This window comes from Notamacropus eugenii, chromosome 6 (assembly GCF_028372415.1).
Source record: "Notamacropus eugenii isolate mMacEug1 chromosome 6, mMacEug1.pri_v2, whole genome shotgun sequence".
Lineage (NCBI taxonomy): Eukaryota > Metazoa > Chordata > Mammalia > Diprotodontia > Macropodidae > Notamacropus > Notamacropus eugenii.
In genome coordinates, this window is record NC_092877.1 from 381,535,519 (window position 1) to 381,607,607 (window position 72,089).

General features: G+C 39.3%; 2 pseudogenes; one reads left to right on the forward strand and one right to left on the reverse strand.

Annotated features, from left to right (window-relative positions):
* Positions 1–6,855: 6,855 nt before the first annotated feature.
* LOC140511839 (non-selective voltage-gated ion channel VDAC3 pseudogene) lies at positions 6,856–7,623 on the forward strand (annotated as a pseudogene).
* Positions 7,624–39,811: 32,188 nt separating this feature from the next.
* Positions 39,812–40,948, reverse strand: LOC140511840 (creatine kinase B-type pseudogene; annotated as a pseudogene).
* Between the last annotated feature and the right edge of the window lie 31,141 nt (positions 40,949–72,089).

A 72,089-nucleotide genomic window follows, 5' to 3' on the forward strand; every position in this document is an offset into this window, starting at 1 on the left:
GACTAGGTAAGACTGGGAGATGCCCACTCACCAAGAGTTAGGCAACAGCAGGATGAAGAAAGGAAGCACCTCTCTTACCTCTCAGCATACTCTCTGGCCACTGTCTCATAATGTCTGTTCTGCTTGCCCTTTATAGTACAAAGTAGAAGCACTGGTGGAATTCTATCGGAATTTATGAAGCACCTGCTACTGTCAGGCACTGTGCCAGTCACTGTAGATACACAGGCTAAAAACAAAACAGTGTCTTTCCTCAAAGAACTCATAGCTATATCTGGCAATATTAGTCTCTGCTTAACTCTTTGTGGGTTAATTTTTGTGTATGTTTTTATGAACTGACCAAGCTTTTCTTCTACTTCTTAGTTCCAATTAAGTCACTATACACTAAGTCAAAACAAACTAAATTGAGGAGGAAGAGGTCATTAATCACTAGAATGCTAATGAAAGAGTATCTAAAAATATCATAGATAGGGTCTTGGGGGATCATGAGAATCATACAGGTTAAGCCATTTTACAGATGTCAAAACTGAGAGCCAAAAAGGTGAAATCACTTGTCAAAGGTCACATGCAGAAAGAGGATTGTGATTTAAACTCAAGCCCTCTTACTTGAAATCCTTTATATTTACTATTATATAAGACATTTCTCTAAGCACACTCCGCACTATCTACACCCACATACACACAGACACAAACACACATCATCATCATCAAGATCGTCATTATCATTGTCATCATGCAAAATGAGATATGGGATGAAGTGATGGTCCACCATTTGAGGACAGAGAAAGAGATGGATACAGAGACAAATCCAGAGAGAACCAAAATTGGAAATACTCAAAGATACATACATACATACATACATACATACATACATACATACATACATACATACATATATATATATATATATATATATATATATATATATATATATATATATACTGAAAGAAGAGAGTAAAGAGGCTGAGATGGAGAGCTTAAAGCACAGAGTGAAGGATAATAAAAAGTATGGAAATGAATGGAAGGATTTGACTTGGAAGATTCCCATGGCTTCAGGCAAGGACAAGAAGGTTTCATCCAGGAGGGATTGGGCTTGAGCATGTTTAGAGGCAAGATCCTATTGTTTTTCTCACCAGCATGGGTTTGGGAGTGGTTTAGGAATGGGGGTTCAGGAGAGCCCTCTTGGGATGTGGGACCAAGGAAGGGATAGAGAGATTTAATAAAAAGTGACCTTTTGGATCTACTCTCCTGGTAGAAATGACTTGCCTCAGGAGCATGCAGAATCTGTGGTGCAATCAGAAACAAAATAAAAATATTTAGTTTTCTCCAGGCTGCCATTCTACCAGTAGTCCATAACTTTTCAACTGAGGATTTTTTTTCCTTCCCAAGAAATTCAAAAAGTATGGTGGAAAGGTTTGGGGTGATGAAGTGTTTTAAGACTAGAGTCAGGGCAATGAAGGTAGGGAAGCTGATTATTGGCATGGCCAATTCTCAATGCTTAATCAGACCATTATTTAACCTTCATCAAGCAAAGGAAAGATCCATGCTTGGTAGTTAGCAACAACTCCCATCTCTGACCTGGTATAAATGCTCTGTAACTTGGGGACAATTTAGTCCACAATCATCAGGATTAACTATGGAGACTGACTGACTGATCCACCCATTAGTGATCCCAATATCAACCACATGACTCTTCTGGTCTAATCAAATTGGGTCCCCATTACTCACCAAGGAGCAGGTTGAAAAGTCCTTGTATTGAAAAAATAGGAAACCATAGGTTAAATCATATTTCAGTTCAAGGCTCAGCCCATATCTGACCTTCTGCAGGATGTCTCCCCCTGTCCCTGTTCCCCGCTGTTGGTGCTTTCCCAGTAATAACAAATTCCGTTTACTCTGTGTATGTCTTCTACGTATATAATTGTTTGCACATTGTCTGACACATTACAATGTGAGCTTCCTCGGGGCAGGGACAATGTTTTGTCCTTTTTTTGTATCTTTAGTACTTAGAAGAGTGTTTGTCATTCACTAAGTAATTAATAAAATGCTTGTTAACTGGCCAACAGAGAGTTTACTAGACTAAATCTGGGTAATACCCTTGGCAAGCAAATACTTCTATGAAAATCTTAACCCATATAGATAGAGGAAATTAAATCTAAAAAAACAAGACTGAAGAGGAAAGATAAAGAAAGAAAGACAGAGACACAGAAGAGAAAGAAGCAGAAAGACAGAGATAGAAAGATTCAGTAAGGGTGATGATGATGATGATGGTGATGCCCATGCTCACACTAATATAAACAGCCTCTTGGAGGCACACAGCTCCATGCATCCTAAAAATCCACCAAGGGTCTCTTTGCAGTCCCTCAGCTTGATTTCAGGTTGCTATTGTCCTTTGCCCTGTAACTCTATATGCAGCAGTGGACTTCATAGTGGAGGATGGACAATGTTAAGGGAGTTGCAGGATTAAGAAAGCAGAATAGTGGAGGCCTATGCATATGAGCGTCAGTTAAAGGAGAACAGAAGTTGTTGTTTGTCTCTCATTCTTGAGGACCATGACATCAGGAAGGTGATGCAATGACTTGCAGATGAATTGGATTTAAGTGGGGGACAGGTGTGCTAAGTTACCACCTTCACTTTCTCTTATAGAGTCATCTGGACCCAGTGGCAAGATATAAATCATGATAACTGAAGATGGCCCAGCAACAGTGGGGTACCTTGGCCTTTTCAAACCAAGGTCTTTCCAGCTCTCACTTTGTTTAAGGTAACACCCATTCGGTGATTAGGGCTAGGTAAGAAAAAAGTCAAGGACTGGCTTCTTTTACCCAGTATATAAAAATAATCAATCAGGGAGGGAAGGACCCTCAAGGTTTCTGGCCAAAATACAATCAATTGCTATTTACATTCAATCTGAACCAACAAAGCCCAAATAGTATGGAGAAGAGAAGACTTAGTGTTTGAAAAGCTGTCACATGGAAGATGGATTCGTCATCTTGGCCTCCAAGAGCAAAACTAAAAACTGATTAGCTGAAGTTGAAAAGAGACATATTGACCTCATTTCTAAAATATATAGAGAACTGAGTAAAATTTACAAGAATACAAGTCATTCCTCGATTGATAAATGATCAAAGGATATGAACAGATGGTTTTCAAAGGAAGAAATTAAAGCTATTTATAGTCATATAAAAATGCTCTAAATCACTATTGATTAGAGAAATACAAATCAAAACAACTCTGAGGTACTACATCTCACATACCAGATGGCCTAACATGATAAAACAGGAAAATGATAAATGTTCTAGAAGATGTGGGAAAATTGGAACACTAGTTCCTGTTGGTGGAACTATGAATGGATCCAACCATTTTGGAGAGAAATTTGGAACTATGCTCAAAGGGCTATAAAATAAGGTTGTATCCAAAGAGATCATAAAAATGGGAAAAGGACCCACATGTACAAAAATATTTATAGCAGCTCTTTTTATGGTGGCCAAGAACTGTAAATTTAGGGGATGTCCATCAATTAGGGCATGGCTGAACAAGTTGTGGTATATGAATGTAATGGAATACTGTTGTGATATAAGAAATGATGAACAGGTGGGCTTCAGAATAACTTAGAAAGACTTACATGAACTGATGCTGAGTGAAACAAGCAGAACCAGGAGAATATTGTACACAGTAACAGGTACAGTTTGTGAGGACTGTTTCTGATAAACTTAGCCCTTCACAGCAATGCAAGGACCTAAAACATTTCCAAAGGACCCAAGATGCAAAATGCCATCTACACTCAGAGAAAGAACTGTGGGGTGGGAACACAGAATGAAGCAGACTATTTTCTCTTTTGTTATGTTTTGCTTTGTTTTTCTCATGGTTTCTCCCATTCATTTTAATTCTTCTATGACATATGACTAATTTGAAAATATGTTTAATATTAATGTATATGTAGAGTCAATATAAGAATTCATGTCATCTTGGGAAAGGAGGGGGAGAAAATTTGGAACTTATAGAAGTAATTAGAGAAAACTGAAAAGAGGGAGGCAGAGCCAAGATGGTGGAGTGAGAGCAACTACTCACTTAAGCTGTTAGACAAACTCCTTCCAATACCTCTAAAAAGAGAATCTAACCAAATTTTGGAGGTGCAGAATCCAATAGCAGACAGACTGTGGCAGATTCAGGACAGACTGGAAGGTTGACCAGAAGGATCTGTTTTACAGGAGTGGGAGAGCCCACAGAATACAGCACAGCATGTTGCACCATGGCATAGCCAAGAAGGAAAGTCCTCCAGCCAACCTGAGGCAGCAGCAGCACTGTGGAATGGCAGAGTGACATTCTAGGGTGGAAGATAAGTGAAGACGAGTGAGTGACAGGTTCTGAGCCCCAGATATCACCCACAACCACTCTAGAGATTATCAGCCTGCAGAATAAATGTCTGTAAGTCACCTATTTGAACTTCTGGGAGCCAAAATGGAAGAGTGATTGGTAAATACTCTCTCCCGCTCCCCTTTTTGACCTCAAAAGAACCATAAAATATTTCACCAGAAAAATCTTGAATCAGTGGGATCAGCAGAAGGGACAAACAGTCTTGTAGCACCTGAGGCTAGGAATATTACTCTTACTGTGGAACAGGACCTGAGCTGTTTCAAACAGCCCCACCTCAGCAAACCAACTGAGAGGCGATCCAGAATCCAGGAGAGTAGAGCCTCACACTAGGACTTGGACATGCCTTGGTGCTCCAGAGGAAATGGGAAGGCAGCCAACATCACCAAACACTGAAGTTTGCCTTTGCTGTAGCTGAGCTGAAGAGATCTCCAGTGACCAGACCACCCCTCCCCCACACTTAACAAGTTAGACCCAAGGCTAATCCGGGAAACACAAAACAAAAAGAAAAAAGGCACCTGTTCTTTGTTTTCTCACACCAGCCAGCTCAACACCAGGTTCTCCAGCTTGTAAGTCAAAGAACCAGAGGCCACAAAGCTTCATCATCATTAGTAAGAAGAAGCAAAGCAAGAAGGAAATGACCATAGAATCTTTCTATGGGGACAAGGACCAAAACACAAATATCAAAGAGGTCAGTATTGAGACTGCACTCCCATCTGAAACTTCAGAAGGGATTATGAACTTCTTGCGTGCACAGAGCTCTCCTAGAAGAGCTGAAGAAGGAAATAGAGGAAAAACTGGCCAATGATTTTAAAAGTATGAAAGAAGAATTCTATGAAGAGAACAGCTCTTTAGAAAGGAAAATTGAACAAATGGGAAAGGAGATGCAACAGTTAACTGAAGAATACAATTTGATAAAAAATTAGAATTGGGCAAGTAGAAACTAATGACTCTATGAGACATCAAGAGTCAGTCAAACAAAATCTAAAGAATGAAAAGATAGAAGAAAGTGTAGAATATCTAACTGGAAAAACAACTGACCTGTAAAATATATCCAGGAGAGAAAATTTAAGAATTATTGGCCTACCAGAAAGCCAGTATGAAAAAAAGAGTCTGCACAATATCTTCCAAGAAATTATCAAGGAATACTTCCCAGAAGTGCTAGATCCATAGAGCAAAATAGTCATCAAAAGAATCTACCTTTCACCTCCCAAAAGGGTTCTCGAATTAAGAACACCAAGAAATATTGTCCCAAAATTCAAGAACTATCAAGTGGAGGAGAAAAATACTACAGATAGTCAGAAAGAGACCATTCAAATATTGAGGAGCTACAGTCAGGATGACATAGGACCTTGCAACTTCTACATTAAAAGATTAAAGGAACTGGAATATGCGATTTCATAAGGCAAAGGAACTGCGACTACAACCAAGAATCAATTATTCAGCAAAGTTCAGCATAACATTTCAGGCAAAGACATGGACATTCAAAGAAATAATGGATTTCCAGACCTTCCTGACAAGAAGACCAGAACTCAATAGAAAATTTGATCTTCTAAAGCAGGTCTCAAGAGAGTCACACAAAGGTAAACAGGAGCGAAGAAAAAATTGTTATTCAATTTGGGCAAACTGTTTACCTCCCCGTAAGAGAAGATGATACTTGTTAATCTTGAGAATTGTACATTTATTATGAAATATGAAAAGGATACATAGATAGAGGGAATGGGTACAAAGTAAATGATGTGGTGATAAAAATGTGACTTAAACATTTGAAGGGATTATAACAGGAGATATGAAAAGGAGGAAGCAGAAAATGGTAAATTACATAACAAGAGCAAAATCATATTGTAGAACAGGGAAAGAGGGGAGTGAGAAGAGCATTGTTTGAGAGGTACTCTCATCTGATTTGGTTCAAGGAGGGAAGAATATCTTAATTAAGTATATAAATCTAACTAGCTCTATAGGCAGTAAGAGGGGAAGGAGAAAGAAAGGGGAGGGGAAGCTAAAAGGGAGGGAAGAAGTAATAAGAGTAAAGGGGAGTAAAAGGCAGGTGAAAGAAGGATGGGAAGACTGTGGGAGGAGGTGGTCAAAAGTGAGAATTCTATTGAGGAGGGGAAGGAAGATGGGAGAAGTAAAAGTACAAATGGGGAGAAAGAGGATGGAGAGAAAGACACAGATTGTAATCCCAACTGTGAATGTGAATGGAATGAACTCTCCCATAAAACGGAGATGGATAGCAGAATGGATTAAAAACCATAATCCAAAAATGTGTTGTTTACAAGAAACACATTTGAAATGGGGGGGATACACACAGGTAAAGGTAAAAGGTTGGAGCAGAATATATTGTGCTTCAACTGATGTAAGAAAAGCAGGGGGCAAGAGCAGCCACGTTCAACGATGGTCATACCCTTGTAGCGTCCATCCTGTTGCTCACCCAGCCCCTCGGCCACTCTGCGTGTCAGGGACCCTTCTGGCACACATGTACACGAAGAAATGTGTGACACACCAACTTAACTGTGACTAAGGAAAGACTGCCAAAGATATCTTCAACAAAGGATATGGGTTTGGTATGGTTAAAATAGATGTTAGAACCAAGTCTTACAGTGGAGTGAAATTTTCTACATCTGGTCATTCATACACTGATACAGGTAAAACTTCGGGTAATTTGGAAACACAAGTACAAGATCTGTGACTATGGGCTTACCTTCCTTCAAAAATGGAACACAGACAATACCCTGAGGACAGAAATCAGCATGGAGGATAAATTGGCTGAAGGTTCGAAGGTGACTCTTGACACCATATTTGTACCAAACACAGGAAAGAATAGTGGGAAATTAAAGGCCTCCTATAAATGTGACTGTTTCAGTTTTGGTGGAAATGTTGACATTGGTTTCTCTGGACCCTCCATCTATGGCTGGGCTGTGTTGGCTTATGAAGGATGGCTTGCTGGCTATCAGATGAGTTTTGACACTGTCAAATCTAAACTGTCTCAGAATAATTTTGCCCTGGCATACAAGGCTGTTGACTTCCAGCTGCACACACATGTGAATGATGGGACTGAATTTGGGTTGTCTATCTACCAAAAGGTTAATGAGAAGACTGAAACATCAACAAATCTTGCTTGGACAGCTGGCAGTAACAACACCCATTTTGGCATTGCTGTTAAGCACAAGCTGGATCAAAAAGCTTCTCTATCTGGTAAAGTGAATAATGCCAGCCTTATTGGACTTGGTTATACTCAGACACTCTGAACAGGTGTAAAATTGATGCTTTAAGCTTTAATTGATGGAAAAAACTTCAATGTAGGAGGTCACAAAATTGTTTTAGGATTTGAATTGGAAGCGTAGTATAGTTTTTAAGTAAAGTATCAGATCTGTCCCTGGAAATGAAGAGAAATGAACCCACTGTCTTTTGGCCTTAAGATTCTTCTGTGAAATTTCAACAATGTGAACTTTTTATTCTTCCAAAGAATTGTTGTAGTGCCACCATGCTGAAGTCTAGAGATATTTGAGTCTATTATAAGAGAGATACTTGAAAGCATGCATGTAAGTTGTAATATTTGTGCCACATTTCAGTTCAGTTTCTCAGTGTTATTTTAAATTTTTTCTTCAACAACAGTGTAGTGTCATATTATAAAGGAAATGACCTGATCCTCCAGTTTGTACATCACATCCTGCATGTCCCACACCATTTTTTCATGACCTTTTATCAAAATGGTCTCTGTGCTATAGTGAAAGCTTTAGTTTTGCATCAGAGAAAAATAAATTCATCACATCTGGAATATTAAAAAAAAGAAAAGAAAAGCAGGCATAGCAAACCTAATCTCAGACAAAACAAAAGCAGAAATAGATCTAATCAAAAGAGATAAGGAAGGAAATTATATCCTGCTAAAAGGCACCATATACAATGAAGCAATATCATTACTAAATATGTATACTCCAAGTGGTACAGCATACAAATTCTTAGAAGAGCAGTTGGGGGAGTTGCAGGAAGAAATAGACACTAAAACTATACTAGCGGCGAGCCTCAACCTCCCCCTCTCTGAACTTGATAAATCTAACCTTAAAATAAGCAAGAAAGAAGTTAAGGAGATGAATAAATCTCTGAATAAGGTACGTATGATAGAATTCTGGAAAAAATGGAATGGGGATAGAAAGAATATACCTTTTCCTCAGTGGTATGTGGCACATATACAAAACTTGACTATGTTCTAGGCCATGAAAACCTCACAATCCAGTGCAGAAAGGCAGCGATAGTCTATGTACCCTTCTCAGATCATAATGCAATATAAATTATATGTAATAAAAGACCATAGAAAGATAAATTAAAAATTAATGGGAAACTAAATAATCTAATACTAAAGAAGGAGTAAGTTAAACAACATATCTTAGAAATAATCAACAACTTCATTCAAGAGTATGACAATGGGGGCGGACCCAAGATGAACGAGTAGAAAGACACATATATGGATGCTCTCCCCACACAGCTCATAAAATATCTGTAGAGAGACTCTCAACAAATTTGAGAGCAGCAGAAGTGGAGAACAACAGAGTGGAGGAGATTTCCAGCCCAGGGTGACCTGAAAGGCCCACAGGAAATGTCAGTTGCATGGGACCCAGAGTGGAGCCCAGCCCAGCTTTGGCCCTTCAGCACAGTATGACTCTAAGAGGAGGACACATCGAGGGTGGAATCTCCAGTCACAGTAGCAGTGAATCCCCAGTCCCAGCAGCAGTAGTCTGCAGATCCCTCAACCCATAGGCACCAAAGGTCAGTGACAGGGTTTTTTCAGCTGGCCTGAAAGGGAGAAGGGCCTTCCCATAGCTCCAGCAGCAACCAGTGGCCACAGAGGCCACACAGCAGCCCAAATCCATTGTTGGAGAGTAAAAACCCCTGGGGGCACTGAAGGGCTGAATATTACCTCAGCCCTGTGTAGAGACCCCGAGGGAGCTGGTCTTTGTCTCACACTGAAAGGTGGCCCTGCCCCCACAGCTTAACTGAAAATCAGTCCCCAGTGCTGACTTGGTGGAACTGGAGACCAGGTGGCTGTGGAGAGGTAACTACTAAGATTCTGGGCACAAAGAAAAAAAAAATCTCTCCCTGCTCCCAGACCAGTGTACATACTTGATTGTGCCACATTGGAGGAACTGAGATCTTACAGATTCCCAGAGTATACCCTACTCTTCACAAAGGACCCAAAAGTCAAGTAACTGGTTGGGAAAATGCCCAAAAAAGGGAAAAAAATAAGACTATAGAAGGTTACTTTCTTGGTGAACAGATATCTTCTCCTATCCTTTCAGATGAGGAAGAACAATGCTTACCATCAGGGAAAGATATAAAAGTTAAGGCTTCTGTATCCCAAACATCCAAAATAAATATTCAGTGGTCTCAGGCCATGGAAGAACTCAAAAAGGATTTTGAAAATCAAGTAAGAGAGGTGGAGGAAAAACTGGGAAGAGAAATGAGAGAGATGCAAGAAAAGCATGAAAAGCAGGTCAACACCCTGCTAAAGGAGACTCAGAAAAATGCTGAAGAAAATAACACCTTGAAAAATAGGCTAACTCAATTGGCAAAAGAGGTTCAAAAAGCCAATGAGGAGAAGAATATTTTCAAAAGCACAATTAGCCAAATGGAAAAGGAGGTTCAAAAGCTCTCTGAAGAAAATAGTTCTTTCAAAATTAAAATGGAACAGATGGAGGCTAATGACTTTATGAGAAACAAAGAAATCACAAAACAAAACCAAAAGAATGAAAAAATTGAAGACAATGTGAAATATCTCATTGGAAAAACAACTGACCTGGAGAATAGATCCAGGAGAGACAATTTAAAAATTATGAGATTACCTGACAGCCATGATCAAGAAAGAGCCTAGACATCATCTTCCATGAAATTATCAAGGAAAAATTCCCTGATATTCTAGAACCAGGAGGCAAAATAAATATTGAAAGAATCCACCAATCACCTCCTGAAAGAGATTCAAAAAGAGAAACTCCTAGGAACATTGTGGCTAAATTCCAGAGTTCTCTGGTCAAGGAGAAAATATTGCAAGAAGATAGAAAGAAACAATTCAAGTATTGTGGAAATACAATCAGGATAACACGAGATCTAGCAGCTTCTACATTAAGGGATCAAATGGCATGGAATATCATATTCCAGAAGTCAAAGGAACTAGGACTAAAACCAAGAATCACCTACCCAGCAAAACTGAGTATAATACTTCAGGGGGGAAAATGGTATTTTAATGAAATAGAGGAGTTTCAAGCATTCTTGATGAAAAGACCAGAGCTCAAAAGAAAATTTGACTTTCAAACACAAGAATCAAGAGAAGCATGAAAAGGCAAACAGCAAAGAGAAATCATAAGGGACTTAGTAAAGTTAAACTATTTACATTCCTACATGGAAAGACAATATTTGTAACTCCTGAAATCTTTTTTCAGTATCTGGGTAGTTCGTGGTATTTCACACACACACAGACACACACACTCACAGACACACACACACACACACACACATACACACATAGAAAGAGACACAGAGAGTGCAGGGTGAATTAAATAGGATGGGATCATATCTTTAAAAAAATGAAATTAAGGGGTGAGAGAGAAATATATTGGGAGGAGAAAGGAAGAAATGGAATGGGGCAAATTATCTCTCATAAAAGAGGCAAGTAAATGACTTTTCAGTGGAGGGAAAAGTGGGGAGGTGAGAGAAAAAAAATGAAGGTTACTCTCATCACATTCGGCTAAAGGAAGGAATAAAATACACACTCATACTGGTATGAAAACCTAACTTACAATACAGGAGAGTGGGGGAGAAGGGGATAAGCAGGGTGGGGGGATGAAGGAAAGGAGGGCAATGGGAGGAGGGGGCAATTAGAAGTCAACACTCTTGGGGAGAGATAGGGTCAAAAGAGAGAGCAGAAGAAATGGGGGGCAAGATAGGATGGAGGGAAATATAGTTAGTCTTACACAACACGACTATTATGGAAGTCATTTGAGAACTAGACAGATATGGCCTATATCGAATTACTTGCCTTCCCAAAGTGAATGGGTGGGGAGGGAGGGAGGAAGAGAAGTTGAAACTCAAAGTTTTAGGAACAACTGTTGTGTATTGTTCATGAAACTAGGAAATAAGAAATACAGGTAATGGGGTATAGAAAGTTATCTTGCCCTACAGGACAAAAGAGAAGATGGGAATAAGGGAAGGGAGGGATATTAGAAAGGAAGGCAGATTGATGATAGGGGTACATTAGATTGCTTGGGATTTTGGGGTGGGGGAAGGGAGAAATGGGGAGGAAATTTGGAACCCAAAATTTTGTGGAAATGAAGTTTGAAAATTTAAATAAATATTTTTTTTAAGAAAAGAGCATGACAATAATGAGAGAACGTACCAAATCTTTTGAGATACTGCAAAAGCACTTCTTAGGGGAAGTTTTATACCTTTGAATGCTTAAATGAATAAAATAGATAAAGAAAAGACCAATGACTTGGGCATGAAGCTGAAAAAGCTAGAAAAAGAACAAGTTGAAAATCCCCAAGTGAATACCAAATTAGAAATACTGAAAACCAAAGGAGAGATGAATAAAATTGAAATTAATAAAACTATTGAACTAACAAATAAAACTAAAAGTTGGTTTTATGAAAAAACTTATAAAATTGATAAACCTTTGGTCAATTTGATTTAAAAAAAAGAAGAAGAAAACCAAATTACCAATAACAGAAATGAAAGGGGTGAACTCATCTCCAAAGAGGAGGAAATTTAAACAATAGTTAGAAATTACTTTGCCCAACTTTATGCCCATAAATTCAACAATCTAAATGAGATGGATGAGTATTTTTTTAAAAAATATATCAATTGCCCAGATTAACAGAAGAGGAAGTTAAATACTTAAACAACCCCATCACAGAAAAAGAAATTGAACAGGCCATTAATGAACTCCCTAGGAAAAAATCTCTAGGGCCAGATGGATTTACAAGTGAATTCTATCAAACATTTGAAGAATGGTTAATTCCAATACTATATAGAATATTTCAGAAAATTGGGGAGGAATCCTCCCAAATTCTTTTTATGATAGAAATATGGTTCTGATACCTAAACCAGGAAGAGACAAAACAGAGAAAGAAAATTATAGAATAACTTTTCTAATGAATATAGATTCAAAAATTTCAAATAAGACATTACCAAAAACAATACAGAATCTTTTCATCAGAATAATACGTTATGATCAGGTAGGATTCATACCAGGAATGCAGGGATGGTTCAATATTATGAAAATTATTAGCATTATCGATCATATCAACAACAAAACTAACAGAAACAACATGATTACCTCAATAGATGCAGAAAAAGCTTTTGACAAAATACAATATCCATTCCTCTTAAAAACATTGGAGAGCATAAGAATAAAGGGAACTTTCCATAAAATAATAAGCAGTATCTATCTAAAACCTTCAGCAAGCATTATATGCAATGGGGACAAGCTAGATGCATTTCCAAGGATGTCTATCATCACCACTATTTTTCAATATGGTACTAGAAATGTTAGCTGTAGCAATTAGAGAAGATAAAGAAATTGAAGGAATTAGAATAGGCAAAGAAGAAATTAAGTTATCACTCTTTGCAGACGATATGATGATATACTTACAAAATCCCAGACATTCAAGTAAAACATTACTTGAAATAATGAACAACTTTGGTAAAGTTGTAGGTTACAAAATAAACCCACAGAAATCTTCTGCATTTCTATATATTAGTAACAAAGCCCAACAGCAAGAGATAGAGAAATACCATTTAAAGCTAGGGTAGACACTATAAAATGTTTGGGAGTTTACCTGCCAAAAGAAACCCAGGGTCTATATGAACACAGTTAAAAGACATTTTTTACACAAATAAAGTCAGACCTAAGTAAGTGGAAAAACATCAGTTGTTGGTAGGTAGGTTGAGCCAATATAATAAAAATTACAATTCTACCTGAATTAATGTACTTATTTAGTGCCATACCAATCAAACTATCAGATAATTATTTTCTAGAGCTGGAAAAAATAATATGAAAATTCATCTGGAAGAACAAAAGGTCCAGAATATCAAGGGAACTAATGAAAAGAAATGCTGGGGAAGGCAGCCTAGCTCTATCCGATCTCATATTGTATTATAAAGCAGCAATTATGAAAACCATTTGGTACTGGCTAAGAAATAGAAGGATAGACCAGTGGAATATGATAGGTATACAAGACATAGTAGGTAATGAATATAGCGATCTACTGTTTGATAAACTCACAGACCCCAGCTTCTGGGATAATAACTCCCTGTTTGACAAAAATTGCTGGGAAAACTGGATAACAGTGTGGTGGAAACTAGGCATAGACCAATGCCTTACGCCATATACAAGAAAAAAATCCAAATGGGTACATGATCTAGGTATAAAGATTGATATTATGGACAAATTGGTGGAGCAAGGAATAGTGTATTTGTCAGATTTATGGAGAAGGGAAGAATTTTTGACTAAGGAAGAGATAGGAAGCATTATGAAGTGTAAGATGAATACTTTTGATTACATTAAACTGAAAAACTATTGCACAACCAAACCCAAATCAACCAAGATTAGGAGGGAAGCAGAAAAGTGGGAAAGAATTTTTGCAGCTAGTGTCTGTGATGTAGGCCTCCTTTTTAAAATATATAGAGAACTGAGTCAAATGTACAAAAATACAGGTCATTTCCCAATTGATAGATGGTTAAAGGAAATGAACAGGCAGTTTTCAGAGGAAGGAATTAAAAATATCTACAGTTATATAAAACATGCTCTAAATCACTATTGATTAGAGAGATGCAAATCAAAACAACTCTGAGGTACCGCATCACACCTATCAAATTGGAAAACATGACAGAACATGAAGATGATAAATGTTGGAGAGGATGTGGGAGAGTTGGAACACTAATTCATTGTTGGTGGAGCTGTGAGCTGATCCAACCATTCTGGAGAGCAATTTGGAACTATGCCCAATGGGCTACAAGAATACGCATACCCTTTGACCCAGCAACATTGCTTCTAGGACTAAATCCCCAAGAGATCATGAAAATGGGAAAGGGTCCCTTATGTACAAAAATATTTTTAGCAGCACTCTTCTTGGTGGCCCAAAACTGGAAATCAAGGGTATGCCCATCAATTGGGGAATGGCTGAATAAATTATAGTATATGAATATAATGGAATACTATTTTGCTATAATAAATAATGAACAGGAAGACTTCAGAGAGACCTCGAAAGATTTATATGATCTGATGCTGAGTGAAAGGAGCAGAACCAGGGAACTTTGTACACAGCAATGACTACAGTGTGAGAGAGGTTTTTTTCTGGTAGATTTGGAACTTCATTGCAATGCAAGGACTTAAAAAAATTTCCAATCATCTTTTAAGGCAAAATGCCTTCCATATTCAGAGAAAGAACTGTGGAATTCAATCACAGAATGTAGCACGTCATTTTCTTTTATACTATGTTTTGGTTTGGTATATGATTTCTCCTATTCATTTTAATTCTTCTACACAGAATGACTATAGTGAAAATGTATTTAATAGGAATGTATGTGTAGAACCTTTATAAAATTGTATGCCATCTCAGGGAGGAAGTGGGGAGGGGAAGGAGAGGGAGGGGAAAAAAATCTAAGTTACATGGTAGTGATTGTAGAACACTGAAAATAAATAAAATTAATTTAAAAAAAAGAAAACTGAAAATAAAAAAATTAATACATTTGGAAAAAATGAAAAAAGACATGTTTCAGCTCAAAATTAAGAAACCCAAGAAAGAAAAAAAGATCCTCCCCAAAATTCAAATTAAGCAAAGCAGAATGCATTGCGTTGGGAGGTCCTGGGGTCCCTCTCACTGGATGACTTCAAGAAAAGTTTGGATGACTACTTGTAAGGAGTTCTAGACAAGACTTTTTATTTAGATGTGTGTTGCTCTCGATTCCCACTAGAGCACCTTCCAGTGCCAAGATTCTGTGATTGTGTGAAGGAAATAAGAAAAAAACCACATTAGAACCAAGGGTGGAGGAGCAAGCAAAGTGTGAAAGCATCACACCTGGGGGAAAAAAGCTAGTTAGTTTTCCGCCTCCTCTTACAAGAGTGATAGTGTCTATTGTTTAAGGGGGTTTCCTTAAGCAAGCCTGCAGCTTCTGCTTCAGTTGCCCTGAAGTTCACATCATATTTTCCAAAGTGTGCTAGGATGAGGTGTGAAGGAATACAAGGCTCATCTTTGGTAGCATTTCTACTTCTAATAAAATCCCCTCTCCCCCATGGAGGATTTCCATGAAGATAAGAGTCCTGCAGAATGAGGTTTGGTTTGGCTGATATTCGTTCCATTGAAGGCAGATTCCCAATCAGGGAGCTGAGTTGAGTATCCTTGAAAGTGTCAAATCAATTCTAACAATATCTCTAGGTCTTCGTAGCATAAATTAAAATTGTACCTGGGTTGTAACCAGACATAACCTCATTTGTGTCTCATCCAAATCATTGCCATTCTTCCTATTAATTTTGATGAGGATTTTATTTTTCCTTTGTCCCAGCCCAGTAGCTAACATGTGCAGACAGAGTCAGTCATATTGTGCCTCCCCTGAAGTAACATGTGCACTGAAAGAATTGGGGAATCTCTGAGCTAAGACTCCTTTCCTTGATACAGATGGAAGAAAAAGAAGGTGTTTGCCCTTGGATATAATGACAAGCACGCATACCTTTCCAAGGTGAGGTCTGGGTGTACTGGGGTGTGCCGGAGAGGAAGTCTATGCAAAGGGTTTTTTCTTCTCTCTGTGTGTGATCTCTTCAGTTTAATTACACCCATGCTCTGAGCCTTCTTTTCATTTTTATTCTTTTCCCTTTAATATCTCCTTCCATTGGCAAGGTGGAGAGAAAAGATGCATTTGTCATTTGGAAGAAAGAAAAGCCAGCCTCAAGTTGACTCTCTTTCTCCTTAGAACAGCAGGGGCTCCTTTCAAGAAAAGTGCTGGTAAGCTTCTAGCTAGAGCCAGGTGAATTTTTATCTCCATCGGTATAGAAAAGACTATCCTCCACAGGGAACAAGGAGGAAGGGCCTGGGAGTACAGAAGGGGAAGTTGGTGATGGGAACATGGAGCCAAAGTGGGAGACTGACAGTACATATGTCTCAGTTCATTTTTAAATTGGTAAATGGGATAACGTATTACATGCTGACACCCTGATAACAGCAGCTGTCAAAGCCATCAGTCAGCAGGGATTGACTGCTTTCAGGAACTGGTTGAACCTCCCAAGTTGAAAGAGATGGAAAAAGTCTCTGAAGTTATCTAGCTCAGCACCTTGGTCACCCCTGGGTGTCCATTTCTATACTGGACCAAATTATTTTTCCTGGGCATGAGAAGAATATACTATTAATAGCCCATAATTGCATTACTCTGGTGCTGGAAGTGAAATCAACTGAGACTGAGAGTCATTCTCTTTCTTTTGTGGAAGAACCCAAAGCACCTGAGGCCTTCAATACATGCAGACCTAAGTCTCAAGAGAGCCTTTCCCTTCCCTGTTTTTTTTTTCCTTCACAGAGAAATGAGCCCCGAGAGAGTGGGAGAGCAAGAAGGGCTTTTGAGTGATCATAATGAATCATTTCAAGGTTTCCCAGGAAGCTCCATGGGATTGAATGTGGGCATTACCTAATTTGTCTTCATCACACCATTGATGGGAGGACTAGGGAGCTGTTATTTTCCTTCTCACAAACATGGACACAAAGAAAGAGAAGACAAAAGTGAAAGGGGGGTAATCTTAGACCCAGTGTCTAAGTCCTGGAGACAGGGGCTCTTAAAACATATTGAAGACAAATGACAACACCTGACATGTGTGGAAGTTTTAAGGTTTACAAATGGCCTTATTTATATCACCTCATTTGAATCTCACTCACAATAGCCCAATAAAGTAAGGACTGCCTATGTTATTGTTTTCATTTTAGAGATGAGGAAATTGAGGCTCCTATGACTTATCAGATTCTATTATGTACCTAATATTGATCTGAGATAGAATTTCCATTGAAGATTTTCCTAATTCTTGGTCCACGATACTGTCCTCTCAATAGGTACCTTCTTTTTTATGTACCAGGTCATTCTACTTCTGATCACTAATATGGTCTGATGACTTGCCCCTAGAGGTTACTTTAGATCTGTTTGACATTTAAGTGAAATGAATGCTCTTGCAAGGTAGGGATTGTTTATCTTTTTATCTGTGTTTCCCAGGTGCCTAGAACAGCTCTTGGCATATAGTAGGTGCTTAATAACAGCCTAGGATCATGGAAATGTTAGAAGTGTAAGGAGAATTCAAGATGATCTAGGCTCATAGATTGAGACAGAGAAAGAACATTTGAAGTCCTCTGATCCAACCTTCTCATCTTATAGTTGAAGAAGCCTCGGGACAGAAAGTTTAATAAAATTGCTTACAGTTATAGAGGCAAGAAGTTTCAAAATCAGAATTCAAACCCAGTTCTCTAATTCCAACTCTAGTAGTCCTTGTACTTCACCATTTGACTTGTTAAAATAAACTGAATTATAGTGGAAAGGAAATTGAACTTGGAGTCAGAAAACCTCAGTTTCATCTTGTATCATTCAATCTGTCTAGAGCTCAGTTTCCTCACCTATCAAATTCTTCTATCACTTACTTCACAAAGTTGTTGTAAGGAAAGAGAGAGAGGGATGGAAGTAGTGGTAAATGGTTCATAGCATATTAGAACAAAGCACTCAAACAATCAGAGTAGTCAGTCAAGACACAGTGATTAAACACTTACTACATATGAGGCCCTGTGGTGGGTGCTAAGGATACAAAGACATGCAAAAGTCAGCCCCTGTTCTCAAGGAACTGCCAGTGTAATGGAAAGAATGTGCTAATAGTGATAATAGTGACCATTAATAACATAATGGAAAGTGTTGTGTTTAGGCTTAGATGACCTGACCTCATGTCTCCTATCATGACTTAAATCACAAGTAACACTTCTAATTTCACTAGACCTCCATTTTTACATGTATAAAAGGAAGAGGTTACACTCATTGGCCTCTAATGACAACAATGATGGTTGTCTATTTTAATAATCATCTTATCCTTTATGGCACAGATGCCCTGTGAGTAAAGTGTGTGTGTGTGTGTGTGTGTGTGTGTGTGTGTGTGTGTAAATTTTAGTTGTTTCTGTGACCATCAGAATCCCAGATGATGGATGCTGCCTTCTATCCTTTTAAGAGAGGTGACAGACTACAGGTACAAAATACATTGTCAGATATGACCAAGGTATCGATATATTTTGCTCACTCATGCTTATTTGTGACAAGGGACATATTTGTTTGTTTTTGTTTCTATAAGGGAAAGAGTTATGTGATGAAGCTAGTGTAGGGATGGTGATAGTCAAATAGTAAAAGGAAAGAAAAAATCAATGAAATTTGTAGATTTTGCTTTTATGGTTGTTGTGGTTCTTTGTTGTTGTTGTTGTTACTATAATATATAGAAGAGAGCAGGAGGAAGTTCTGAAGAAGACCCAGAGTGGTCAACAGTATCTGTACAACTGAGATATATTTAAGATATACTTTCTTTAAAAATAACAATTTATTTCCCCCCAATTACATGTAAAAGCAATTTTAACATTATTATTTTTAATATTGAGTTTCAAAGTCTCTTTCTCCCTCTCTCCCTCTCCTACTTTCCTCCTCTTAGCCAGTAAGCAATGTGAGATAGGTTTTACATGTTCAGTCAAGTAGAATATTTCAATATTTGTCATTTTGTGGAAGAAAAGGAGAGAGAGAAGAATACAAAGAAGAAGAAGAAGAAGAAGAAGAAGAAGAAGAAGAAGAAGAAGAAGAAGAAGAAGAAGAAAAAGAAGTTTGTACTTCTTCAGTTTGTACTCAGATTCCATTAGCTCTTTCTCTGGAGGTGGACAACATTTTTTCATTGAGTTTTTTGAGATTGTCTTGGGTCATTATATTTCTGAGAATAGCAAAGTCATTCACAATTATTCAGTGTATGATACTGTTGTTGTTTTGTTCTCTGGTTTTGCCCACTTCACTGTGTCAGTTCATATAAGTCTTCCAAGGTTCTTCTGAAGTTCTCCTGCTCATCATTTCTTACAGTACAATAGTACTGCATTAAAATCATGCACCACATCTTGTTTATCCATTCCCCAATTTATGGACATCACTTTGATTTTCAATTCTTAGCCACCACAGAAAAGAGCTGCTAGAAATACCCTTGTACAAATTGGTTCTTGTCCTTTTGATTAAATGTCTTTGGGATATAACCCTAGCAATCATATTGCGCTCTTGTGTTTTTAACAGGAATGAATGTTATATTTTTTTCTATGTCGAGATACTTGTATGATTGCTGTTGGTTACGTTACTGATGTGGTCAGTTATGCTGATAGTTTTCCTACATTGAATTAGCCCTATATTCCTGGTGTAAATCACACCTAGTCATAGTGTATCGTCATTGTGACACATCCTAATCTCCTTGCTGACATTTTATTTAAATTTTTTGTCAAAATATTGATTCATTAGGGAAAATGATCTATGGTTTTCTTTCTTTGTTTCTGCTCTTTCTGGTTTAGGTATATTTGTGTAATAAAGGAATTTGATAAGATTCCACCTATTTTTTTTTCAAATGGATTATGTAATACTGAGGTTAGTTGATCTTTAAATGTTTGGTAGAGTTCACTTATGAATCCATCTGGTCCTGGGGAATTTTTCTTAGAGAGTTCGTTGATGACTTCTTCAATTTCTTATTCTAGGATGAGGTAATTTGAATATTATATTTCCTCTTTTGTTAATCTGTACAATTTATATTTTGTAAATATTCTCCCACTTTGTTTCAATTGTCAGATTTCTTGATATATAATTGGGCAAAATAGTTCTTAATTATTTCTTTGATTTCCTCTTCATTTGTGGTGAATTTACATCTTTCATTTTTGATACTGGTAATTTAGTTTTTTCTTTTGGCTTTTTTAAACCAAATTAATCACTGTTTTGTAAGATATACTTTTAATAAAGCAAACTGAACATAATAGGGATTTATGATGTCATATTCAATCCTTATTCTCCATTCTTCATTACATAAGGAAATACTCATATCTACAGACCCATGGAATCATACTTGCATTATTTGGAAGACCTTGAGTTTTTGGCAAACATAACTAAGATGATTGTTTGTGTGTTTTGTAAGAAGAATACAACACAGGCACATCCCATGGGAGCAGAAAGCCTCCATGGACTCCTTTTCCTCCTTAAGAAAGGCTCTTATTTAAGGGCATCTTCACTTCTGCCATCTGTAAAATGGGCACAGCTGTATCAATGCTCCATCTGCGCTGAGGGTACTGCAAGGGTGAGCTGGAAATGACTGTGTAACATGTTGACGAGCCAATGTGTGATGCCGGAATGCTTCAGCTCCAGCTTGGCTGGCATTTTCCTTCACTCTGCAGCTGTAGTTTGTAAAACAAATGCTTCTAAATTCACAGTGTTTTTCTCACATGAACTATTTTTTTTCTAGAGTGATATTTTCCCAAAGGCTCATGCTGACTTAAGTTTCTGGAACCTTGTGGGTGGATGTGCTAAATTAAAGACTTGTATTTAAATTTTCTGCATAACACGGGTGGGTTGGAAGACCCAGACTGGTTCAGGCAGATGAAGAGATATTCTAGTTCCCCTGGGTGCAAGTACAGTTCCATGGGTCAGTGGAGATCAGTGGCTAATTAACTTGGGATTAAGACTTTGGTATTTCCAGGATCCATGATTTTCTTGGCAGGGATATTCTCTGCACTGGCTCAGAGGGGGAATACCAAACCCTTAGGGCTTGGAAGAGGCTCTTTGAAAGCTCTCCTGGAGGTCAAATTCATCCCCTTTCCTCTCCCTTTCTGGTTGTTGCCTCTCAGTTTCTTTACTGAAGCTATTTCCACCACCCATCTGACTTTAAGTATTCCCCCAAGGCTTTGTCCTCTACTCTCTTTTTTTCTGTCTCTACTCTCTCCCTTTGTCTCCTCTTTAGTTTCCAGGAGTTCAATGGTCACTTCAATACAGATATTCTAATATCTAGCCAAGATCTAGACTTCTCTCACGGGGCATCAACTGTCGGTTTGATATCTCCACTTGGATGTCACTGAGGCATCTCAAACTCAGTATGTCCAAAATGGAATCTACTGTCACTCCTCAACCACACCGATGGCTCAAACCTATTCTTTCCTGCAACTTTTTCATTTCTGCCCAGAATGCCACCATCCTTTGAATCAGTCAGATCCCCATACTTAGAGCTACCCTTGCCTCTTCCCTCTCCCCACATCTCTGCATTCAATCAGCTGCCAAATCCTGCTGCTTCAGCCTTAAGGATCTCTCTCACGTTCTGCTTTTTCTCTATTCACACTCTCTCATCACCTCTCAGCTGAAGCGCAATGGCCTGCTATTACTTTTTCCTCTTCCCATCTCTCCCGTCTCAGATAGATTATTCACAGCTGCAAAACTGACATTATTCCTAAAACATAGAGCTCACTCTCACTTCCTCAAAATCATCACTAGTTCGCTGACTTCTAGGATCAAATATAGAATCCCCAACTTTCCCTTTCAAGCATTTTCCAGTCTGATTCATGCCTAATTTTACAGTTGTTGCACATGACTTTGCTGTTCACTCTCCATTTGCGTTCAGCTGCCTTATTAGCTGTCGCCTTTACATGATCTTTGATTTCTCACCTTTAGGTCATTGTCAACAAGTTACCCATATTTGGGATTTGCTGCCATCTGACTATCTTCCCTCGGACACCATAGTATTCTTCAATATACAGCTCAAATGCAACCTGCTACCAAAGCCTTTCCTCATCAGGCACCCAGCCCCAAACTCTGCAAGCTCCCATGATGCCTTCCCTGCTCAAAAGACTTTCCATTATTTGATATAGGTTTTGTGCTCATTTACCTGTGTACATATGATTTCCCTGGATAGAATATATTCTGCTCTAGGGTAAGAAATCTGCTATTTTTGTTTTTGTTGACCCAGCACTTGGCACCATTCTTTGGGCACAGACTGGGCTTAAGAAATACTAGTTGATGACGCTCTGTGACCTACACTAAGCTGCTCCTTGGGCAATAAGCAGGCCAGATTGCCACTGGCTTCAGACAGGAATATGCTTGAGGGTGTGCTCTGCTGCCTGCCGTAGCCTTCAGTGTAGGCTTAGCAACTGCACCCCCCACCCCAAGTTCTCTTTCACCCAAGAAGTGGTGGATTTGTTGCCAAGTGGATGCTCAGCCTTTCTCCCTTCTTCCTTCCCACTTATAATCTAGCCTTGCTCTGAAAGATCAATGACTATAGCCTAAGTTTGCTTCCTTCTTCCCATCCCATGTTCCCTTTACCTAGCCCTATGGGCCACAGGATTCTCATGGCTACATGAAAGAAGGTGATTAGTTCAGTTGTAGAGAAATCCTGACCTGTCTTCATGGAAAGCCATGATTCCTGTCCATATATGATATTGTAAGCCCCCTTCTTCAGGCTTTCTTTTCTCTTCAACCTAAAAAATGGTTCCCATCATTAGGAAGATGAAACATGAAGAGACATAAGCCCATATATTTTGTGGTAAAATCAGATACTTACTGATCAGACTGTCAGCACCATCAAGTCACAATTTTTATAGAATTTCATTATTATAGTGGACTCTACCTCTACCTCTGCCACTGACCCACCACTGCTGGTATCACACTGATTCCAGTGCTATTATCTGAAATACCATCTCTCCTCCGTGGACTCATTCCAAGACCCACAGACCAAAAGTCTCAGAAATTTCAATGCCCCCAGACTACCATCTCTGTCACAATAAATACCATACTGATCAACTGTCGCTGGTGGGCAGCTAAACACTATCCCTGAAAGCAAAAATGCCTCCTCACACCATTGACCTTGCAGCCATCATAAAAGGTAATGACATTTCTGGAGAAGTGACCTGGCACCTGCCTCTCTAGATGAGCAATACTAACAAATGGGCATTTGATAAAGAAAATTCTCACCATCAAAGTCCTTGGGACTTTCCAATGGTTCATTGTCAAAGACAGCGATGACTTTATCAATGAAAGAGACATTGAAGAAGATAATAACAAATGCATTAAGTCAGGTCAACAAGCATTCATGAAGCACCTAGTAAGCCAGACACTATACTAAGAGCTGAAGATGCAAAGAAAGTCAAACAAACAAGCAAATGCATTAATAAATACATAAATAAACAATTCCCACCTTCATAGTTGAATAACTCACTTTTATACAGAAGTCCATTTCTCAGGAATTGCCTCATTTACTTGAATTTTGGCTTCTGAATAAGCTTGGTTTTCTCTCCATGTTTCACTGGGATGGTCAAAGGATACAGGAAGATATGAGCAAAGAAAATCTCTGGGTTAGGTTCATGGGGCATGGTAGACATTCACTGGAATTGTATCTTAAACATACTATCATTGAGCGGACAGTGTGAAGAAAAAAATCAAGGTGAGTGGAGACCTGCACACTCTTTAAATATTCCAAATATAATCTCCAGTCTTTAGCGAGTCTAAGATCATGGCCTGAAACAACAGAGAATCTCCAAGTCATATTGTCCTACTCTTACACATTCTAGATAAGAAAATGGAGGACTTAGGAGAATAAATGGCATTCCTATGGGGACACAGGTAGCCAGTAACATAGAGAATATCCCTCCACTCCTTTGACTCCAAGGTCAACACTCTTTACACTGAGTCATCCTTCCTCCCACCTCCCCATCCCTGCCTTTACTTCTTAAGTGCAATGTGAATTGGGAGAGAAGAGAAAGCCAAAGAGCTGTAACTTGCTTATAATTTTCATACAATGATCCACCATACCTAGGAAGGGATATATATTTGCCATAGTTCAACCTCCCTTACTGTCCCCAGACTTTCCTTGGAGTTTCCTCTTCATCTCACCCAGAATGTAGGACTTCCATGTAGGACTCTGTTAACAGATTCCAGAAATACTAACATTGACATGCGGTGGACCCTGTTCTCAGACAGCTGTGACTGGACCGACATAGGAATTTCCCAAGTTAAAAAATTGCCTCCCTTTGCCAATGTAGGTTGGTTCTTTCTTCTTCTTAGTGCTTTAGGCAGTTGCCTAAAGCACTGAAAGGTTAAGAGACTATCTCAGGGGAAAGAAAATAAATCTATAAATTCTCATGATATGAATAAACTAGAGCAGCATAAAGAGCTCCATGCAAGAAGCTAAGAGACAATTGAAGCCAGAGAGAGCATTTTTCCCAGAGCCAGTCAAGAGTGACTTCAGAGAAGTGACAGTCATTTGGTTAGGCCTTGAAGGAAGGGAGAACCATCAGCAGAGAGAGGAGATGAGGGAGAGTCTAAGCCAGAAATCAAGAAAAGGATTAACAAGTTCTGTTGCTGGGAGAAGGCAGACCAATAATGTGAATCTAAAAAGGAGAATAGTTTAGCTGGAACACAGAGCAAGTGAAGAAGAAAAGGGTGAGATAAGGGAAGAATGCAAAACCAGAACCAAATTGTGAAGGTTATTGAATGCCAGTCAGGACTTATGCCTACCTTGTTAGGCACTGAGGAGCCACAGAAGGGTGTTTTTGAGTAAAGGAGTAGCATGATCAGTGCTATGAAAAAGTGAGATATCATGGAATGGGCACCTGAATTGGATTTGGAGGCTCTGGGTTCAAATCTTGACCCTGACCTTTGCACATTCCACTATGTTTCTCTAAGACTCCTCATCTGTAAAACAAGGAGATTGGATTAAATGAACTGTTATATCATTTTCAATTCCAAACTGATAATTCTAAATCACTTTAATCTCTATGGGCTTTGATTTCTCTTCTGTAAAATGAAGAGTTTGAATGAGTTGAGGAAGTTAGGTGACAAAGCGGATAGAGTGTTGGACTTGCCATCAGGAAGACTAAGTCTAAGATATGCAAAAGCTGTGTGACTTTTGGCAAGTCACTTATTCTCTGTTTACTAAACTTCATCTTCTGTAAAATGGAAATAATAATAGCATATATCTTCCAGAGATATTCTGAGGATGACCCTAGATAACATATGTAGAGTTTTATGGAGGAATAGAAACCCAGAAGAGGGCAGGTTCAAGGAAACCTTGCTGAACTCTCTCAACATTCCCCTTCAAACAACTTAGAATAATATCCTTTAGCAAATGAAAGGTATTAGAACAGCAAATGGTTAATTGGGAGAATTGAGTGAATCACACTGACTCCATCTTGTGACTCAATTCTGTAGTTAGCTCACTTTCCTTTCTAGTCAATTATAGGTCTATTCCAATATATGTCTTGTGAGAAAACTTAATTTATTTGTTGGGATGTCTTATTGCAGTTGTTTGAATTTATCCCTATGTGGCTGGGAAACCAAACTTCTACATGCTGTTTAGAGACCTTTAACTAAGGACATAGATTATTCTGACCAGAAAGCTGGTCAAATAAAAAAAAGTGATGGAAGGAGTTTTTTCACAATTGTACATCTCAAGCAACCCATTTTTTTTTATTTGAAAACTAACCCCATACTCATCAATCATTTGTTTCCATATTCCTTTGATTTTTTACAGATCCTTGAAGGGAGGGGTATATTTCTTTTATTCTGATTTTAGGAAATTGGACCTGTTTGATCTCATCCTTCCAACTTGGAAAGTCTCTAACCTTTTCTCCAATTAGAAATCAGATTGCCCTGCTTAATTGTTTTCTTTTAATCTATCTGTCTTACTTGACAATTTTTTTTTAATGAATAAAATCTGTCTCCCCTTGAATTCAGGATCTAGTGTTGAGGCTGAGAAAGTCCAAAAATTCACTGAATAAAGTGATTTCTTAAAAGTTAGTATTGGTCTTGATTTGGTGGACAATTGGCATGTACTGCTTAGTAAATTAATAAATAATTGATGTCCAGAAGTGCAAACCTTTGTTTCCTTGGTCATTTCATCTTTCACTGCTACATCATAAAATAAAATTTTGGAGTAGCAGAAGCAATAAAGGTGAGAATAAGACACTTTTTTCTGGTCTAAGAAAACTTAAAATTTCAGCAGGAAAAATTTGTGATACAAGGGTGATGGCCTGTCCAGAGCCTGAACGCAAGGTGGCAGAAATAGTGATTGCAGCAGCAACTTGTAGAGCTCACAATCCAGAGATGGTAAAATGGGGTCAGCAAACTAGTCGGAAAAAAGAATTATATGGACTATTTGCTTGCACTGAGTATACTGGGTACTAACTGACAACTGTATTTTCCATACACAGTTCTGGGTCTCAATTCTAGGGCAGAGATGAATATTGTGGGTCAGTAACAAGGGAACAGGGGCCTTGTCACAATTCTGAGGCACAGAAAGTTCTAGTGCTTGTAGCTGCAGGGGACCAGGGACTTCCTTGGCTAAAGACCAGAAAACAGATCTAGATGGCAGTGGCCGTAGCTCTCTCAGGATCACATCACCTTGGAAATACCTAAAGCTTACACATCCCCCAAAACCAGCTCAAAAAACAATAACATAAAAAAGCCTGAAGCTTGGGACAAAGTAAAAATAATGAAAAAAAATAGAAGAAAATGTAAAATATCTTATCAGAAAAACAGGTGATCTGGAAAATAGAAAATAGAGAAGATCATTTAAGAATCATTGGACTACCTGAAAGTTATGATCAAAAAAAGAGTTTAGATGTCATCTTTCAGTAAATTATTAAGTAAAGCTTCTCTGATATCTTAGATTCAGAGGGTAAAATAATAATTGAAAGAATACATTGATCACTTCCCGACAGAGTTCCTAAAATGAAAATTCCTAGGGATATTGCAGCCAAATTCCATAATTCCCAGGTCAAAGAAAAAGTACTTTAAGGAGCCAGAAAGAAACAACTCAAATATTGTAAAGTCACGTCAGAATCACACAAGATTTAACTGTTTCCATATTAAAAAGGAAGAGGCAAAGGAACTAGGATTACAATAAAGAATAACCTTCCCAGCAAAACTGAGTGTAATGCTTTAGGGAGAAATGACATTTAATGAACAAGAAGACTTTCAAGCATTCCTGAGGAAAAGACAAGAGATGAATAGAAAATTTGATGTACAAATACAAGATTCAAGAGAGGCATAAAGGTAAACATGAAAGACTAATCACGAGGGTCTCAAAAAACTTAAATTGTTTACATTCTTATATGAGAAGATGATATATATATATATAAAGAAATGTATTATTATTAGGGAAGTTAAAAGTTTACCTAGATAGAATGCATAGATGTGAGCTGATTATGTTAGAATGATCTAAAAAAATAAAGGGATAAGAAAGAAGGATGCAATGGGAAAAGGGAGTAGGGAGATGTAGAATGAGGAAAATTTTCCTACATAAAAGATGTATAAAAGGAGGAGTTTTACAGTAGAAAGGGAAATCGGGATTGGGAGTGCCAGGCAAAGTTTGAATCTTACTTTCACTGAAATTGGTTCAAAGAGGGAAGAAAAAAATCATATACATATACGTATATATTCACTTACATGTATGTGTGTATACATATATATGCATACATACACACACATATATATATTTATATACACACACATAAGCTCAGTTGTGCATAGAAATGTAACTTACTCAATGCAAAAAGGAGGGAAAGGGTATAAAAATAATGGGGGAATGATAAAGGAGAATATATTAACAGAAGCAGTGGTTAGAAGCAACATTTTCTTTTGAGGAGGGCTGAGAGAGAGAGACAGAGAGACAGAGAGAGACAGAGAGAAGAAGAAGAAGAAGAAGAAGAAGAAGAAGAAGAAGAAGAAGAAGAAGAAGAAGAGGAAGAGGAAGTAGAAAAAAACAGATTGGAGGGAAATAACATAGCAATTATAACTGTGAAAGTAAATAGGATGAACTCACCCTTAAAATGGAAACAGATAATAGAAGAGAAAAGAAGCAAAAATCTAACAATATGCCATTAATAAGAGATACACTGGAAACAGAAAGACACACATAGTGTTAAAATTAAGGGCTGAAGCAGAATCTAATATGCTTTAGTTAAACTAAAATTGTCAGGGATGGCAATCATGATTTCAGACAAAGAAAGAGTAAAAAAATAGATCTAATTCAACAGCATAATCAGGGAAACTATATTTTACTAAAAAGTACCATAGATGGTGATGAAATATCAAACAATTTTATACTGTTTCTGATCAAGGCTTCATTTCTCAAATATATACTGAGTATAAAACTGAGACAAATTTATAAAAATAAGAACCATTCCTCCAATTGATAAATGGTCAAGGATGGTGTAGCACCAATGCAATATTCACAATGCCTATGGAGGCCATGACTATTCTGACACAATTTTGAATTGTGAAATACAACCAAGTCTCCACATAGAAGACAGAACCAAAACATTTATTCAGGCATCAAAAGCTAAATTCCTCATAGTCTATGCACAATAACTGCAGAGGGCAATACCATGCCCAAACCTTCCCTCTCTTAGATTTCCCACAGTCCAGCTCCCTTAAACAAATCACAAACAGGCTCCCTTAAACAAAATACCCTTCTCTCACTCACAGCCAGCTACAGTTTTGCCTGCATCCTTCAGCTCTGACTGCTCTCTCACTTACTTCCCCCCAGTTCTGCTCTAGCTCTGCCTCTTCCTGCTCCACCCATTCAGCAAATCCTCCCATCACAAGCTTCATGTAACTCAAACTCATATGACTTAAGCTTCCTTGTGACTTAAGCAGGACACATGGGCCTATTAATGAATGGGAAAATATTCCTATTTAAATTACCATTACCAATATAAACTCATAGTTTTCAGAAGAAGAAATGATCTATAGTCATATTAAAAAATGCTCTAAATCACTATTATTAAGAGAAAGGTAACTAAAAAAAATTATGAGCTACAATTTCACTCCTATCAGAAAAGATAAATGCTGTAGGGGATGATGGAAAAATAGGTACACTAAAGAACTGCTGGTAGAGTTTTGAAGTGGTGCAAAATCATTCTGGAGAATAATTTGGAACTATGCTCAAAGATCTATAAAACTGCAAATCCTTTCACCCAGCAGTGTCACCCCCGGTTCTGTACTCCAAAGAGAGCAAATAAAATGAAAATGACCTATATGTACAGAAATATTTACAGTATCTCTTTTTGTGGTAGCAAAGTATGAAAAATTAAGGGGTTGCCCATCAGTTGGGGAGTGGCTAAATAAGTTGTGGCATATACTCATGATGAAGTACTATTGCATTAAAAGAAATGACTAGGTGGGGAGGAGTAGTTTCACAAAAGGAAAAACCTGGTAAAAGCTATTTGAACTAATGTAAAGTAAAGTGAGAACCAGGAGATCATTGAACAGCAATATTGTAATGATGATCAATTGTGCAAGACTTGGTTATTTTGATTATTACAATGATCCACAAGGATGTCAAAGGATTCATGATGAAAAATGCTATTCACCTCCAGAGAGAGAACTGAAGAATTCTGAATGCATATTGAAGTATTTCAATTTCTATCACTTTTGGGTTTTTTCTTTTTTTATTGTGACTAATATGGAGATATGTTTTGCATGATTTCACATGTATAACTGATATCAGAGGGCTTGCCTTCTCCATGGGATGGGGAGGGTTTTAGAGAGAGGGGAGAGAATTTGGAAATTAAATTTTTTTTAAAAAGTAAAGAATATCCAAAATAAATATTTTAAGAGAGTTTTTAAAAAAGTTTTATAAGCTTTAAAGCCCTATGTATATGTGTAGCACTAGTAGTGGTAGTAGTAGCAGTAGTGATAGTAGTAGTAGTGGTGGTAGTAGTAGTAGTAGTAGTAGTAGTAGTAGTAGTAGTAGTAGTAGTAGTAGTAGTAGTAGTAGTAGTAATATTTTAAATCTAAGGTTCTTTCTAGCTCTAAATAATTCGTCGTCTTAGTCGTGGAATACAAGATAAATGCAAAGAAGTGTCCTGTTCTGAAGGACCTCACTGCAGTCACTCAGAAATGAACCTTTGTTTCAAATGTGTTCTAGACAGAGTTCAGTGAAACTATTACCTCCTTATGCCTCTCCTGATCAGAAAACAATATACAATACAATAATCAAAGAAGGTGGTGTAGGTAGTTCACTACTGCCTACCAATAGCTGAGTCCTCCAGCAAGTACTTCTGATAAGGAAGGAGCCCACGTGTATAACCCATGGGCCAGATGGATGCTTCCTTTGTCTCAATAGGGTATTGTGAAGGTGGATGAGGTAACAGAACTACAGGCCTCTTAGAAGAAAGACCCACGATAAAAGATGTTATCACATCCCAGCTGGGATTTCCCTTAGGGAGAAAGGGAGGAGGAGAAGGGTGACTTCTGAAGCCTCTCCATACATATGTCTGTCTACCCAGCCCATAGATGTTGAAATCTCCCCCTCCCACTCCTTCCAAAAAAATTCCTTAGACTTAATAACTAAGGCCTAGGGCTAAACCCCTTGTATCTGTGGCTATGTAGGTGAGTCCTGGGAAATAACCACTCACAATGGGAGCATCATTGGGTCATTGTCTGGGGTTCTCCATGACTGAAGCCCAATGCAGTCAGGCAAGGGAGGTGATTCATTTATAGAACAAGACAAAGCCAGAGGCTACTGGAGAAGCTGGGGAAGGAACAACTTCTTGCTGTTAGAAAATGAGCATGGAGAATGGAGCTTTGTGTCCTCTGGGCCTATTCTGAGTGAGGAGAAAGCCTTGCTCAGGTCAATGGGCACTGGGGAAAATGGGAGGGGAGAGAAGCCTCACCTCCCTCTTGACAAGGACACAAGCTTTGATCACATGGCATGGGGATCATTGCTGAAATGAGCTTCACAAGGGCTTCACCCCTGCCCTATACTCCCAGCAATCGCTCAGACCCCATCCTTGTTCATGAGACTGGTGCCAGGCTGAGCCCAAAGAATGCCAGTAGAGAAAGGGGCCTGTGGCTCCAACTAGAGCAGTGGGATATGTGTCCTTTCCCTTACACCCCCAGACAAGTGGACATCAGGTTTTACCGAAAGCCCTCCAAGAAGGGCAAAGTCACCAACTCTCTGGGCTACCCCTTCCACATTGGCTGAATCCATTAGATAGAAAGTATTCCTCTGGACAAATATTTTAATACCCACGTAGATTTGTTATAGAATCCATTTGGATGCTACTTCCTTCCATGCTGCTCATTGCTCATCCATGCCTTCCCATCCTACAAGACTCATCTCCCTTCTTCTTTCAGATCTCCCCAAGGATCCCCCACCCCCAAACAGGTAAAAGCCTTCCTCACTTCCTCCTGAAATCACAAGCAATCCTGTATACTTCTCTGAAACTCATTGTGCTCTCAGGAGTCAAGCAGAACGTGCCTAAGCCTTTCTCTATGGCATGGAAACCCCTTTAAGACTTGAAGATGACTCTCATAATACTCCTCCCCTCCCCAAGTTCTCTGCTCCAAACTATATACACCCAAAGTCATGTATCAGCCCTTCAATGAAATGATCTCTGAGCACCTGACAGTCCTAATCACCTGCCTCTGGAGAGACACTAACTACAATGGAGCCTCAAAGCAGAATCCAGAGATAGATAGGGTGATACCAAGATATGCATAGTGCTGGGTCAGGGGTCATGAAGACCTGAGTTCAAATCTGGGTTCAGATAATTACTAGCTGTGTGACCCTGGGCAAGTCACTTCACCCTGTTTGCATTAGTTTCCCCTTTTTCAAAATTGACCTAGAGAAGGAAATGACAAACTGTTCCAGTATCTTTCCCAAGAAAACCCCAGATGGGGTCACAAAGAGTTGGATATGATTGAAAAAAAGCACCAATGTGCCAGACACTCTACGAAGTAGTTTTTTTTTTTTTTTTATCAGTATCTCATTGGATTCTCTTGGAGGGAGGTGCTGCAATGATCCCCCATTTACATATGAGGAAACTCATCTGTAAACGTACCCATGGTCACACAGCTAGTAAACATCTGAGACTGGATGTGATAGGGGATGAGACCAACTCCGATATGCCACTTTGTCCACTATACCTCCTCAGTATACACAGATACACAGGTGCCACCTAGATGGCATGGAGGATAGCGCAACAGTATTAGAGACATCAGAATTCAAATCTCCCTGCAGATAGTTTTTAGTTATGTAAGCCTTTCAATACTTGAACCCCCATCACAAGAACCTCATTTCTTTGAATGGACAGGCCTTTTTAAGGACTCTGTTAAGAGGACCAAGTACAATAAGACACAGAAAGTACTGTGCAAACTTCACTGTACTACAAAATGTTAACTATTCTTGTTAGTCCAACTTTTTCATTTTCAGATGAGGAAACTAGTACCTGGAGAGATGTTAAGTGACTTCCCCAAGGTGATACAGCTAATAAGTGCAGGGTAAGGGAGTCATAGTTAGATCTTAGTAGCTCTACAAAAGATCGGGGTGGGGGGGGCAGAGTAGTGGATCACAAGCTCAATATGAGTAATAATCAATCAATACTTAGCACCTACCACATTAGGCACTGTGCTAAGTATGGGGGATGACAATAGAAGCAAAAAGCAGTCCCTACCCTAAAGGAACTTACAGTGTAATGGGGGGGGGGGCCCTTTGCAAACCAATATGTACAAACAAGCTGTGTACAAAATAAGTAGGAAATACTTAACAGAAAGAAGGCAAGTGAAGGCTAGAAGAAGGTGAAGGATGAAGAAGGTGAAGAAAACCAGAAGTAGCTAGGAAACACTTCCTATGGAAGGTAAGATTTCAGTTAAGACTTAAAGAAAGCCTTAGACATAACTGGGTAGAGCAAAGGAAAGAGAGCATTCTAGGCTTGGGGGCTGATCAGAAAAAGAAAAAAGACTGCAGCTGAAAGGTGGGGTGTCTTATTCATGGAGCAACCCAGAGGCCATTATCACTGACCCCCCCCCCCAAAAATAAAATGCAATCTTATGCAGAATTATGAGGAGTGTGCAGCTAGCTGTCACAGTGGATATAGCACTGGCCCTGGAGTCAGGAGAACCTGAGTTTAAATCTGACCTCAGACACTTACTAGCTGTGTGACACTGGGCAAGTCACTTAATCCCCATTGCCCCCCCAAAAAAATGAGGGGTACAGCTTCCGGGAATAGAGAAGTGACAGTCTCTCTGCCCTAAGTCCTTTAAGTATCTAAAGGCCTGTGAAGATTTTCTTATTCTATTTGGTACCAAAAGACTGAACCAGGAGCAATGAATCAGATTGAGGCTTGATGTCAAGGAAAAAGAAAAGCTTCCTAAGAGTTGGTGCTGATCCAAGAGGCAATGGGGTTCCTAGAGAGGAGGAGGACTTCAAACAGACGCCAGTAGTGTTTTTTTGCATTTTTTTAGTTTAACAACCTGGGACAAATCCCGATGGTCTTTTTGCAGACCTTCCAAGGAGCATTTCTTTGGTGGAACACAACAGTAGGACGTTTCCCATTATGGATGTCCTATGCCAAAGAGACTGTTGTGCCCATTAGGTACAGTATATATGACTTTGGGGTCTGAATCTTCTCCAGATTGGCATAGGCAGTAGGTGAGACCAGAACATGCTGAGAGTTTTGATGAGATTCCTGGCTCTCTGTCAACCCGATAGCTTCTGCTGAACCCTGTCCCCCTTCTCTGGACATTCTTGGGCCCCCTGGAGACGGTCAGGTAGACCATCCCTCCCATAGACCAGACACACTTCTCTGTTATTATTCCTCTTCACTATATGACCATAAAAGAGATCCAGAAGAGTATAGTACAGAAGTAACCACGGGTCCAGACGAGGCACCATGACAGCCCAGCACATGACAGACGGCAGAGAGACAGCAGGAAGACTGTACCAAGGATTAGCCCCAGTGCCTAGGAAGGTGACAACTAGAACAGGTGCTGGCACACTTGCACAACCAAAGCTTCTTTGGGGAGTGGGCCAATATACAGACTGGTGGGAACAACTACTTGAGCATTTATGGCAGGTGACAGGCTTGAGGGGATCCAAGGTGGAAAATGGAAAGGGGGTGAATGTAAAACCCAGATCAACCATGCACATCAACTATGAGGCAGCTAGACCCTGGCAGAAAGTAGGGTACACTGATCTGAGGTCAGAGAGCTGAAAGGTGGAGTCAAAGTGGATTAAGGGGGAGAGAGAGACAGACAAACAGACAGACAGAGACAGAGACACACACAGACACAGAGAGAGACAGAGACAGAGACCAGACAGAAAGCAGAGACCGAGAGAGAGAGAGAGAGAGAGAGAGAGAGAGAGAGAGAGAGAGAGAGAGAGAGAGAGAGAGAGAGAGAGAGAGATCACAATTCTGTGTCATATTACTTTGAGGATTCACCAAGACTGGAGGTCTTTGACTCTTACTTAACTAAGTAAATAGATATTATCCAGGATAAGCACTCTCTCCAATGCAGACTATACAGCTATTGTTCTTCATTTCATTCCAAAGTCATTTCACCAAAGTATTGATCTGACCTTGTCACTTCCCTACTTGGAAAACACTGTGGCTCCCTATTGCCTATGGAATTGAATCTATTTTCTTTATTTGAAACCCTTCACAACCTGTCCCCAACCTGTTTTACCAACCTCATTGTATATTTTGTACTTCTCACTCAACAATTCATTCAAACTTTTTTTTCCACCTCTTCCTCACACAGCACAACGCATCACCTGTCTCCATTGTTTTGTCCTGGCTGTCCCCCAACCTCTTCCCACCCTTCTTGGAACTCTCTTCATCTCTGATTCTTATAATACCTTATTTTCCAGACTCAATTCAAGTGCTGACATCTACATGGAACCTTCTCTGATCCCCCTTCCACCCTGCCACACTATAGAACCTTCCATCTTAAAACAACCTCATATTGATTTTGCCTTTACTTACTTATCCATGTGTATTATTTCACCTAATGCAATATATATTACTTGAGGTTAGAGATCATCTCACTCTTTTTCCTTATATCCCTAGACCCTAACACTGTATCTGGTACCTAACATGTTATAGGAAAAAAAGTTTGTTGTGCATAAAATCAATATCAAATTGCTTACTTTCTCAATATGGAGCATAAGGGAATGAGAAATTTTAAAACTCAAAAATTATTTTGCATGTAATTGGGAAATATATATATGTAAAATATGCACATATGTATGTATATATGTATACATATATGCATATGTATATATACATATATGCATATATACTTATACACATGCATACACGTGTGTGTGTGTGTGTGTTTCTTGCTTGCTTGCTAGGTTCTGAGCCAATGTTTGGGTGGTGCTGGAAGCTCAGTAATTGTACCTTACTTCACCCTCTGATGATTAGTGCTACAAGGGTCTTTGGAGATAATGGTCCTTTTACTTGCCAAGGCCAAGTTGTGTCCATCCTCTCCTATTTGTCTGGGGAGTGTATTGTTTCATTCATTCCCTATCTGTCTGATTGTCAACGTCTCCTTATTTAATAGTTCTCTGATACCTACAGACAGTCCCAGATCTCACCTATCATTAAGAAAAAAAAAAACAATAGTCAACTCTTCCACCCCCTCAAGCTATCATCCTACATCTTCTTTTCACAGCCAAAGTCTTAGAAAAATGTTATCTATATCCATAGTCCTTGCCTCCACTTTCTCACCTCCTACTCATTCATCAGGTGACTTATACTCTGGCATGCATCCTCACTACACAATTGAAATGCTCCCAGATCACCAATGATTTCTTTATTCTAAGTCCTGTGGCCTTCTCTGAGTTCTCATCCCTCCTCACTTTTCTGCAGTTCTTGATACTATCGATCTCTATTTCTTCTAGTTGTTCTTTCCACCCCTGCATTTCATAATGCTGTCATATTGTGCTTCTCTCTCTACATGTCTGATTAGCATTTATCAATTTCTTTGACAGTACCATGGCCTTCCATGTGCCATTCCTATAATATCCATGAGTGGATACAAAACTTCTGTCCCAGAACATCTTTATACTCTCAGATTTCATCAGTTCTTTGGGCACAATTTATCATTTCTTTAAAAATCTACAACTTTAGTCCCTATCTCTTTCCTGAATTTCAGTCTTACATCCTCCACTTTCCAATGGATGTACCATAGGCAGGTAAACTTAACATGTCTAAAACTAAAAGTATATTTACCCTAATGCCCATCCTTCTTATCTTTCTTATTTCTGTTGAAATCACGACCATTCTTTCAGTAACCTAAGCTTACATCCTAAAATTCTTCGTACACACACACACACACACACACACACACGCACACGCACATCTAATAAGTTGATAATTTTTGTCTTACTCTTTAATAATTCTCAAATCTCCTCCATTCCTTTAACCACACTTCAGGTGTCTTAGTTCAGGACTTCATTACTTATTGCTTGGATTATTTGAATATCCTCCTAATGCATCCTGCATGCATCACTGTTTGTATTCCTGAAGACTAGGTCTAGCCATATAACTCTCTTGCTCAAGAATATTCCAAGGGTCCCTGTATTGCCATGAAACAAAGAATCCCTTGTTTGGAATCCAAATCCCTTCACAAGCTGACCCACCTATATCTTACTAGCATGGCACTCAACCTCTCTCATCCTACACCCCAAGCAAACAGGAACAATTGAAATTCAGTCTTCCAACATTCAATATTTTATCTCAGAACTTTTGAACAGGCTGTCCTCCATACTGTAATGTCCACCCTCCACACCTCAATTCTTGGTAATTATTCACTCTTTTCAAGGCTGAGCTCAAGTGCTAACTTTCAAAAAATCTTTGGTCATCTCTTCCACTCGTTTTTCAGTCCATCCCCATTATTGTGTATATAGTCAACATTCATTTCTCTGTGGACATGGTATATCTTTTACTTTCATTAATCTCTACTTTTATTTTCAGAATTTATCATTTGGTATTTAATTGGTTGTTTTTAATTTGTTCTTTTTCTATTTTTTAGCAGCATGCTCAATTCTACCTTCTCTATTTTATTCATGTAAGCATTTAGAGATATAAAATTTCCTTTAAGTACTGCTTTGACTGCATTCCATAAATTTTGGTATATTGCTGCATTATAATTCTCTTAGATGAATTTATTGTTTCTAGAATTTGTTGTTTGACTCACTCATTCTTTAGGGTTAGATTATTTTGTTTCCAATAAATTTTTAATCTCTTTCCAAAATCCTTTAATACATATAAGTTTCCTTGCACTCTGATCTGAAAAGGATGCACTTAATATTTCTGCCTTTCTGAATTCGATTGTGAGGTTTGTGAGCCCTAATACATGGTGAATTTTTGACTATGTGCCATGTGCCACTGAGAAAAAAGGTATATTCCTTTCTATTTCCATTCATTTTCTCTCCAGAAGTCTATCATGTCTAACTTTTCTAAAACTCTATTCACCTCCTTAACTTCTTTCTAATTTATTTTGTGGCTATATTTATCTAGTTCTGAGTAGTATGGTTTTGTTGTCCATTTCTCCCTGTAATTCACTTAACTTCTCTAAGAATTTGGATGCTACTCACTTGGCATATACATGCTTAGTATTACTATCACTTTACTATCTATGGTATCTCTTAGCAAGATGTTTCAACCTTATTTCCATCCTTAATTCTTTTAATTAGATTTATTTTTGCTTTTGCTTTGTCTGAGGTCAGGATTACTACCTCTATTTTTTTCTTTACTTCAGATGAGGCATAATATATTCTGTTCCAGTCTTTTACCTTTACTCAGTGTATATCTCTCTGCTTCAAATTCATTTCTTGTAAGAAACATTTTTTAAAATTCTGCCTTTTAATGCACTCTGCTATGCTCTTCCCTTTTCTGGGAGAGTTCATCCCATTCATATTCACAGTTATAATTACTGTGTGTCCCCCTGCATCCTATTCCCCCATTTATACTTTTCTCTCTCCTTTCTGCCCAGGGCGACTCCCGGGCCTTCACCTTCTACTTACCTATCCCCGGTCCTCGGACGTCTCCGGCCCTCCTCCTGGTTCAGGGGAGGGAATTCCCTCTCCCTATTGGGGAAGGGGAATAAACAGGCAGAGCACCCGAAAGGAGTTGCAGCCAGCAAGCTTTATTCCGTTTCTCTCTCCAGCTCTCATGGTCATCCCCTTTTATTATCCCCTGTCTCCTCCCCCGTACCTCCCATGGGGGGGCGAGCTCCTCCCAAGTGCCTCCCTGTGGGTGGAGCCAGCCTGTTACCAGGGCCATCCCAGTACCTCGTGGCTTGCTAGACCAGCTAGCCTGCCACGTAAGCAAGTTCGGACCCTCAGGCATCTCACGGTCCTCACGGGGGACCCCGGTCCAGAGCTGTCCCCCAACACTTTCACCCTGTCCCTCCTCACCAGTGTTTTGTTTCTGACCACCACCTCCCTTAATCTGCCCTCCTTTCTAGCAGCTACCATCCCTTTTTTCCCTTTTTCCTTCTTACTTCCCTATAGAAAAAGATAAATTTCTATACCCAAATCTGTATGTTATTTCCTCTTTGAGCAAAATCAGATGAGTAGGGTTCAAATAATCCTCACTCCTTCCCTTCTCTCCCTCTACTGCAATAGGTGTTTTGTGCCTCTTCCTATAATGCAGTTTGTATTATTCTGCCTCCCTCTTTTCTCCTCTCCCAGTATAATCCTTTTTTAACCACCTTATTTTTATATCCCCTAATCAAAGTCAACTTATATCCACAACTTCTGTTTATGAATACTCTTTCTAACTGTCCTAATAGAGATACAGTTCTGAAGAGTTAAAGTATCATCATCTGTGTAGGGTTGTAAACAGTTTAATCTTATTGTATATGTGCTGTTTTTTCTTTCCTGTTTACCTTTCTGTGCCTCCCTTGACTCTCATATTTGAAGATTGAATTTTCTATTCAGTTCTGGTCTTTTCATCAGAAAAGTTAAAATCACCTCTTTCTCTGAATGTCCATCCTTTCTCCTGAAAGATTGTGCTCAGTTGGTGATTATCAGGTGTAATCAAAGCTCCTTTGCCTTCCAGAATGTCATATTCCAAGACCACTGATCCTTTAATGTAGAAGCTGCTTATTCTGTGTAATCCTGACTATGTCTCCTTGTTATCTGAATTGCTTTTTTCTGATTGCTTGCAGTATTTTCTCTTTGACCTGAAAACTCAGGAATTTTGCCATAATATTCTTTGAAATTTTTACTTTGGGATCTCTTTCAGGAAGTTATCAATGGATTGTTTCAATGATTAGTTTGCTCTCTGGATCTAGAATGTCAGGGCAGTTTTCCTTGGTAATTTCTTGAAAGATGTTATCCAGGCTTTTTTTTTATCATGGCTTTCAGGTAGTCTGAAAATTACTTTTTCCCCTGAGACCTGGGTTAGGCCAAAACAATATTCTATTATTTCAGCATTCAGCAACATCTCAACCATCAAAAATAAAACTCTAATATCAAAGGATGGGAGGAAGACTTCCCTACAGCTTAATTAGTTAGGCTGCATCCAGAGTCCCCCAGGGTGCCACAGGTGGGAAGGATGGTGGTTATTCATCCATCCAATAAATTAGGATGTACAGAATTCAGGGGGGTGACTGCTCATTTCTGGGTTGGTATAAGGTCTTCAATAGACTGGCCCTGCTCCAAATGCTTCTCCATATCAATGAGCAACTTCACATCTTCCACCACCATCTATACCAGTTCCACCTCTGAGAAGTCCAGTCAGTTAGCAGATGTCACAGAAATGACCCACAACTACTGTGTCTACACCCCTTATCCCCTCTTCTGCAGTCTCAGTTTCTTCCCTACTTTACCAAACTTCTCATGCTTGCCCAAGTGGGGAAGTTCGATATGGACACATGCACATAGGACTGTGCCCAGGTTGCAGGGGCATGTTAGGATGTAGTTCAGGTGAGGATTCCACATAAACTTGTAGATCTTGGTCTTAAAAGGGTTTCAGTCTGAGTGGACCCTGCTCAGAAACATGTGAACATCTCTTTCAAGTTACCTCCCTTCTGCATGGAGATGGCCCTCAGATGATCTTCCTCATTGATCCATAACAGAAAGATTTTGTTGCCTAATGCCTCTGCCATTGGACGAGTCTCTGGTAATGCCACATGACAAGAAGAGTGGAGAGACAGGCTTGTTAAAGAGGAAGTGATCATTAATCAACTGCTACTGTTCCTGCTCAGTCATATTCTTCAAAGCTTAGTACTTCCCACCTAAGTTACCTTCCAGGGTGGCCAGAGCTTCCATAGACACCTTCTCTATGTCACAGAACTCACCTGGGCTGCAATATGGGGGCAGGAAAAGTTCTCAGATGATCTGGTTATCTTGAGCTTGAACTTGAGAATTCAACATATAGTTAGCATTCAGGTCATCACCACCCTGAAGATTGTCATGGTTAAGATCAGTCTTATGCTCATCTGAAGGCTTGTAGCCTCTGTGTCAGTCCTCAGGGATAGAATCAGACAGTTCCTTGAACACATTACAGCTCTCTTCATCTTTAACCACACAGCCTACAGTCATGATAAACGGATGCCCTGGGTTCTCCACACTTGTCTGCATGACATAATCCAGGGTGAAGTCATTTGATGTAGCCTTTTCCTGGAGTTTTTCATAGAGCTCAGGCATCAACACTTTAGTCATATGGTTACTGTATGAGGAGAGGTCAGGATATTTCTCCTCAGTGGTAAAGCAGGACTTCAGCCTGTTGTACCTGTTGGAGAATGGCATGATGGCAGGAGGTAATGCTGCTCTGGGGGTCATAGAGGGCAAGAAGGTTGAGAGGGTGTTGCTGTTATTATGGCTGCTGTACTGCAATCCCAAGCCATCTTAGCCTGAGCTCAGTCACCAAGTCCTAGTCTAATAATTCTTAAATTATCTGTACTGGATCTATTTTCTAGAGTGATTATCTTATTCCACTGAGGTGTTTTACATGTTTTTCTATTTTTTCATACTTTTGATTTTGATGGACTGATTATTGATGTCTTATAGCAACATTAACTTTCTCTTGCTGAATTTTATTTTTTAAGCAATGATTTTCTTCAGTTAGCTTTTGCACCTCCTTTTCTGTTTGTCTGATTCTACTTTTTAAGGAATTGTTTTCTTTAGTGGATTTTTTTTCTTTTGACCAATTGTATTTTTAAGAAATTGTTTTCTTCAGTCAATTTTTGTCCTTAGTTTTCCAGGTTGTTAACTCTCTCTTGCTTAATCTCCTTTATTTTCTCAATTTTTCTTCTACTTCTCTGATTTTTATAATTCTTTTTGAGTTCTTCCAAAAAGACTTGTTGAGCTTGACACAAACTCTTATTCCTCTTTGAGGTTTCATGTGTGGCATTTTGATAATGTTACCCTTTTCTGAGTTTGTGTTTTGATGGTCCCTATTGCCATAGTAGCTTTCTACAGTTAAGACTATTCTCTGTTTTTTACTCATTTTAGCATATTTCATGACTTTTAAAGTTGACCTGTGGACCTCTGACACAGGGAGCACTGCCCCAAGCTGTTTGTGCTAGAAGCCAGGCTTGTGGTCACTGACTTCCTGCTCCAGGGTCTCAGATGTTGGTGGCTTGTCCACTGACCTCTGGTGGCCCAGCCTATTCATGCCTATTGTACCAGGGGTTCTGAGAGTTGGTAGTTTTCCTTTTGCAGAGGTAAGCAAAAAGCTGGCCTGATGTTCCACTAGCTTGCTGAGCCACAGCTGAGGGGCCTTGATTGGTAATCTGTGCTGTGACTAAGAGCCTCCCACTGGCTTGCATAAACACTGTCTGCCCTGGGCTATGCTCCCCTCTTATTCAAATGAGACAAACCTTTCCTTAAACCTTTCCTTAAATACTTCTAAGCTATTTTAAACTGGAAAATTGTTTCAGTCCATCTTTTTGTAGATTCTCTCACTCCAGAATGTCTTAAGAGGCTTGACATAGCATTATTTCTAAGGGAAATTGGGGAGAATTCAGGCAACTTCCTGGTTTTTCTCTGTCATTTTGGCTCTGCCTGCAAATGTGACATATCCATGAAGTAAAATGTAATCTCCTTGAGGACAAAGATTTTTCTCACTTTTATATTTACATTCCTAGTACCTACCTTACAGTCAGAACTTAATAACCCCTAAGTGAGTTTCAATTCTACCACCCTCAAATGTTTCTTATTTATTGGACAACATACAAAAAAACAAACTTCAGAGAAGAAATACAAATAAAGGATATTAGTTATTTGGAAGAGAGAGAGAGAGAGAGATCACTTCTTTCTAATAGAATAATAGAAAATGTTTTGAAGAAGCAGCATTTTCTTGGATCTTAAAGAACAAAAGGGGTTTCTGTGTCATGAAGATGGCAAACAGTATGGAGGAGGGAAAGCATAGGGTAGACTCAGGATTTTAGCTGCTTCTTTAGAATACATCTACAAAAACCTGACTTTGATCCCCTGAAGCAAGAACAGCAGCAAACTTCTCACTTAGAAAAAAGGAGTTTTTGCCTTGGAACAAGTTCTACTGGTTTTAGAGTTGAAAATGGATGGGTGTTTCCCCCAAGTGACTTCTCATGAGATGAGAACCATTTTGCTATATGGGTCACAAAGAAAAAAAAAATCTATCAATTCAACCACATTGTTGAATCCAGTATCTACCACCTGCACTCAAAGTTAGCTTAGTTCTCTACCCAGATTTATAGACTACTGGCCCAACCAAATATCCTCCAGCCCTTTCCTGGTTGTTTCCATCTCTTTGCCTCTAACTAAACTAACAATTGTCCCTGGTCTCTTCTTTTCCAAAATTTACAATTCATGTGCTCATCAGTCCCTCTTTCTGTCCAAAGTTTATCCCCAGATGTTGCCACATCAGGTTCCCACCTGCCACAGTTTCCTTCTCTCCCTCGTGCTCCCTAGAGTCAAGACATTTCATGCCAACTATGTAAACTGAGAGCCCCATCTTAAGCAGCCAGTACCTTTGTGGTTAAACCACTGGACCACCTTGGAATTATTATGGTTTGCGGGAGTGTGTGTGGGTTACAGAATGATTCTGTCTTGGGTTTAGGGTTTGGTTTTCTTTTTTGGTTGGTGGAGATTTTTTCTTTTGCCCTTCGGTTGTTTTTGTGATGTGTAATTGGATACTCTCCTTGTGATGCTTCCTGGTAGATAGGGAGGAGGAGGAAGAGGAAAAAGAGGAGGTGGAGAAAATGAGGGGAGGAAGAAGAAGATGAGGACAATAAGGATGATTATGGACTGAAATTGGTTTTCTTTCAATAAAGCCTAATGCTGGTGAAACAGGGTAGAAGTTCCTTTCCAAAAAAGATGTCTGAGCATCCCAGTTCTGTGATGTCTAAATAGTCCTCCAGTTATTCAACTTGGAAAATATGTTTTATAGATTTTAAGTCTCCCACAGGGCGCAAAGATTTTCTTTTCTTTGCAAGAGAATAGTTCACTGGGAATGCTGGGATCAATCAAATCTATTTCTCAACTTTTTGTCTCCTGGGCTGGACTTGATAGCTCAATCTTATGGGGAAATTCAGGATTCTCTCTCCCTCCCCCTTTTAAACAACTTCTTTCACTATTTGAGTGATGTTCCAGGATATATGTTGTCTCCCCTTAACTAAAAGATGATACAACTTACCCCACATCCATTTGGAGTTGAGACTGAAGAGGTTTTCGTTGGTTTGTTTTGCTGTTTGGATAGTAGAGATGGTTTCCCACTGATCCTTCCACAAGTTTTCATTTGTAAGAGTTTGGGTTAGAGAGTAGCCAGGGGCATGGAACTCAGCAAAGCTTGGATTTTTGCTTTTATTTTGTTTTTATCTGGACCGGTGAGTTCGTTGATGTATGGGACTTCAGGAATGGAAAATCTCTCCACTAATGTGTAGCAACTCATCTGTTATGGTAAAGCAGCTAGATGGAATAGTGGATATAGCATTATTTTTAGAATCAAGAAGATCTGTATTAAAATCTTACCTCAAAAACTCATTGATGGTGTGATGTTAGGGGAGTCATTTAAGCTCTCTAAGGTTTTCTAATCTGTTAAAATGGGTTAATAATTACATCTACCATCTTATGAAAACCGAATGAGTTAATATAAGTAATGTACTTTGCAAATCTTGAGACATGAGTGCTAATTTTTGTTGTTAACACATCATCAACACCATCTCCATTTGTATCATCATGACCATCATCATCATCATCATCTTCACCTTCATCATCTTACCAAATTGCCAGTAGAGAACAGAGGGATGGAGTTCGTAACTTAGATTTGAATTCTTCCTTTACTGCTTGTACATTGCATGATCTATGATTAGTCCACGACCTTCTTGGGCTTCACTTTCCTCGTTTCTAGAATGAAAGATTAAGAGTCAAAAACCTCCAAGTCCCTGTCAGCTGCAAGTCCATGAACATTCTAAGTCTCCCTGTCAACCACAATACATCCTTTAACCCTGGTATTGACTACACTAGATTGTTTCTGCTTGGGCTTCAGGTGTTATCCTCAATCCAAGGGGAAATTTATTTGTTTTTTTCTGCAGTGTGGACACCAAGTGGCTGCCAGTCTCCCATACTGCAATTTCAGAACTTCTATAGTTGGTAGTTCCTTTATATAATTCTTCTCTCTCCCCAAAGGAGTTGTAGCCTTGTAGTCTCTGTAAAAACCTTTTAATGATTTTCAAAAAAGGCTATGTCCACAGACTTAATGGTCCCATAATCCAGCTTGAAATGTATAAGTATAACTCCCTTTGGAGCTTGAATCTTCCTCAGATGGTGGATACATCATCCATCCCTGATTCTGGCATCAAAGCTTTTCCAGTTGGTAGGATGTGACTGTGTTGGGAATGTGCTGGCTTCAAGTAGCAAGGCCTATGTCTGTGGCAAAAGGGGACATGAACATATGACTTCAATGAAGTAATAATAAATATATAATAAATAATAATAAAGTTCCCCATGGCTGTACGATTCTTGTGCCCATTCTTTCCTCATCTACATAGATTTTGTCAGTGTATGTATTTGTGGCTGCCTCTGTATCTACTCCAGTGTAAAGAACATTATATTCTATGGGACCTAGAATTACTCTGCACTTTTTTTCTCTGTAATCTGACCTCATTCCTTCCTTCTAATCATCTCAAGGAGGGAGGAGAGGATCAAGGATGCCCTTGCTTCACCACCATTCCTACTCCTGTCATCATGTAATGGGATCTAAGGTTGGATATGTTGAAGTAGGTGACAAGAAAGACTTGGGTTCAAATCTACCTCAGACATTATCTTCCTGGTTATAAGCAAGTCCCCTAACTTGTCAGATCCTTGTTCTCTGTATCTCTACTATGCAAATTTATTGTAAAGATCATATGAAAGAATGTCTGAAGGGAACCTCAGAAACCGTCTAGTACAACCTTATTACTTTACATCTAAGAAAATTGAAACTCAAGGAGGTTAGTCATAACTTTACAAAGGAGCTAGAGAATAATTCTCTAATTTTAGAAGGGGAGGTGTAGAGAATTTAAAGCACTCACCCAAGATGAGAAAAGCAGCACAAATTTGGAATTTCAGCCCAAGATAATTATTTTTTTCAAATGTCAAGCATCCAGTGCCTAGGAATTTCCAGTTCCCAGAGTCAAGATGGTGGAGTGATCAGTAATTGTTATCTCTCTCCCCTTGTTGACCTTGATGAGCCCAAAGAATACCTCCCTGAGAAAACCCCTGGAACAATGGGAGCAGAAGAAAGGGTAAACAGAATCTCACCCCAGGAGGTTAGAAAGATCACTAAGGAGGGTTCCTCTTGTTGTGGCCAAAGGCAACCAGAGCAGGATCAGAGCTGTTTCAGGCATCCCCATCTTAACAAGCCGGGAGAAGATCCTGAACCCCAGGGGGGTGAAGCCAGCAACTGCCAATATCAGGACCGCAGGAGTGCCTCAGAATCCCAGTGGAGTCAGGAAGACATTAGCACAGACAGCTAAGCTTGCCTATGCTCTAGCTTAGCAGAGGAGCCTCCAGCATCCAGACCACCCCTCAGCCACACTCAATGAGCTAGCACCAGGGTAACTACTGGGAAGTCCAAAAAGACCTTACTGGCCTCTGCTTTCAAACACCAGCCAGTTCAGCACCAGGTAAACTGCAGCATTTAATTTCTAACTGAAAGAACCAGGGGCCACAACACACAAAGTCTCAAGTTTTAGGCACAAGAACTGTGGGACAGAGTTCCCTGTGCCACAGATTCAGAGATCTAGCTTAAAAGCCAAGAAAAGTGTTATTATTATGAGTAAGAATCAAAGCAGAAAAGACTATGGAATCTTTCTATGGGGACAAGGACCAAAACACAAATATAAAACGGGTCCGCACTGAGACTGTACTCCCATCTGAAACTTCAGAACAGAATGTGAACTGACCAGAAGCACAAAGAACCTTATTGGAAGAGCTCTGGAAGGATTTTAAAACCCAAATCAGAGAAATAGAAGAAAAGTGGCCAAAGATTTTAAAAATATGAAAAAAAGAATGCACTGAAGAGAACAGCTCCTTAAAAAGGAAATTAGACTAATGGAAAAGGAACAACAAAACCTAACTGGCGAAAATAACTCCTTAAAAAAGGAACAACCATTGCAGGTTACAAAACAAACCCACACAAATCATCTGCATTTCCACATATTACTAACAAAGCCCAACAGCAAGACAGGGAAAGAGAAATCCCATTTAAAACTACAGCAGACACTATAAAATATTTTGGAGTCTACCTGCCAAAATAAACACGGGGACTATATGAACACAGTAACAAAACACTTTTCTCACAAATAAAGTCAGATCTAAATAAGTGGAAAAATATCAGTTGCTCATGGGTGGGCTGAGCCACTATAATAAAAATGTGAATTCTACCTAAATTAATTTACCTATTCAATGCCCTACCAATCAAACTATCAGATAATCATTTTGCAGAGCTTGAAAAAATAATATCAAAATTCATCTGGAAGAACAAAAAGTCCAAAATATCAAGGGAACTTATGAAAAGAAATGCTAGGGCAGGTGGCGATCTCAAATTGTATCACAAAGCAGCAATTATCGAAACCACTTGGTACTGGCTAAGAAACAGAAGGGTAGAGTAGTCGAATATGTTAGGTACCCAAGACACAGTAGTCAATGAATATAGCAATCTACTCTTGATAAACCTTAAGACCCCAGATTCTGGGATAAGAACTCACTGTTTAACAAATATTTCTGGGAAAATTGGATAACAGTATGGTAGAAACTGGGCATAGACCAATGCTTGACAACGTACACAAGAATATAATCCAAATGAGTACACGATCTAGGTATAAAGATTGATACTATAAACAAATTAGTGGAGCAAGGAATAGTGTATTTATCAGATTTATGGAGAGGGGAATAATTTTTCACTAAATAAGAGATAGAAAACATTATGAAATACAAAATGCATAATTTTGATTACATTAAATTGAAAATTTTTGCACAAACAAACCCAATGCAACCAAGATTAGGAGGGAAGCAGAAAACTGGGAAAGAATTTTTGCAACTAGCGTCTGTGATAAAGGCCTACTTTCTAAAATATATAGAGAACTGAGTCAAATGTACAAGAATGCAGGCCATTCCCCAATTCATAAATGGTAAAAGGATATGAATAGGCAGTTTTCAGAGGAAGAAATCAAAGTTATTTATGGTCATATGAAGAAATGCTCTAAATCACTACCGATTATATATAGAGATCCAAATCAAAATAACTCTGAGATACCACATCATACATATCAGACTGGCTAACATGACAAAACAGGAAGATGATAAATGTTGGAGAAGATGTGGGAGAGTTGGAACACTAATTCATTGTTGGTGGAGTTGTGAGCTGATTCAACCATTCTGAAGAGCAATTTGGAACTATGCCCAAAGGTCTATAAAAATGTGCATACCCTTTGACCCAGCAATACTGCTTCTAGGACTATATCCCCAAGAGATCATAAAATGGGAATGGGTCCCATATGCACAAAAATATTTATAGCAGCACTCGTTGTGCCAGCCAAAAATTGGAAATCAGATGTGCCCATGAATTGGGGAATGGCTGAATAAATTGTGGTATATGAATGTAATGGAATACTATTGTGCTATAAGAAATGATGAAAAGGAAGACTTCAGAGAGGCCTGAAAAGACTTACATGAACTGATGCTGAGTGAAAGGAGAAGAACCAGGAGAACTTTGTACACAGCAACAACCACAATGTGTGAGGATTTTTTCTGGTAGACTCAGAACTTCATTGCAATGCAAGGACTTAAAAAATTCCCAGTGGTCTCTTAAGGCAAAATGCCTTCCATATCCAGAGAAAGAACTATGGAATTCAGTTGCAGAATGTAACAGATCACTTTCTTTTGTATTACATTTTGGTTTGTTTTGTAATTTCTCCAATTCATTCTTCTATGCAACATGATTAAGGTGAAAATGTATTTAATAGAAATGTACATGTAGAAACTATATAAGATTGTATGCCATCTCAGGGAGAGAGGAGGTAAAGAGGGGGAGGGAAGGGGAAACAATCTATGTTATATGAAAGTGATTGTAAAGCACTGAAAACAAATAAAATCATTTAAAAATTAAAAAAAAATAAAAAAAGAACAAATCAAGCATTCATTTCTTTTCTCCCTCCCACATCCCACATCCACTGGGGTGAGAGGAAAGGATAGATAGAAAGAGATGCAAAGCCACTGTATCACATATATGAAGTCAAGCAGAACAAATCCTCACACTAGTCACAGTCAAAAATATTTCTTATTCTGCATATTCATCCCATCATCCCTCCTTCATGAGGTGGGCAACATTCTTTATCAGTCCTGTCACCATAGTTGAACATTTAGTTGATCAGAGCTCCTATGTAGTTCAAAAGTGTTCATTTTATGGTATAAATTCTTGTCCTGTTTCCACTCATTTCTCTCTTCATCAGTTCACACACTTTCCATGTTTCTTTGAAACCACCTTTTTCCTCTTTTTTTTATAGTATGGTCATATACAATTTGTTCATTCATTCCCCCAATTGATGGACCCCCCATTAACTTTCTGGACTTTTTGACTAACACATAAAAAAGATGCTATGTAAATCTGGTGCTATAAGTGCTAGGCTACAGGACTAGCTAGGAGACATATTTTTATGAAAGTTTCATCATGTTATACTTTGATAGGTTTGTGAGTTTATTTGTGTGGATTCCAATAGCCAGCTCAACATCTGGGTGTCATATCCCACATGTTTTGCCACCCTTGCCCATGTCTTTTCATGCAACCCCACAGCAGAACTTCCCAACATGCTAGGAATCTTACTTAAAATTATCATGAAGACTCTCATACTCCTATTCCTGTGGAGCCAATGCGATATTCACAGCACCTAGTTATTGTCCTTCGTTCTCGAAGAGGACTAAAATGACATTAGCATGATAACATGAAATTTCATTGTGTATGATTGTGACTGATCAGAGGAATATGAGCTCAGAATGCTCCACCATAGATTGGGCACAGATAGTTCATGAAGATTTGGGGTGATTACTCCAAATTTGCACATCCTACATTTCCTTTGTGCTGTTTCAATTCTGTTTTGTTCATAGAGCACAGCACCTTTTCTAATGTGGGTATGCCATGCTGAGCAGTCCTGTGCCAGTGTCTCCCATGTCCCACAATCAAATCCAAAGTTCTTGAGAGAGACCTTGAGAGTGACCTTGTATTGCTTCTTCTAACTACCATGTGATTGCCTGCCCCATGTGAGTTTTTCGTAAAATATTCTTTTTTGCAAGTATGCATTTTGCATTTGAACAACATGACCACCCCATCGGAGTTGCACTCTCTGAAGCATAGTTTGAATACTTGGCAGTTTAGTTCAAGCAAGGATGTCAGTGTCTGGTACCTTATCATGCCAGGTGATCCTCATAATCTTCCTAAGACAGTTCAAATGGAAGCTATTCAGTTTTCTGGCATGATGCTAACAGATTGTCCATGTTTCACAGACATGCAACAATGAGGTCAGCACAACGGCTCTGTAGACCTTCAGTTTGGTAGTCAGTCTAATATCTCTTCTCTCCCAAACTTTTCTTTGGAGCCTCCCAAACACTGAGTTAGCTCTGGCCATGAGTGCCTCAACCTCATTTTCAATGTGTACATCCCTGGAAAGTACGCTACCAAGGTAAGTGAACTTATCTGCAGCATTCAAAACTTCTCCATTTGTTGTAACCAATGGGTCCACATATGGATGATGTGGTGGTGCCTGATGGAGCACCTGTGTTTTCTTGATGTTGATTATTAGGTCAAAATTAACATAAGCAACAGAGAATTGATCCATACTTTTTTGTATCTCAGTTTCAGAGACTGCATTGAGTGCACAATCATCTGCAAACAGAAAATCATGCACCAACACTCCCTCCACTTTGGTCTTGGCTTGTAACCTTTTCAAATTGAAGAATTTGCCATCAATGTGGTAGTTGACCTTGATGCTATGTTCATCCTCATTGAAAGCATTTGATAACATTACTGAAAACATCATGCTAAAAAGCATGGGAGCAAGCACACAGGCTTGTTTCACTCCACTGGTGACTGAGCAGGCACAAGAGTATTGTCCACTATCCAGAACCTGGACAAACAAGCCATCATAAATACATCATTGATGTATAGTGCTGATGAACTTCTCTGGGCAACCAAATTTTGACATAATTTTCCATAAACCATCCCAACTAACAGTGTCAAAAGCCTTGGTCAGATCTACAAATATTGCGTACAGATCTCTGTTCTGATCCAGGCATTTCTCCTGGAGCTGTTGGGCAGCAAACACCATATTGACTGATCCTCGGCCTTTTCTGAAGCGATGCTGGCTCTCAGGTTTTCCAAGTGAAGGATGAGCCTATTAAAGATAACTCTAGCAAGAATTTTGCCCGCAATGACTAAAGAGAGAGACCCCCATGATTGCTGCAGGACAATCTATTCCCTTTACCTTTATAGATATGGATAATGGAGGCATTCTTGAACTCCTGGGGGACAACCTCCTCTTGCCATATAACCTGGAATATTTCATTCACCTGTATATGAGCAATGGTCCCACTACCTTGTAAATCCCAGCTGGAATAGAATCATCACCATGTGTTTTGACACATGGAAGGAGCCTAATGGCCCTCAAAACCTCTTCTTCAGTGGGATATTTAGCTAAGGAAGGATTGACTTCAACCTGTGGTAAATGGTCAGTGACCTCAGCATTAATTGAGGATGGTTTCTTGAGAACCACTGTGGAAGTGTTCAGCCCATCTCTCTAGGATCATTTCCTCATCACTAGTCAATGTGGCTTTATCAGCACTGGGTAATTGTGATGCACCATAGGTTTTTGGTCCATAAAAAACTTTCAGGGGGGCGGAGCCAAGATGGCGGAGTAGAAAGATGCACATACACATAGCTCCGAACCCACAACCCATAGAATGACTAAAAGGAAGTAACTCACGGCGAATTCTGCACCCAGAGGCCACAGAACATTGGAGCGAGGGAGATTTCTGTTCCGGAGAGAACTGCAAACCTCTCGCAAAAGGTCCTTTGCGCTGCGGACTGGGCGCCGGGACTGGGAGCTGAGGGCAGCCCTGCCACGGTCATGGCACTGAGAGAAACAGATCCGAGCAGGCTTCAGGGATGGGATCTCCAGCGGTCACGCAGGTCCCTCCACCCACAGAGGGACCTGCAAACCTCTAGAAAAGGTCCGTCGCGCTGCAGATGCGGAGCCCAGCCCAGACCTGCCGCGGCCACGGCACCGAGAGAAACAGGTCGGAGCAGGCTTCAGGGATGGGATCTCCAGTGGCCGCACAAGCCCCTCCACCCACAGGTGACAGGGGTCTGTGAGAGAGTCTCTTTGGCGGGTCAAGGGGGAAGTGGGGTGCCCCCATTGCTCGGGCCCCCTCGGGAGACAGAAGCTGAGGGGCGGCAGACCAGGCCTCCCCAAGCAGGCAGGAGCCTGGATCCATTGTTGAAGGTCTGTGCATAAACTCCCTGAGGGAATTGAGCCTGAGAGGCAGCCCTGCCCCCATCTGAGCATCTGAACTTAATCTCAAACTGAATAGCAGCCCTGCCCCCACCAAAAGCCCTGAGGCTGGAAGCAGCATTTGAATCTCAGACCCCAAACGCTGTCTGGGAGGATCAGGAGGCCAGGTGGGTGTGAGGAAAATATTCAGAGGTCAAGTCACTGGCTGGGAAAATGCCCAGAAAAGGGAAAAGAAATAAGACTATAGAAGGTTACTTTCTTGGTGAACAGGCATTTCCTCCCTTCCTTTCTGATGAGGAAGAACAATGCTTACCATCAGGCAAAGACACAGAAATCAAGGCTTCTGTGTCCCAGCCCACCCAATGGGCTCAGGCCATGGAAGAGCTCAAAAAGGATTTTGAAAATCAAGTTAGAGAGGTGGAGGAAAAGCTGGGAAGAGAAATGAGAGACATGAAGTCAAAGCATGAACAGCAAATCAGCTACCTGCTAAAGGAGACCCAAAAAAATGTTGAAGAAAATAACACCTTGAAAACTAGCCTAACTCAATTGGCAAAAGAGGTTCAAAAAGTCAATGAGGAGAAGAATGCTTTCAAAAGCAGAATTAGCCAAATGAAAAAGAAGATTCAAAAGCTCACTGAAGAAAATAGTTCTTTCAAAATAAGAATGGCACAGATGGAGGCTAAGGACTTTATGAGAAAGCAAGAAATCACAGAACAAAGCCAGAAGAATGGAAAAATGGAAGATAATATGAAATATCTCATTGGAAAAACAACTGACCTGGAAAATAGATCCAGGAGAGACAATTTAAAAATTATGGGACTACCTGAAAGCCATGATCAAAAGAAGAGCCTAGACATCATCTTTCATGAAATTATCAAGGAAAACTGCCCTGACATTCTAGAACCAGAGGGCAAAATAAATATTCAAGGAATCCACTGATTGCTGCCTGAAAGAGATTCAAAAAGAGAAACTCCTAGGAACATTGTGGCCAAATTCCAGAGTTCCCAGGTCAAGGAGAAAATATTGCAAGCAGCTAGAAAGAAACAATTCAAGTACTGTGGAAATACAATCAGGATAACACAAGATCTAGCAGCTTCTACATTAAGGGATCGAAGGGCATGGAATAGGATATTCCAGAAGTCAAAGGAACTAGGACTAAAACCAAGAATCACCTACCCAGCAAAACTGAGTACAATACTTCAGGGGAAAAATTGGCCTTTCAATGAAATAGAGGATTTTCAAGCATTCTTGATGAAAAGACCAGAGCTGAAGAGAAAATTTGACTTCCAAACACAAGAATGAAGAGAACCATGAAAAGGTGAACAGCAAGGAGAAGTCATAAGGGACTTACTAAAGCTGAACTGTTTACATTCCTACATGGAAAGACAATATTTATAACTCTTGAAACATTTCAGTATCTGGGTACTGGGTGGGATTACACACACACACATGCACACACGCACACATACATAGAGACAGAGTGCACAGAGTGAATTGAAGAGGATGGGATCATATCTTAAAAAAAATGAAATCAAGCAGTGAGAGAGAAAGATATTGGGAGGAGAAAGGGACAAATTGAATGGGGCAAATTATCTCTCATAAAAGAGGCAAGCAAAAGACTCATTAGTAGAGGGAAAAAGAGGGGAGGTGAGAGAAAAACATGACGTCTACTCTCATCACATTCCACTAAAAGAAAGAATAAAATGCACACTCATTTTGGTATGAAAACCTATCTTACAATACAAGAAAGTGGGGGATAAGGGGATAAGCAGGGTGGGGGGGGATGATAGAAGGGAGGGCATGGGAAGGAGAGTGCAATTTGAAGTCGACACTCATGGGGAGGGATAGGATCAAAAGAGAATAGAAGTAATGGGGGACAGGAGAGGATGGAGGGAAATATAGTTAGTCCTATACAACACAACTATTATGGAAGTCATTTGCAAAACTACACAGATTTGGCCTATATTGAATTGCTTGCCTTCCAAAGGGAAGGGGTGGAGAGGGAGGGAGGTAAAGAACTTGGAACTCAAAGTGTTAGGATCAGCTGTCGAGTAATGTTCTTGCCACTAGGAAATAAGAAATATAGGTAAAGGGGTATAGAAAGCTATCTGGCCCTACAGGACAAAAGAGAAGATGGAGACAAGGGCAGAGAGGGATGATAGAAGAGAGAGCAGATTGGTCATAGGGGCAATTAGAATGCTTGGTGTTTGGGGGGGGAGGGGATAAAAGGGGAGAAAATTTGTAACCCAAAATTTTGTAAAAATGAATGTTAAAAGTTAAATTAAAAAAAAAAAGAAAAACAACAACAAAAAAAAACCAAAAACAACAACAAAAAAACTTTCAGGGAATCATGAAAGAGCTTTGGGTTGTTACTAGCAGCATAAAACTGAATTTCATCTACCTTCTTACTGAGCCAGGAATCTTCTATCTCTCTAAGCTTTGCTTGTACTTTGTTTTTGATGGAATTAAATGCTGCCTTCTTAGAGATGGATGAACTGTCATGCTGGTGTATCCTGTGGAATTCTCATTTTTCATTTAGCAGCTTCTGGATTTCCCCACCATTTTCATCAAAATGGTTTTGGTGTTTGTGAGTGTTCTGACCCAGATGAGCAAATGGAATACTATACACCAAATCTTGGAAAGCTGCCTACTCCTTTTCTGCTCCATTGTTGCCAACTGTGTGTTGACTCAACAGTCATTTTGCCTTGGGGGAGGCACTTTTGATGAATGTAAATATTTGGCTTGGAAAGGATAAGTCTATGATCAGTCCAGCACTCTGCACCACCCATTATCTTTGTCACTCTCACGTCTTGCCTGTTTCTTCTCCTTATAATCACATAGTCTGTTAGATGCCAGTGTTTGCTGCGAGGGTGCATCCACGAAGTTTCTTGTATTTAGGTAAATGGAAAACAGTGTTGGCGATGAGGTCATGTGATGCACAAATCTTCAGCAGTAACTGACTATTGCTGTCCCTGTTTCCAACTCCATTCCTCCCTAGGACTCCCTGCCAAATCTGGTAGTCTGAGCCTACTCTAACATTAAAGTCACCCTGAATTACAAGCTTGTCCTCTTTTGGCACACTGATGATAAAAGTCTCTAGGACTTCATAAAATTTTTCTTTGACCTCATCAGGGTTCATCATGGTAAGAGCATAGGCATTGGTGATGGTGGCATGGCATTTTCCTGCAAGTGGCAGTTGCATTATCATGAACCTGTCATTTACTTCTTTTGGCAGGTATACTAGCTTGCTAACTAGATTAGTTTTGATTTCAAAACCTATGCCAGCTTCATGACGATCCCCTTCACTGTGATCACTCCAGAAAAATGTGTGTCCAGCTCCAGCTTCAGTAAGCTGGCCTTTATTTGCCAGCCTTATTTCACTTAAGGCTGCTATTTGGATGTGATAACTGTTGAGTTCTCTTGCAACAAGAGCAGTTTGTCTTTCAGATCTACTGGGTTTTATGTTGTCTGTAAGTGTGTGCATGCTCCATGTGCTGATGGTGAGTGGAATCATCTTTGCAGATATTTCTGTACATTTTATGCATTTTTTTGTGTGTTTCAACCACAGAGTGGGATTCTGCCCCTGTTGTGGTAATCAGACCAGGGGTGGGTAAGCAGACAATTTTTAGGGTACCTTTTCTAGCCCCCTTCCTCACACCATGAGGTGAGCAGTGCAATCCTTAAAAGAGTGCTCAGATACCCAGGGGATTTCCAAGTCCCACTGCTGCTTCCAGTGAGAAACAACCCTAAGGCCTGGGCCACCTGTGAGCAGGGTTGTGACTATAGCTCCCAGTATATCTGCACCTACTGCTTCATCACTTGCCTGTCACTACAGGACTTTGAGTCATAATGGACAATGTCTTTTGGTGTCTTTTTACAGCACCTACAGTGGCCATAAATGTCTCTGTGCAATTCTGAATAGTGAAATACCACAGACTCTCCACATGGAAGACTGAACCAAAATATTTATTGATACCAGAAAATCAACTCCATCATAGTAACAAAAATCTATACACAATAACAATGCAGAGAACAACACCATCCCCAAACTTTCACCCTGCTATGCTTCCCAGAAACCAGGTCCCTTAAACAAATCACAATCAGGCTTCCCTTAAACAAAATATCCTTCTCACACTCACAGCTAGCTTTCTGCTTGTCTGCATCCTTGAGTTCTGACTACTCTGATCAAATTTTCTCTCAATTCTTCTCCAACTCTGCCTTTTCCTATTCGACCCTTCCTGTTTCCAGTCATTCCAGAGGCTCCATGTGACTCAGACTTATGTAACTGAGGCTTCCATGTGATGCAGGCAGGTCACATGGACTTATTAATGTATTAGAAAGATCTTTTCATTTTAAACTACTATTACAAGTGGCCCCAAGATCTTTCATATTCATTACAGAGGTCAGTGGATGGGGCAAGTGGTATCAGCATGACTTTAGCAGGGATGACAGAAAATAAGAACATAAAACAATATCTTAGGCAGCTAGTGTCCATAGAACTTTACAGTGACATAACAGGGATCACACAAAATGAGCACATAAAACGATATCTCAGGGTGGGGCCTGAACACAAACATCCCATCATTCCCCTCTCAAATGAATGGCACCCAAAATTTTAGGGTAAGGTACAAAGGTCTTTTCTTCCATAGCTACTTCTTGCTGAAATTGAAAGTAGATCTGTCTTTGCCCCAAGTTCCCATTCAAGATGGCTGGCATCCAGAGCTTAGTTGATGCCAGGTCCAGGGGTGACACATCACAGTCTTGGACAGGGGTGACATCTGGCTTAAGCAATAAGACATCTGCAGGTGGAGGGTGTTAAGCCTGAAGAAAACAAATCTGACAAATAAGGTGAACACACAAAAAGCCAAAAAGAAACAAGGAGATAATAACCAGAAGCAGGGTAAATATAGGGTCACCAAGCTTCTGGAGTCCATGATCCCACTATCAGAGCCTCATTCACTGTTGTTTACTCTTGTCTAATTTGAAGTTTTGTGGTCATCATTCTGGTTAGTGGTATACTTTCTTTAATCTGAGCTGGGGTCTGGTCAACCCTCCATTCTCCCTGCAGGTGTGACAAACTCAGAAACAACATTTCAGGTGGATATGCAGCAGCAGTTCTCATCTCCCTGCTCAATTTAAAATCAAGCTTCTTTCCTCAATAGATTTTATATCGTTCATTAGCTGGAATGCCATCTATTCTTCCAAAATCTACCCCTGCTCTCAGTAGAGCAGTAAGCAATTTTTTTTCTTGTCAATCTATTCTGACGTTGAATCCACTGGCTCCTCTCTCTCAAGGAAATTTATCTTTTTCACTGATTCTCACATCCAAGATACCAACAATTCTCCCATCCTTTGGGTGACCTGACCCAAAATATCTGTAACCTGCTGCTGAGTAAAATCCTCAACTACCTCCCCAAACGTTGTGTGCCTGCCTTGATTCTCTGGTTGTCTTTCTGCCTGAGAAGCTCCCCACCCATTCTTTCTCTTGTTACTTTTTTGCTTCTTTTTGTGAGCTAAACTGCCAACAGCTTTTCCTACCACCTGAGACCCTGCAGCTTGCTCTGCTTTTACGTAAAATTTGATAGCTTGTTAGCAAGTCCCATCTTCTCCTCCACTCCCCTGCCATTTCTTTCCCTGGTTCTATTTGTATTCCCTACAAATATCTTTATAAGTCTCCAGGTTCTCCATTCTGTAACCTTGGTTCTCAGTTTTCACAAATCCCTTTGCCTTTAGCCCATTCTCTTGCTAGGGAGGACTAAGGGAAATCCTCCTAACCTGGAACAATCCATTTCTTCCTCTGTCTCCTCTGCCTTTCTTTCTCCAAATAGAGGAATGATATTTCATCATCCCATCATTGTCACCATTTGTAGTGCCAATGCAGTATTCACAGTGCCCATGGTCACCCTGAGTATCCTAGCACAATTCTGAATCGTGAAATACCACAGACTCTCTACATGGAAGACAGAACCAAAACATTTATTCAGACACTAGAGACCCAAATCCATCACAGTAACAAAAATCTATAAGCAATAACAAGGCAGAGAACAACACCATCACCATCCCCAAGCCGTCCCCCTGCTAGGCTTCCCACAGACCAAGTCCTTAAACAAATCACAAACAGGCTTCCCTTACACAAAATGCCCTTCTTACACTGACAGCCAGCTGTGAGCTCACCTCTATCCTTCAGCTCTGACTGCTTTTATGACTAACTTCCTCTCAGCTCTGCTGTAGCTCCACCTCTTCCTATTCCACTCTTCCTGTTCCAGCCATTCAGCAAATTCCTCCCACCATAAGCTCCATGTGACTCAGACTCATGTGACAGGCTTCCATGTGACCCAGGTAGGTCACATGGGGCTATTAATGAATGAGAAAGATCTTCCTGTTTCAAATTACCATTAAAACTTCCTACCTTTTTCTTAGGAACAGATGATCCAATCAACATTAGTGTTATTCCTCTGAATAGTGTGATTATCTATTGCCCTTTGACTGAACTAGGAATTTTTCTCATTTTCAGCTGCAGGCTTCATAGGCAGGAGTTCCCTTTCTCAGTCTCCAGTTTCTATTCCTGCATTCCCCCATCAATCTATGTGCCATCCCTCAGATATACCCTTTCCTTTTTTTCTGTCTCCTTCCATCATCCTTCTGGAATGCCTTCTCCATTGTTTTCAAAATATCCTACATGGAAGATTGGTTCTATGGAAGTTGTCAGAGTTTATACTCCATGATTCTTTGTCTTGGTATTTTGTCTTAGTAAATGACTGCCATTCAGAACCATTACCTTTCCAGGAAGCTAGGTAGTATAGTGAATAGAGCACTGGATGTAGATTTAGGAAGACCTAAATTCAAATATGATCTCACTTATTAGCCCTGTGACTCTAGAAAAGTCATTTAACCTTAGTCTTCCTCTGTTTCCTGAAGTGTAAAATGATGATATTAATAATAGTACCCCATTAATGGGATTGATGTGAGGATCAGATGAGATAATATTTGCTAAGAACTTAGTTCAGTGCCTGGCACAGAGTAGATGTTTAAATAAAAACTTGTTTCTTTCTTTCCTTCCTTGCTCCCTTATTTCCTTCCTTGCCAGAAAACTCTTCCAATATATCCATCACTACCCAGCTCAGTTCCGCCTTTCCTTCCCTAGTTATTCACCTCCTTTGTCTTCCCCTAGCACTGGAGCCCCCACTTCACTGATAACCAACTTCTCTTTACTCTTAAGTCCTTTTCACACTCCTTTCACTTGCCAGCGCCTGAAGCCTGGTTCTCCACTGAAGATAGCTCACCTCTCAGCACCTCTCCAGGGCTAGCTGTTCCTTTTCTCATGCCCCAGCACATGGGGCCAAGGTGAGGAGCCTAGCTTTCTGCTACTGCTTCCAAACAGGTTCTCTGTCATTTCTCCTCAGTAGCTCTTCTTGGTTCAGGTGGACATCGTACAGTTTCATTAGCCTGCCCAGATCCTTCTCTTTATCGTTTAACAATTCGTTGAGTAACTCAGTAACTTCAGCACAGTGCTTACAGGTTTGTCCTTTCCTCTTTCTCCCTAAACCATTCAGAACTAGCATGATGCAATGGGAAAACCATTGGTTTGAATTCAAGGTCAGCCTCTTACTACTTGGGTGACTTCAGGAAAATAACAAACCTCCTTGATCCTTAGCCGCCTCATTTGAAAACTGAGAATTTTTTACTAAAGACTTTGATTCCTTCTAGCTCTAAATTTGAGATCCCTGGCAACTTGATTATACATAGTTACAACCTTTTGACAACCCTGTGATGGTTGTTGTTCACTTGTTTCAGTAGTTTCTAAATCTTCATAAGCCTATTTGGAGTTTTCTTGGCAAAGACACTAGAGTAGTTTGCCATTTCCTTCTCCAGCTCATTTTACAGATGAGGAAACTGAAGCAAACAGGATTAAATGACTTGCCAAAGGTCACATCCTTATTAAGTGTGTGAGGCCAGATTTGAACTCAAGGAGATGATCCCTCCAGACTCCAGTCCCAGCACTCTATCCACTAGGCCATCTAGCTGCTTTTTGACAAACCTAGTATCATGTAAGCTTTTTGAGGGAAAGTGCTTTGTTGTTTTCCCCATTTTGTCCATACTCGCTCTCTCTACCTTATGCATAATGAGAACTTAATAAGTGCTTATTGCACATATTAAGTGCATTATGACCCACAATGATTCCAGAGGACTGATGATGAAGTACACTACCAGCCTCTTAAGAGAGAGATGATGTAGTCAAGATTCACACTGTGGCATACACTTTGGGATATGGAAAATACAGAATTTGTTTTTCTTGATGATGTGTATTACAGGTTGTTGTCTGGCTTTCTTTTTTCTTTTCTTTTAAATTGTGAGTATTGTTTAATTTAGGAACAAAAATAAAATGAATAGGAAAACATTCAATGATAAAACGGGCTCTTAATTCATCCTTCTTCCAGCTCCTATGATCTTAGTCGCCTATAGGGACACTATATATTTGGTGTCTCTAGCTTCATGCTCTTCCTCCTCCCTACAAACAGTCTCCTTCTGATTGAAATCCTCTTCCTCCTAAGCCTATCTTTTGTCCTTGTTATGACCTCTATTTCTTTGATTCTCTTCTACCCTTTATATTTATCACTCCTGTTTTCATTTCTTCCTATTAGTAATCTGATCCTATTAAACCATTTCAACCAGGCAGAGCCTTAATTCAAATTCCATTTTGGAATTACCTGACCTTACCTGCTAATTTTCAATCCTGGGTCACTCCTACCAGTAACTTTTCTTTTTTGTATTCCTGAATTATTGATATTTACTTTAAAAAAAAGTTATGAAATCTTGGTGACTGTGTCTACTATTACACTTGTATCCTACTTTCTCTAAGGAAATTCTTCTTCTTTTTCTTCTTCTTCTTCTTCTTCTTCTTCTTCTTCTTCTTCCTCTTCTTCTTCCTCTTCTTCTTGTCACTAATTGTCTCTGAATTCTTTCACACACAAGCTTCTGCAGCTATTGCAATCCTCTGCTCTTGTTGACTACCCAGATCTACTTTGACTGCTTGCCTCTCAACAGATGAGATTAAAAGATTAAGGTCATTCATTTTCTCTGTCTACCCCTCAAAATCAATTCCTCTGAGTTCATGAGGCTCATTTCAAGAGTTCAAGAGGTGAAGACAATCTTATGTCTCCTTTTATCTCGTCTCAGGATGAACTGGCCTAACGTCTTTCCCAGGCTTACTCCTTCACCTCTGCATGCCCTTGGTTCCCTTCCTTCCAACTTTCTTCAAGATTTGCCTCTGTGATCACTTTCTTTCCCTCCTTGTCAGGCTTCCCCTTTCACTAACTCATTCTTTTCTACAGCCAGGATCAGATCTTCTCTATTCTCAAAATAATGCCTGATTCTGCTACCCTCCTCAAGTTCTTTACCATCACTCTCTCCCCATTCACTGTTAACATTCTAGAAGGGATTTTTTATATCCATTGCTTCTAGTTCCCCTCTGCTGGCAATGGTTGAATTTCTTAAAGAAGTTGTGTCTCGTAACCACCAGTTGGGTGAAAATATTCTCTCTGGGGTCATCAATTCCATTTTGCCAAGCACTTGATTCTTGTCAGTCTTTGGCACTGTTGTCCACTCCCTCTCTTTAACTGACTTTCTTTCTTGGGTATCCTTCTATTGGTTCTTGTACAATGGCTCTGTCTCAGCTCAATTTTCTGGGTAAGCATCCATGCCCTGTACCCTACACGCATCCCTCTTTTATTTTCTTACCTTTGTCTCCTTAGTGACCTCAGGAACTCCCATGTTTTAAAGTATCTCTTCTAAGGTAACTTGCAAATTGGCATATTCAACCCAATTTTTTTCTATGAGTTCTGTTTTTCTTTTATTTCCACTTGCCTACAGAATATCTTGATGCATTCATAGCTCCTTGAATGTGATATATTCAACATTAAACTTAGAATCTTCCTTTCAAAATCAGTTTCTTCCCCCAACTTCCCTACTCCTGTTAACAGCACCAAAATTCTCCCCAAAACTATGATTAAAACTCTAGAATCATCACTAACCCTTCTCATTCCTATATCCCCCACTTAATAAAGAGAATTCTTAAGTCATATAATTGTGGCATCAAAACATATCTGGAATCAGTTCCTTATTTTCTACCCACATGGCCAATAACCTATTAAATCAAATAAGACCATTGGGTGGTCCTGACCTTGTCTTGCCATCTCCCATCTCTCTATACAATCACAAAAAACATTTTTCCTGTCATTCTCTGGAATGCATTCATTTCTCATCCATGCCTGTTGGAATCTCCTTTCTTTGGTTTGTAGATGTTTCTGTAATTACCAGAGTTAAAAGTTACTCCCCACCATCTCATGTTTCTCAGTGAACATTACCTGGATCTCCCTCTTGTCCTCATCTAATCCTACCAAGTATCAAACAAACTTATGTCCACTTTGAGGATAGGGAATGTCATATTCATGTGGTCATCAGATCATCAATCCAGAGTTGCACAGGCCAGAAAGTATTATCTGGGTCAGTTTTTTGACTTCATAGAAACTGAGGCCATCCTTATAGCCCTATATGAGGACTTTAGTGGATCGTCTTGTAATGAATTTAAATAGAATACTCAGTTCATTTGTGGATACTGCATTTGAAACAAAAATAGGAATTGTCTGGAAAGTTTCTCAAGTAAGGTGATCAGTATGGAGAAGGAACTTCAGTTCATTTCATCTCAGATTTAACCAAACAACCTAAAAATCTGGTGCCAGTTTGCATCTTCAACTTTTTGCACATTGTGTGATGCCTAGTAAACACATAATGAATGCTTCTTCACTGCTTGACTAGAGCTGGAAATACGACTTCACGTAGTGAAGAGAAGACTGGGGTTGTGAATTGGTATGTTTGTATTTGTATATACATGTGTATAAGGCAGGATATTTTAGCTGTCTCTAAGAATTCTAAGGGCTTCTCCATGGAAGATGGATAAAACTTATTCTCTTTGGTCTGAGGGTCTAGAACTAAGGACAATGGAGAGAAGTTAAAAAGAGGCAAATTTAAGTTTGCTACAAAGGGGATTTTTTTCCATCACAATACAATGGGCTGCCTTAGGACATATTGGGTTCTTCCTTATTAGAAGTCTTTAACCAAAAAAATAGGTCATCACTTGATAGGTGTGGTGTTCAGGGTTGTGTTGCCTTGGTTACTGAATGGTCTCCTTTCCAGCTCTGAAATTCTGTGCTTCTGTGAAATGATTTAAAGCAAGTTTTCTCATTCATGAGCCTCCCCAATCCTCAACCCAAAGAGAGCAAATTTTAAATAATTCTTGACAATTGCATGTATAAATTCCAGTTTTCCATATGATAACCATTTAGCCTATAAAGAAAGCCAGAGTTAAAATTTAATGAACACTATAAAGTCGAGTAGGATACATTTCTTCACACGTTTTAGATTTCTCTGGCATTTAGCCCAGTTGAGATATATTGCCTCTAAATCACTTTCCCTGAGGGTCATCACTGGTCCGTCTTCTGATTCACCCAGACCTTCATTGCCTGGTTCAAATATCAAGGGAGATTTGATGACCAGGACACCTGTCCCTTGGGATCAGAATCAGGATCTCTTGCCAGCTCCTGTCATATCAGGAACAGTAGCTTTGAATCCATATCTACTTGGGATAGATTCAAACAGGAGTCTTGGAGATGAAAGTCCCAGGGTCACATTACAAGACTGGGACACAAGGTGATCTCTGCCACTCATTTCCCTCTCAAGTCAGGGCATTTTGTGAATCACAGCAAGATTTTCTTCCAATCCAGAGATCTACACAATCAAACTGGTTCTTCTTCCAGCATCACTCCCCGAATTTTATTATAGTGTTCATGAGGGGATAAGAGAGGCAAGATGGATCACAATTTGGTCACAGTTCAGCCAAGGATGATATGCTGAAAGTGAAACCTCTGGAGGAAAAGGCTCATCTATCTTTTGGAAGAATGAGATATCTGGAAGAATTTGTATGATAACAGTGAGTTTTAGAATTCCCTCATAATTCTACATTCTGAATATAGTGATACCTTGTTTGTGAAGCACAAAACCATCCCAAGGATATGTGTAAAATAAATTGATGCATATTAAATCATATTTCATATCTGACCTTAACACTCACCTATGTCTATTTTTCCCTTTGTATCTATTTTTCCTTACCTTAGCAGATAGAGTGCTGAGTTCAAGGTCAAGAAGACTCATCTTCTTGAGTTCAAATCTGAACTCTGACATTTATTAACTGTATGACCCTGAGCGAATCATTTAACATGGTTTGTCTCAGTTTCCTCAACTCTAAAATGAGCTGGAGAAGGAAATAGCAAACCACTCCAGTATCTTTGCCAAGGAAACCCAAAATGAGGGCACAGAGAGTTAGACACAACTGAATTGACTCAAGAACATCTGATTTGTTTAGAAATACCCAGTGAGGCTGTACCCACTCTTTCCCAAGGCAGCACTTGCTAAAATGTTGGGAAGGGTTCTCCTCACATAAAATCTCAACTGTCCTCTTTTCCCCACTGTTCCTAGTTCTGCCTAATGAGGCCAAGCAGAGGGAGTCTTATCCTTCTTCCAATTTCTTCCTTATGGTAGACATTTCAGCTGCCTTCATTTCATCATCATGATATGAACTGAAATCTCTAAACCAGTCCTGTTGTGTTTCTTTGAACATTTTCTTTCTTTGCCATCTCAGCCCAACCCAAATCTGTCTGTGGCTCAATTCATATCCTACATCATCCATATAGTCCTCCCTGTTTACTCCGTACTGCGCTTACCCTTCTCTGGACTCCAGCATTATATATTTTAACACTTTATTTTTCTCTAATTTGTCATGATTATTAATACTTTCTCCTTAAATATATTGTAGCAAGTATACACAGAGAGGTTAATAATCCACATTCTTTGTTCTCCATGGATGTCAAAATAATTAGAGATGCCTATTGTATTTGAGAGTAGACATCTCATGGAGGAGGCATGAGAGGGCCTGACTAAGGTTCCCAAGACATGACGATGGTGGTAAGGCTTTCTGAGCTTGGACAAAGGATTCCTCCTGACTTATGAGGTGCAAAGAATTATTCACTAGACTCTAAGCTCACTGAAGACAGGAATGAAGTCAGCCCTAAACTTTCCCTGATCCTTCAATGACACTCAGCAGAGAAGTACAAGCAAATACCAAGGAAGCAATGCACTAAGCACAGTTGTAATGAATCCTCTCAACAATCCAAAGACGATTCTGCAAAATGGGGACTCACCCCCTTTATTTTGATTTCATTGATTCTCTTTGCACAACAGGTTTGTTGCATACCAGACCTGGGGGAGGCATTCTGAGTCCCCACCACATCCCTTTCCATCATCCTCAATCCTCCAAGGTAAAAGTGGTGCTCAGGTAAGAGAGGCCTTCCTCAGCCTCTTTCACCCCATCCTCTCCTCCATATCCACTTGCTCTCAATAAAGTCAACACTTCCCAGTTTGTTTGTTTTCTCTCTGAGTTGGCAGAAAGCGTTATTTTTATCAGAGTGCTCCATCTCCTATTATATTGACCTGGCTCCTAATCTATTGACAAAGAATGACTGTCTCTATTTTTTAGTAAGAGAGGACAGTGTTCCATTAATTGTTGACTCAGAGATTATTGATTTCTTTAACAACTTGTCAACAAATCAGCTTACACTTTAATGCCCAGTGTATTTCTTTGTCAAACATCAAATAGGAACTTGTTTGTTGAACGAACAACATGCTGAGCCAATGAGTGGTTGTGAGAACGGAACCACCACATAGGGGATGGTGTCATGTGGCTACCTGTATCCCCAGGACTATAAGAAATATGGCCTCTTTCAGGTGATGAAAGCCAAATGGAAACTTTTTCTTATTCTTTGTGTTCTTATCTCTGCTATGGCACTGATTCAGTCAAAATAAAAGGCAGATTCTCCCCCCCCACACACACTTAATAGTATTTTATGTTTTCAATTACATGTAAAGATAGTTTTCAATATTCACTTTTATAAGATTTTGAGTTCTAATTTTTTTTGCCTTCTTTCTCTCCCCTCCTCCTCATGATGGCAAGCAATCTGATTTAGGCTACACATGTATAATCATATTAAACATACTTCTTTTTAATTAATTTATCTGTTTTCAAGTTTGAACAATCACTTCTATAACTTTTAAATTTTCCCTCCCTTTCCCCCCTCACTCCCCAAGATGGCCTGCAATCTCATATGGGCTCTACACATACATTCTTATTAAACACATTTTCATATTAGTCATGTTGCATGGAAGAATTAAAATGAATGGGAGAAAGCATTAGTAAAACTAAACATAACCAAATATAACAAAAGAGACAATAGTCTGCTTCATTTTGTGTTCTGACTCCATAGTCCTTTCTCTGGATGTGGATGACATTTCACATCAAGAGTCCTTTGGAAATGTTTTAGGTCCTTGCCTTGCTGTGGAAGACTAAGTCTATCAGAAACAGTCCTCACACATGGTGGCTGTAACTGTGTATAATGCTTTTCTGGTTCTACTCACTTCACTCAGCATCAATTCATATAAGTCTGTCCAGGTATTTCTGAAGTCTGCTTGTTTGTCATTTCTTAGAGCAGAATAGTATTTCATTATATTTATATATCACGACTTGCTCAGCCATTCCTCAATTGATGGGCATTCCCTTGATTTTTAGTTCTTGGACACCACAAAAAGAGTTGCTGTAAATATTTTTGTACATGTGGGTATTTTCCCCATTTTTATGACCGCTTTTGGATACAGTCCTAGATGAAATATTGCTGGGTCAAAGGGTATGCACATTTTTATAGGCCTTTAGGCATACTTCCAAATTGCTTTCCAAAATGGTTGGATTGGCTCAAAGGTCCACCAACAATGAATTAGTGTTCCAGCTTTCACATATTTTCTCCAACATTTATCTTTTTCCTGCTGTGTCATGTTAGCCAATCTGATAGATGTGATGTGGTACCTCAGAATTGTTTTGATTTCTATCTCTCTAATCAGTAGTGATTTTGAGCATTTTTTATATGAATATAGATAACCTTAAGTTCTTCCTCTAGCAACTGCCTGTTCATATGCTTTAACCATTTATTAATTGGGGAATTGCTCATATTCTTGTAAATTTGACTCTGTTTTCTACAAATTTAAGAATTAAGGCCTTTATCACAGACACTAGTTGTAAAAAAACCCGATTTCCCTGTTTTCTATTTTCCTCCTAATTTTTGTGGCATTGACTTTGTGCAAACACTTTTTGATTTAATACAATCATAATTATTCATTTTGCTCATAATGTTCTTTATCTCCTGTTTTGTCATAAATTACTCCATTCTCCATAAATCTGTAAATAAACTATTCCTTGCTCCCCTAATATTTTGGTGTATCAGCTTTTGTACCTAGATTGTGTACCCATTTGAATTTTATTCTGGTGTGTGGTGTCAGGCATTGGTGCATGCCACACTTCTGCCGTAATATTTTATAGTTTTCCCAGCAGTTTTTGTCAAACAGTGAGTTCTTATGCCAGAAGCTGGGGTGCTTGGGTTCATCAAACAGTAGACTGCTATAGTTATTGACTACTGTGTGATGTGTACTCAACTGGCTTCATTGCTCTATCCTTCTATTGCTTAGCCAATACCAAGTAGTTTTGATGATTGCTACTTTATAATAAATTTGAGATCTGGTATGACTAGGTCACCTTTCCTAACATTTCTTCTAATTAACTCCCTTGATATTCCGGACCTTTTGTTCTTCCTGATGAATTTTGATATTATTTTTTCTAGATCTATAAAATAGTTTTTGGCAATTTGATCAGTATGGCACTGAATAAGTAAATTAATTTAGGGAGAATTTGCCTAATTTTAAAAATAGTCATTTTATTATATTAGCTCAACCCACCCATGAACAACAGATGTTTTTCCAGTTATTTAGATCTGACTTTATTTGTTTAAAAAGTGTTCTGTAATTGCGTTCATATAGTCCTTGGATTTGTTTTGATAGATAGACTCCCAAACATTTTGTGGTGTCTACAATAACTTTAAATGGGATTTCTCTATCTCATGCTGTTGGGCTTTATTAGTAATATATAGAAATATGGATGATTTATGTGGGTTTATTTTGTACCTTGCTACTTTGCCAAAGTTGCTTGCTATTTCAAGTATTCTTTTACTTGATTCTCTAGGATTCTCTAAGTATATCATCGTATCATCTTTAATAAGTGATAATTTAGTTTTTCCTTTGTCTATTCTAACTCCTTCAATATCTTTTTCTTCTCTTATTGCTAAAGCTAACATTTCTAGTATTATATTGAATAACAGTGGTGATAATGGACATCCTTGTTTCACCCCTGCTCTTACTGGAAGTGTATCTAGCTTATCCCCATTGCATATAGTGCTGGCTGATGGTCTTAGGGGAATGCTACTTATTATTTTAAGGAAGGCTCCATTTATTCCTATGCTCTCCAGTGTTTTCAATAGAAATGGATGTTGTATTTTCTCAAAAGCTTTTTCTGCATCTATTGAGACAACCATATGGATTCTGTAAGTTTTGCTGTTGACATGATCAATTATGGCAATAGTTTTACTAATATTGAATCAGTTTTGCATTCATGATATAAATTCTATCTGATCAAAGTGTATTATTCTCATGATAAGCTGCTATAATCTTTTGGCCAATATCTTATGTGAAATTTTTGCATCAATCTTCATTAGGGAAATTAGTCTATATTTTTCTTTCTCTGTTTTGACTCTTCCCAGTTTAGGCATCTGCAACATATTTATATCGTAAAAAGAATTTGGTACAACCATATTCAGTGTATTTCCTCATTAATCATGTTGTAAAAGAAAAATCAGAACAAAAGAGAAAAAACATAAGAAAGAAAAACAAAACAAAACAAAAAAGAGAAAATGGTGTGCTTCAATCTGCATTCAGGCTCCATAGTTCTTTTTCTGGATGTGGATAGCATTTCCCATCATGAGTCTTTTGTAATTATGTTAGATTTTTGCATTACTTAGAAAATCGAGGTCTATCAAAGTTGATCATCACACAATGTTACTGTTACTTGTGTATAGTGTTCTCCTGGCTCTGCTCACTTCACTCAGAATCAGTTCATGTAAGTCTTTCCAAGTTTTTCTGAGATCCACCTGATCATCATTTCCCATAGCTCAATATTATTTCATTACATTCATATACCACAACTTGTTGAATCATTCAATTTTTGTACATGTGGGTCCTTTTCCAGAAGGCAAATTCTTAAGTAAATCTTTCCTTTAAACCAAGCATCATGTGATTTATTTGTTTATATTGTACGTCAGTAGGCAAACTGCAGGTATATGAGCACAGGCCTGAAGAAAATGAGAGTCCTGCAAGCTACAAAAAAATAAAACCAGTAATTTAAATGCTTGTAGAGTAGGGAGATACTTTGGGAATGACATTGTCTCCAGTTGGCCCCTCATTTTATACATCAGAAAACTGAGCTCCAGAGAGGGTGTGAATTACTATAAGGCCCACATCACATTGGCTTCCAAGTCAGACATGGACCCAGGGTTCCTGTTTCCTTGTTTATTATTTTCTTTTCTGCTACACCATGTTATCCTCTCTGACTTCTGTCTGATTTTCTTCAATATGGATATACTGTGGTGGTGAATGAAATAGCATCCCATGGCTACAAAGACTTTGTTCCCAGGCATGGTAACTATAAAACCATTGCTAAGGGTTTCGACCTGCACTGGTAGATAAAATGCTCACAGTGATTAAAAAAAATGAATGAATGAAGTATTTATGGAGTGCTTACTATGAGTCAAAGCACTACCCTAAGTACTGGGAATATAAACAGTAAAGGAAGGCAGCCTGTTTTCTCAAGGAGCTCACATTCTGATAGGAGAGACAACACATAGGGAACATTTCAGTCCAATGAAAAGGTCTACTGATCCTCTGGGAACTGTGGAAAAGTAGATGGTCTTCATTTCCACATCAGTTTCTGATGTGGAACCATTTGATAGGACCAGTGACCTTTGTGACAGGACCTTTCTTTTCTAGGTCTTCAGTAGTATAACCATAGCAGCTACAGGAGCAAATCTAGGGTGTATCTCCATAGGGGCTCCTTCCCAGAATGGTGGCTGAGGGCTCTGGGATGGAAGCTGGGCTATTTTGAAGGGGTTTTTTGTGATAAATATCTTGGACTTTCTCTAATATCAGTACTAGCAGGAATAGTAGTCATAGTAGAAGTAGTAGTAGTAGTAATAGTAGTAGTAGTAGTAGTAGTAGTAGTAGTAGTAGTAGTAGTGCAACAGTAGCAGCAGCAGCAGCAGCAGCAGCAGCAGCAGCAGCAGCAGCAGCAGTAGCATTGCCCAACTTCTGCTCAAATTGGCAGGTTGGCTCCCCAGAGGACAGCTACTATTGTCATTCACCCAGTTTGAACCAGTGGCTTCATGAGGGTGATGTCCTAACTAGTGCAGAATTGAATTTCAGTGAGGCAGAACTGCATGAAGACATTTGTCTCACTCTCTCCTCCATAATCAGAGTACCAAGGCAAAACAAAATCCCAAGATGCAGTGGGTGACCTCAACCTTTCTAAATTCAGGTATTTCCCAGTTTTCAGTTTGTCTGAGGCAACGCCCATTCAATGTCTAAGGGCTAGATTAGAACTGAGATGAAAGATGGCCTAATTTACCATCACAAAAATATAAATCTGGGAGGGGAAGATCTTAAAGATTGTGGGAGACATATTGTAATCTGCCTCAATGGAGGGAAGAAATTACCCACCTTTATGTACAGAAACATAACACTTAATCTTGGCTTGTCTTGGCCTGTCCAGTGCCTATTGTGAATGGCTAGGAAGACCCACTATCCTTGTAAACACACAGTTTTCAAGGAACGCTTTCATCCAAAACCTGTTGGCAGCCCTATGACAAAAACGAACAAACAAAACCTTGTCTGTCTCTATAGATGCAGTTAATGTGACTGAGAGAAATTCTCCTACCCAATAGCCATGCGTTCATTCATAGTCTATGTTGTTGGTATGATGAAAGGAGAAAATGCATCTCATTCTCCTGCCCCCTCCCCATCGCTCCAAAAGTTCCCATATCTCTTATCAAGCAAGGATCCCCAGTTTTGAGAACCCCTTTCTGCCTTACCCTTCCTTCATGCCTTTACCATCCTCTCTAGTCCTCATCCTTTATCACACAGAAGCTGGGGATGCATGGGATAAAAGGAGAAAGGGGGATGTACTTATCTCCACCCCTACCACTACCTCCATCACCATCATGCACCCCTGCCCCCCACACACTAAATAGGAGCCTCTCTCTACTGAAAGTCTGCAAAGTCACCATATTTCCCTATGGGAACTTAGGGTATTTTCCCCTATGAGGAGCATTGAACATGATGATCATGAATGAAGGAATAGGACTATTGACAGCAGCCTCTTTCATTTATAGCATCACTGGGGAGGGGCCCTAAATAGATAGTTAATGTTGAGCTTATTTGGAAACTAACATGTACTCATCCCACCCCCGAGCTAGGATTTCCTCAGCCTTGGTGACTGGCTCCTCCAGTGCAGATTTGAATTATTTGTGACTTAATATCTAAGGCCTAGGAAGAAGGCTTAAAGACATTAAGTGACTTTCACAAGGTCACACAGTCATGAAGTGTTGGATATGGGACCTAAATAGAGCTTCTGGAATCCAAGTCTAGGTCTCTAACCAATTAGTTACTCTACCTCTACATCCTGCAGTCTTGTTGCTATAGCCCCTCTTCCCTTTGGTTATTATAAATGCAAATAAAATTTACCCTTTATTTTTTTTTTGGAGGAAAACATGTACCTGTTCATCATGTGGCAACTTTTTCATTCCTTAATGAGAGATTATTCTTCTGTTTCCACCCATCTGGTCTCCCATGGCATGATGAATCAAGAGAAGATTAGTAAGATGGTAGGCCAT